The 72,089-nt window shown below is 37.0% G+C and overlaps 3 protein-coding genes across 9 annotated transcripts; all 3 read left to right on the top strand.

The window, feature by feature from the left end:
- Positions 1-32,646: 32,646 nt before the first annotated feature.
- Positions 32,647-48,925, top strand: LOC107810035 (putative serine/threonine protein phosphatase 2A regulatory subunit B''delta). 6 transcript variants are annotated; one of them, XM_075246484.1, is made up of 12 exons: positions 32,647-33,167; positions 39,334-39,576; positions 39,668-39,835; positions 42,344-42,449; positions 42,654-42,744; positions 43,777-43,918; positions 44,583-44,730; positions 44,860-44,969; positions 46,420-46,576; positions 47,242-47,367; positions 47,461-47,623; positions 48,335-48,925. In XM_075246484.1, the coding sequence occupies exons 3-11, from the start codon at positions 39,816-39,818 to the stop codon at positions 47,599-47,601; spliced, it is 1,041 nt and encodes a 346-aa protein (XP_075102585.1). In that variant the 5' UTR covers positions 32,647-33,167; positions 39,334-39,576; positions 39,668-39,815; the 3' UTR covers positions 47,602-47,623; positions 48,335-48,925. The 6 variants fall into 6 exon arrangements, with proteins under 6 accessions (XP_075102585.1, XP_075102586.1, XP_075102587.1 ...); XM_075246485.1 differs by having other exon boundaries at positions 32,651-33,167; positions 48,339-48,925; XM_075246486.1 differs by having other exon boundaries at positions 32,654-33,167; positions 39,668-39,844.
- An 824-nt stretch (positions 48,926-49,749) lies between these two features.
- On the top strand, positions 49,750-57,696 carry LOC107810033 (diphthine--ammonia ligase). Its single transcript, XM_016634756.2, is given in 13 exon segments — positions 49,750-49,974; positions 50,155-50,226; positions 52,494-52,573; positions 52,888-53,113; positions 53,214-53,246; positions 54,296-54,378; positions 54,454-54,526; positions 54,962-55,307; positions 55,462-55,793; positions 55,982-56,319; positions 56,790-56,877; positions 56,879-57,145; positions 57,324-57,696. Coding segments are annotated over 13 exon segments (2,232 nt in total). The 5' UTR covers positions 49,750-49,896; the 3' UTR covers positions 57,540-57,696.
- A 1,525-nt stretch (positions 57,697-59,221) lies between these two features.
- On the top strand, positions 59,222-62,140 carry LOC107810036 (transcription initiation factor TFIID subunit 9). Of its 2 annotated transcripts, none has more exons than XM_016634762.2 (3): positions 59,222-59,349; positions 59,992-60,269; positions 61,684-62,140. In XM_016634762.2, exons 2-3 carry the CDS (start codon positions 60,009-60,011, stop codon positions 61,972-61,974), a joined length of 552 nt encoding a protein of 183 aa, XP_016490248.1. In that variant the 5' UTR covers positions 59,222-59,349; positions 59,992-60,008; the 3' UTR covers positions 61,975-62,140. The 2 variants fall into 2 exon arrangements, with proteins under 2 accessions (XP_016490248.1, XP_016490246.1); XM_016634760.2 differs by having other exon boundaries at positions 59,955-60,269.
- The last annotated feature ends 9,949 nt before the right edge of the window (positions 62,141-72,089 follow it).

Genomic DNA, 72,089 nt, shown 5'->3' with positions numbered 1-72,089 from the left:
TAGAATACCTAGAACTGTGTGCCTCTTCAAGAATTAATTTATGAAGCCCATCCACATTAGGCACACAAATACGGCCCTGCATTCGCAGAACTCCATCTTCCCCCACAGCAACCTGTCTGGCATCACCTTGCCGCACCATGTCCTTAAGGACAAGTAACTGAGGATCATCATACAGCCTCTCTCTGATGCCCTCATATAAAGAAGACCGAGCGACTGTACAAGCTAGAACCCGACTGGGTTCTGAAACATCTAACCTCACGAACTGATTAGCCAAAGTCTGAACATCTGCAGCTAATGGCCTCTCACCAACCGGAATATACGCAAGAATGCCCATACTCACAGCCTTTCTACTCAAAGCATCGACCACCACATTGGCCTTTCCGGGGTGATACAAAATGGTGATATCATAGTCTTTCACCAACTCCATCCATCTTCTTTGCCTCAAATTAAGATCCTTTTGTTTGAACAGGTACTGGAGGCTACAATGATCAGTAAATACCTCACACGAGACACCGTAGAGGTAATGCCTCCAAATCTTCAGTGCATGAACAATGGCTGCCAATTCTAGGTCATGAACAGGATAATTATTCTCGTGAACTTTTAACTGACGCGACGCATATGCAATTACCTTGCCATCTTGCATTAATACTACACCAAGCCCAATATGAGATCCGTCACAATATACCATAAACGATCCTGAACCTGTGGGTAATACCAATACTGGCGCCGTAGTCAAAGCGATCTTGAGCTTCTGAAAGCTCAACTCACACTCGTCTGACTATCTGACTGGAATACCCTTCTGGGTTAGTCTGGTCAATGTGCTTGCTGTAGATGAAAACCCTTCCACGAACCGACGATAATAACTCGCAAAACCCAGGAAACTCCGGATCTCTGTAACCGAAGTAGGTCTAGGCCAATTCTGAATAGCCTCAATCTTCTTAGGATCCACCTTTATGCCTTCTGCCGATACAACATGTCCCAAAAAGGCAACTAAGTCTAACCAAAACTCGCATTTTAAAAATTTGGCATATAACTGATTATTCTTCAAGGTGTGAAGCACACTTCGAAGATGCTGCTCATGCTCCTCTCGACTGCTGGAGTAAATCAAGATATCATCAATGAATACAACCACAAAAGAATCCAAATAAGGCTTGAACACCCGATTCATCAAATCCATAAATGTTGCTGGAGCATTTGTCAACCCAAATGACATCACTAGGAACTTGTAATGCCCATACCGAGTCCGAAAAGCTGTCTTAGGGACATCAGACGCCCTAATCTTCAACTGATGGTAACCAGATCTCAAATCAATCTTCGAAAATACCTTGGCACCCTGAAGCTGATCAAATAAGTCATCAATTCTTGGCAACAGATATTTGTTTTTGATAGTGGCCTTGTTCAACTGCCGATAATCTATACACATCCGGATCTAGCCATCTTTCTTCTTTACAAATAATACTGGTGCACCCCAGGGCGAGACACTGGGTCTAATGAATCCCTGATCAAGCAAGGCTTGTAACTGCTCTTTCAATTCTTTCAACTCTAGCGGGGCCATACGGTATGGTGGAATAGAAATGGGCTGAGTGCCCGGAGCCAAATCAAAACAGAAGTCAATATCTCTGTCGGGTGGCATCCTCGGTAGATCTACAGGAAATACTTTCGAAAATTCACGAACAACTAGTACTGAGTCCATAGAAGGGACATCCGCACTGGGATCGCGAATATAAGCCAAATAGGCTAGACACCCTTTCTCTACCATACGTCGAGCTTTCATATAAGAAATAACCCTGCTGGCAGAATGGCCGGGAGTTCCTTTCCACTCTAATCGAGGTAACCCCGGCATAGCTAGGGTCACTGTCTTGGCATGACAGTTCAATATAGCATGATAAGGAGACAGCCAATCCATATCCAAGATGACATCGAAATCTACCATATCAAGAAGTTGAAGATCCACACTAGTTTCAAGATTACCAATAGTAACCACACACGAATGGTAGACATGATCTACTACAACAGAGTTTCTCACCGGTGTCGATACACACACAGAAGCACTCAGAGAATCACAAGGCACAACCAAACATGAAGCAAAATAGGAGGACACATAGGAATAAGTAGATCCTGGATCAAATAGAACTGAAGCATCTCTATGGCAAACTGGAATAATACCTGTGATCACAGCATCAGATGACTCGGCCTCAGGCCTAGCTGGAAAAGCATAAAATCGGGGCTGGGCCCCACCACTCTGAACTGCATCTCTGGGACGGCCTCTAACTGGCTGGCCTCTACCTCTAACGGTCTGACCTCCACCTCTAATGGCCTGACCTCCACCTCTAATGGCCTGACCTCCACCTCTAACTGCTTGACCCCTACCTCTAGCTGGCTAAGCAAGCGATGAAGCAACCGGTGCTAGTATAATGGCACGAGAATCTTGTCGAGATTTGTTACTCGCCAATCTAGGGCAATACCTCCTGATGTGACCAATGTTCCCACACTCATAACACCCATCTCGATGCAGTGGCTGCTGAAGCTGAAGCTGACCCAGATGGGCCGGATAACCACTGTAGTAACTCTAGAGTGGTAGTGCACTGATAGGAGCTGAATGTGCACTGAATACTGGCTGCCCAGAGTAAGGTATAATAGGACCGTGACTCCCTGAAGCACTGGGAGATACATGGAGGATGACCCCTACCAAAATTACCCCTGCCTCCAGACGAGGCACCACTGTAACCACCAAACTGACGAGGCCCCTTATCGGACCTCTGCCCCCTTTCCTGTACAAGAACCATTTCGATCCTCCTTGCGACATTAGCAGCCTCCTGAAAAAAATCTCACTTCCGGTGTCCTTGGCCATCTGAAGTCTGATAGGGTGAGTGAGTCCCTCAATGAACCTTCTCACTCTCTCTCCCTCCGTAGTAGTAAAAGGAGAGCATGGCGGGCCAAATCCACAAAACGGAACTCATACTGAGTAACAGTCATACTGCCCTGCTGTAGACGCTCGAATTGCTTGCAGAATTCCTCTCTCAGTGTGATAGGGAGGAACTTCTCCAGAAATAGCTGAGAGAACTGCTCCCAGGTAAGTGTAGGCGATCCGACTGGTCGGGTCAATGTGTAATCTCTCCACCACCTCTTGGCGGAACCCGTCATCTGGAATACAGCAAAATCAACTCCATTGGTCTCAACTATACCCATGTTTCGCAGCACCTCATGGAAGCATTCAAGATAATCTTCTGGGTCCTTAGAAGGTGTATCACTGGTCGAAGCCGATGTTTGTGATTGCTATTTGGTGTCTCGTTCTCCTTCTGAGCCCGATCCCTTTATTGACGAAGGCGAGGATATTGGTTTCGCTTCAATGACGGTGAATATTTCTTTTGCTCCGGGGCAGGAGTAGTGGGAGTTTGTGCTCCTCCCCCAGCCTGTGAGATGGCTGGTGCCACTGGAAATGTACCATTCTGGGCCACACCCTCCATAAGACTCACCAATCGGACTAGAGCATCCTGAAGCACTGGAGTGGCTATGAATCCTTCCGGGACCTGAACTGGTCCAACTGGTACATTCTGAACTGGGACCTCCTCCTGAAGGTCTATCTGAGGTTCTTCAACAGGTGCAGCTGCTCGAGCTCTGGATTGAGCTCTACCTCGACCTCAACCTCTACCCCTGGCCATAGTTGCCACCGGGGGTTCTGGTCCCTGTCCATCGGTAGAGGTATTACGCGTTCTCACCATCTGCGAGAGAATAAGAGTAGAATGGTTCAATCATCGATGATAGAATAAAATCGCACGACAAAATAATAAAGAAGTGATATTGTTCCTAAACTTCATAGCCTCTGAGAGATAAGTACACATGTCTCCGTACCGATCCTTCAGACTCTACTAAGTTTGCTCGTGACTCGTGAGACCTATGTAACCTAGTGCTCTGATACCAACTGTCACGACCCGAAATTCCCACCTTCGGACCGTAATGGCGCCTAACATTTCACTTGCTAGGCAAGCCAACGTTAGAATAATATTATCCATTTTTAAAACAATTTTAAATTTATTAATAACAAGAAAACAAATGCAGAAGCAAAGTTTGAAATATAGTGAAATAATCCATCAAACAACGGTGTCTAAATACTATCCCAGAATTGGTGGCACAAGTGCACGAGCTTCTAGAATAAATACAAATAAAGGTCTGAATAAAATAAAGCTGTCTAGAAATAAACACACAGCCAAAGTAAAATAGACGGGGACTTCAGAACTGCGGATGCTATGCAGTTATACCTCAAGTCTCCTCTGAATAACTGAAATCCGAGCAAAACTATGGTACGCCGGTGGGACCAACTCCAAAATCTGCACAAGAAGTGTAGAGTGTAGTATCAGTACAACCGACCCCATGTACTGGTAAGTGCTGAACCTAACCTCGACGAAGTAGTAACGAGGCTAAGGCGGGTCACTTACATTACATGTACGCAATAGTAGATACAACAACAATAATAGAAATAAATAAAGTAACTCATTTATAATAATTGAAGCCAATTCAGCAGTCATAACCAATTATCATTTCCATCAATTCAGTTGCAGCGTGCAACCCGCTCTCACAATATATTCATTTTAACAATTCTGTTGCGGCGTGCAACCCGATCCTCCAATATTGACTTTTAATAAGTCTATTGCGGCGTGCAACCCGATCCTCCGCTATTGACTTTTAATAAGTCTATTGCGGCGTGCAACCCGATCCTCCAATATTGACTTTTAATAAGTTTGTTGCGGCGTGCAACCCGATCCTCCAATATTGAATTTTAATAAGTCTGTTGCGGCGTGCAACCCGATCCTCCAATATATTCATTATAATCAATCATGTTGCGGCGTGCAACCCGCTCCTCCAACATTTTCATTTACCAATTCTTATAGAAGAAATTTTCCCAATAAATATAACAATTAATATAAAATTACAAGACAACAAGCATATAATAATTATGGTTTAATTATGAAGCAAACAATGATAAATAGCAAATTATTATGGAAATCAGGGAGCAAATAGGCAGTTTAATATTTAATATGCTAAATGTCAAATAACAATTAAGGCACATAATTCAAATAGCACGTAACAATTAATGCAGGAATTCAAGAATTTATATTTGCAAAGAATAAGTGAGAAACAATTATTATAATAATTAATTTATGATTAAAAATAATTTATGATTTTTCAAGTAAGCAGGCAAACAATTAATTTGACGACGTATAGACACTCGTCACCTCGCCTATACGTCGTTTACATGCAATTCACATAACAAACAATTTAAGGGTTCTATTCCCTCAAGTCAAGGTTAACCCCGACACTTACCTCGCTTTGCAAATTCCAATCAATTATTCAACCACAGCTTTTCCTTTTAAATTTGCCTCTGAAAGCTTCAAATCTCTTCACAAACTATTCAATATATTCAATACTAATCATAAGAATTAATTCCATATGAATTTTTAAATTTTTCGGATAAAAATCCGAAATTTATTAAAATATTCGACAGTGGGACCCACGTCTCAAATCCTGGAAAAACTCGTGAAATCCGAACACCTGTTCCGATACGAGTTCAACCATACCAAATTTGTCCAATTTCGATATCAAATGGACCTTCAAATCTTAATTTTTTATTTTTGGAAAGTTTTACAAAAATTCTAATTTCTTCCATCTAAATCCGAAATAAATGATGAATATAGACATGGATTTGTGAAATACAATCACTATATGAGCTAATTTTCGTAAAACTCAAAAATGAGTAAAAAATGGCTAAGACCCGATTTTATGTATTCTGCCCAGCATTTTCGCATTTGCGGGCTATATCTTTGCACCTGCGGTCTCGCATTTGCGAGACAATGCTCGCATTTGCGAAGTAGGATTGCCAGGCGAGGTTCCGCACCTGCGGACAAAATGTCGCACCTGCGACGTCAGCTTCTGCGCAAAAGGGCCGCAGCTGCGAAGACCGCATCTACGATGGAAGTCTCGCTTCTGCGAGCTCGCAGCTACAGTCAAAATTCCGCAGGTGCGATTACACCAGAACTCAAAATTTCAGATTTTGCTCAAGTCCAATTCTTGTTCTGATTTCAATCTGTTTCACTCTCGGGGTACTCGGGACCCCGCTCGAATATACCAACAAGTCCCGTAACATAATACGGACTGACTCAGGGTCTAAAATCATGTCAAACAACACTGAAATTACAATTCACACCCCGATTCGAACTTTGAGTTTTAAAATTCTAGTTTTCAAATCTCGTGCCAAAACATATTAAATGAATCCGGAATGACTTCAAATTTGGCACACAAGTCATAAATTACATAACGGAGTAGTTCAAATTTCCAGAATCGGATTTCGCCTCCGATATCAAAAAGTTAACCCCGTGGTCAAACTTGGAATATTTAGCCTTTAAATTGCTAGTTCCGTTAAATAGTCATAACTTGAGCTAGGGACCTCTAAATTAAATTCTGGGCATATGCCCAAGTCCCAAATCACAACACGGAGCTACCAGAACTGTCAAAACACTGATCAAGGACCGTTTGCTAAAAATGTTGACTAAAGTTAACTCACTTGAATTTTAAAGCTCTATTTCACATTTTAATTTATTTTTCACATGAAAACTTTACGGAATTCTTTTTGGACTATGCACGCAAGTCGAGGAATGATAAATGGTGCTTTTCGAGGTCTTAGAATACAGAATTACTTATTAAATTTAAAGATGACATTTTGGGTCATCACAGTTCGGGTCCGGAAGGAATTCGGAGTGAAACGAGACACTTAGTCTCACAATTGAAAATTTAAGTTAGAAAAGTTGACCGGATATGGACTTATGTGTAAACGACCTTGTATCTGAATTTTTATGATTACAATAGATCCGTATGATAATTTTGGACTTAGGAGCGTGTCCGAAAAATTATTTGGAGGTCCGTAGAGGAATAAGGCTCGAAATGCCGAAAGTTGAATGTTTGGGAAGTTTGATTGGGGGTTGACTTTTTGATATCGGGGTCGAAATCCCATTCTGAAAATTTTAATAAGTCTGTTATGTCATTTATGACTTATGTGCAAAATTTGAGGTCAATCGGAATTGATTTGATAGATTTCGGCATCGAATGTAGAAGTTGGAAATTCTTAAGTTCCTTAAGCTTGAATTGGGGTATGATTCATGGTTTTAGTGTTGTTGGATGTGATTTGAAGACTTGACTAAGTTCGTATGATGCTTTAGGACTTGTTGGTATATTTGGTTGAGGTCCCGGGGGCCTCGAGTGAGTTTCGGATGGTTAACGGATCAAAAAGTGGACTAAAATAGCTGTTGCAATTTCCTTATACTACAAATTCCTTTGCCCAGAATCGAGCCCAAAATCGATCCCAGAATCGAGCCCAAAATCTCCCAGAATCGAGCCCAAAATCTCCCATGATCGAGCCCAGTATCGAAGCCACGATCGAAGGCAGGGTCAAGGGCTATGATCGAGGCCCAGGATCGAGGACCACGATCGAAGGCCAAGATCGAGGCAGTACCTAGGGCTGTTTGGGTAGAATTATAAAGCACGGAACTTCGTCCCATTCGCCATTTTTGACAAATTAGAGCTTGAGGAGAGGCGATTTTTGATAGATTTTCAAGGAAAACTTGAGGTAAGTCCCTTGTGATCATTTCTACTCCATAATATTGAAGTATCATCTAATAATCCGACTAGATTATAAGATTTTGAGGTGTAAATCGGAGATTTAAACTTAGAAATTTAGAAATAAGATTTGTAGATTTGAAAGTCGAGTTGAGGTCGGATTTTGGTAAAACTGGTATGGGTAAACTCGTGGTTGAATGGGCTTTCGGATATTATAAATTTTGTCGGGTTCCGAGACGTGGTCCCCACGGGCAATTTTTGAGCTAATTTTCGGATATTTATGGAAAACTTGTATTTTCTTATGGAATTAATTCCAATTAATTTTATTGACTGAATCGAATTATTTATGGCTAGATTCAAGGCGTTTGGAGGCCAATTCACGAGGAAAGGACATTGCAGAATAAGAATTCCACGGCTTAATGTAAGTAACATTTTTAAATCTGGTCCTGAGGGTATGAAACCCCGAAATTTTATGTCATGTGATTATTTGGAGGTGACGCACATGCTAGGTGACGGGTGTGTGGGCGTGCACCGAGGGGATTGTGACTTGGTCCGTCCAGTGAAACTATAGAGTTGAATAACTTGTTGTTAGTTATATGCTCTCTATGTGTTGAAGAAATTTAACTATAAATCATATTAGAAATTATATTTAGGCTATGTGATGGTACTGTTGGAACCCACAGAGGTCGAGTGCTTGTTGAATTATTCACTAATTGTTGTCTTGTACTTGGTCATGATTTTTCTTGCATATCATACCTTAGTCTTTCTTGATATTTGTTGATACACTATGTTATCTTTGTTTGGGCTGATATTTGTGATTTCCGGGAGCCTGAGAGACTAGAGAGGTTGAGGACCGAGTAAGGCCGATGGCCTGTCGGTGAGGTAAGGATATTATGGCACGTGAGTTGTCCGTGCAAGATATTATAGCACGTGAGTTGTCCGTGCAACACGTGAGTTATCTGTGCGGATTATGGCGTTTGGGTTGTAGGAGCCCCTCCGGAGTCTGTACACCCCCAGTGAGCGTGGGTACCCATTGAGTGTGAGTGTTGAGGGCTGAGAGCCGAGTGGTTAAGTTGTTGTGATGAGTAGAGTGATCGTTGCCCTGAGAGGCTATACTTTCTTTTCATTTGTTATTGCACTTAGTTGCTATTTGTCATTATTGTGAAATTCTTTGAAAGATTTTATATCCGGATTACATGAACTTAAAGTGTATAAATTGATTTGACTTAAACTGTTGGATTTGAAAGCATGTCTATTATCTGTTGGAATTACTGGAAATGAACTATAACTGTGTAGCTCGTCACTATCTTCAATTCCTTATTTATTATATTTATTTGCTAAGTTGGATGTACTCATACTACACCCTGCACTTCGTGTGCAGATCCAGGTGCTTCTGGACATAGCAGGTGTTGATTTTCTCGCACAGTTGATTTTTCGGAGATTAAGAGGTAGCTGCCGTATTTTGCAGACCTTGTCTCTCCTTCCCTATCTCCTTGTTTACTGTATTTGGTCTTAGACTATTATAGACCATTTTCTTTTAACTTATATCCATATTAGATGTGCATGCACTCAGTGACACCAGGTTTTGGGGAGTGTTCGTATCAGTATTTGTGGGATTTTGTATCGTATTTAAATATTATATTTTTAAACTTAAGAGAAATTATATTTTATTGAGATTATCGGCTTGCCTAGTATTGATATATGCGACATCATGACAGGTTGGGATTTTGGGTCGTGACAATTTCGAAAGTCACCGTGACTTTGGGTACTGCAGGCGTATCGAGGTTGAGGAGGTAGTGTGAGCTATGCGTAAGATGGGCAGGGACAGAGCGACCGGGCCAGATGAGATTCCGGTGGAATTTTGGAAGTGTGTGGGGAGAGCATGTTTGGAGTGGCTGACTAGGTTATTTAATATTATTTTTAAGGCGAAAAGGATGTCGGATGAGTGGAGGTGGAGTACGGTGGTTCCATTGTATAAGAACAAAGGTGATATCCAGAGTTATAATAATTATAGGGGTATCAAATTACTGAGTCATACCATGAAAGTGTGGGAGCGGGTGGTAGAAGCGAGGATGAGGATGAAAGTGTCTGTATCCGATAACCAGTTCGGGTTCATGCCGGGTCGTTCGACTACAGAAGTTATACACCTTGTTAGGAGATTGGTGGAACTGTACAGAGAGAAGAAGAAGGATCTGCACATGGTGCTTATTGACCTAGAGAAAGCGTATGACAAGGTACCTAGAGAAGTTCTTTGGAGATGTCTGGAGGCAAAAGGTGTGTCGATTCCCTACATTATGGCGATTAAGGATATTTATGATGGGTCTAAGACTCGAGTTAGAATACTAGGAGGCGACTCTGAGCATTTTTCGGTTGTAATGGGGTTACACCAAGGTTCTGCGCTCAGTCCGTTCTTATTCGCCATGGTGATGGATGCGTTGATACACCATATTCAAGGGGAGGTGCCATGGTGCATGCTATTCGCTGATGACATAGTTCTGATTGATGAGTCGCGAGCCGGTGTTAACGAGAGGGTGGAGGTTTGGAGATAGTCTCTTGAGTCTAAGAGTTTCAAGCTGAGCAGGACGAAGCCGGAATACCTGGAGTGTAAGTTCAGCGCTAAGCCGGTGTAAGTGGGCGTGGATGCGAGGCTTGAATCATAGGTCATCCCGAGTAGAGGCAGCTTCAAGTACCTTGGTTCGGTTATCCGGGGGGAGGGAGATCGATTAGGATGTCACACACCGTATTGGGGTAGGATGGATGAAGTGGAAGTTAGCATCTGGAGTCCTGCATGACAAGAGAGTGCCACTGATACTCAAAGGTAAGTTCTATAAAGCAGTGGTTAGACCGGCCATGATGTATGGGGCTACATGTTGGCCCGTTAAGAATTTACATATCCAGAAGATGAAAGTAGCAGAAATGAGGATGTTGAGGTGTATGTGCGGGCACACTAGGATAGATAATATTAGGAATGATGATATTCGGGAGAAGGTGCATGTGGCTCTCATTGATGACAAAATGCGGAAAGCGAAGTTTAGATGGTTCGGATATGTTTAGAGGAGAAGCCCAGATGCTCCGGTACGGAGGTGTGAGCAACTGGTTGTAGAGGGCACGAGAAGAGGTAGATGGCGGCCTAAGAAATATTGGGGAAAGTTGATCAGGCAGGATATGGCGAGGCTCCAGATTTCCGAGGACATGACACTTGATAGGAAAATGTGGAGGTCGAGTATTAGGGTTGTAGGTTAGGAGGTAGTTGAGTCTTGCCTTACTTCTACCATTGTAGGACTAGCCAGGTAGGGTTTTTGTCTAAGATAGCTAGTGTCAATGTTGTGTCTTACTATTTCACTTTTCAGTGCATAACCTATTTACTTGCTATCGCTTTTGCTTTGCATCTTTCTTCTGGATTTCATGGTGTTCTTATTTTTCCTATGATTGATGTGGTGATACTAATATTGACTCCTTTTGTCCTTTTGTATTTTTGTTTTCTCGAGCCGAGGGTCTTTCGGAAACAACCTCTCTAGTCCTTCGAGGTAGGGGTATGGTCTGCGTATATACTACCCTCCCGAGACCCCATTAGTGGTATTTTACTGGGTTGTTATTGTTGTTGTTGTTGTTATATTGTTAGATTTTTATTTATAAAGTAGAACTCTTTATGAGTTGTGAAAATGTTATCTCCTTAACTTGAAATTTTCAAAAATGTGGGGATCGGGTGTCCAGAGTTATATAGCCTAATCCTAAGAAGGGAAAAGGTAGGAAAAATTATTTATCAAAATTTGATGAAGCCTTAAAAAATTGAGAATTTTTGTGACGGAAATTTACGTTGTGTTTATGAAAAGTTATTTTATTTTGGGTCTTTTTGTTATTTGGATGAAAAAATTATTGAATTATAACTGTTTCCTATTTGAGATATTTCTATAGAAGTTAAAGTTGCTTCTATGTTTGAACATTTTACTTTGGTATTTGAATATGGAAGATACCAAAAGAAAATAAATTCTTATATGCGTTGAAAGATGTTTCAAAAAGCACTTGTAATTTCATTTCAATTGAGATGATTTTATGCCTTACTCGAGAAATACTATGATTTAATATTCTATATGTGAATTTTTCATTGTATTAGAAGGATACAGTGATGATATTGAATCTTTGATTCAGATGAGAGAAAAATATTGACTAGTGATTGAGTGATCACCTTTTGATGGGGTGTTATGGTATTTGAATTGCCTGAAAATGAGGTTGATTAAGCAACCTCTTGATGAATATTCCACTAGGAATTACGCCGACAACATTTATGTCGATGAATTGTGATTGCCAAGGCGTAATAGCTATTATAAGAAAATAAATCTTTTAATAGGAATAGTAGACACATTCTCTTGAGACATAATGTGATAAAGCAATTGCTTAGAGATGAGAACTTTTTATACATATTATGTGTAGTCAAAAGAGGATTTGGACGATCCTTTGACTTTTAAGTGAAACATCGAGGGGTTGGGACTTTTGCATATTTGAGATGTATCAACAATGATGGCAACCCAACCTATGTGATTGGAGATCCTATGAAGTAGGTTCATATGGATAATAACAATTCATTAGTTGATCGAATATACACAATTAAATTATGTCTCTTCATGTGGTGTGTATGTATATAGTGCAAGACTGCAAGGAATGTGAGGCTGAGTTATTAAACTCTTAATCCAATAATGCATAGCCTTTTGTAGGTGGTGTATTGTGCTGCAGAATACACTTGATGGATGGACCTATATGAGTGTGAAGTGGGGCTGCTGCTATGAAATTTATGACAAACCATGCGCGCGCATGGCCTATTAGCGCAAAACCGCGATAACAGCAGAAATTGTGGGGGCTGTAATATGATGAATAAGATCCCTAGCTTACAACAAAAATTATTGGTTCATCGATGTTATCAACTTCGCCAATTATTCTGTAAGTTAAATCTTATTTTATCTATATCTAGTTCATAGTTTATAAGACACTAGATGAATTTTATTATACCTGAAACCCAGTAAATTATATTGCAATTTACTTTGAATATCCCTTTTGAGATATGTGAGGGATTGTTGAAAAATTAGTGATATCTCAAAAGGTAATGTCCAACTTGGTTTGGAAAATCTTTTCTCTTTGAAATATTATTTATATCTACTTATTATTTTACATTGGGAAATTACATAAGTTGCCACCTGACCTATGGCCTAAATCCCCCTTACACACTTTCTGTGGACGATAATAATATTACACACGCAACTTTCTAAAGTGTATCTAATACACACCTTATTTGACCAGGTCTAAGCATGTATAATACAAAACGGTAGAAGCGCATGGAAAGTAGAAGTAAATAATTTCTGACTTAAATCAACGGCCAGAAACAAATCCCAACGGCCATTTTTAAACAAATAAAAGGGCCCTCAACCCATTTCTTCTCAAATTGGACCCATTTCCCCCTTCTTCTTCCTCCTTGAAAGCTCGAAAGTTGCAAAAAATTTCTTCTTCTTGACATCTTCTTATACGTTTTTCTGTTGCCAATATTACCATCTTCTTCTACTTCTTTCTTCTCTTTTTCAACATTATAATTTCTAGGGTTCAATTTTAGGGTTAGAGAAAATGCATAATTTGAGAAAATTTTGTTACTGTGGTGAAGAAGTTGTGGTGATACAGTCATGGAGTGTTGATAATCCTGGTCGTCGATTTTACGGATGTCCATTTTATGAGATAAATATTAATTGTACTTTTATAATAGATTTTATATTCCTTATTAATTTTTTCTCTTCGATTTTGAGAGGGACAGTCGCTCGGCATGTAATCACTGTGTGGTTTGATCCCCCAACTCCAGAGCATTTGAAAATTATGATTTTGGGGCTGCTTAAAAGAAGAGGGTGTTCAATGCATTATTGAAGGAGAATAGGAATCAAAGAAATTGGAGGAGATTGTGTGTGCTAATTTTAGTTGTAATTGTATTGAAATTGATTGTGTTTGGTAGTTCTAAAAATTGTTATATAATGTAAGAAAATGAATGAAGCTTTTTGTTGGATTTTGTATCCCTTTGTTAGAAATGAATGAAATTTTTTGCAACTGTTAATGTTGTTCGGTTTGTGGTTGTTGCTATGTTAGTTGAAAATGCAGATAATGCACTGCTTATACAGTTAAATAGTGGCTGAAATTGCTGCTTAAAATATAGCTCAAATGATTAAATACTGAAGTGGTAATACTAAAGAGATAAATCTGTCCATAAATTTTCAGGGGAAAATGCAGATAATACACTACTTACACAGTTAAATAGTGGCTGAAATTGCTGCCTAAAAAATAGCACAAATGCTGAAATACTAAGTGGTAACACTAAAGAGATGAATCTACCCAAAAAATTTCAATTCAAAACACATAGCATCATAGAGTAAAGGTGTTAATTATAGTCACCTAAAAGCAACCTGCCTTAACAAAAATATAGATTGACATCTTAACAGCATACCAAAATAATAGCAGTCTGCCTTAACAAAATAACAACATTCAATACACCACTTAACAGCAGTTCCAAAATAACCTAACAGCAGTTCAAAAATAACTTAACAGTCACAATAACAACATTCAACACATAACTACATATAGTTGTTCTTGGATGGCTGGGATGATGAGCTTGCTTGACTTAGATTAGAATGAGATGCAGCAGTTCTGGAATGGGATGCAACAGTTCTTTCAAGTTGTCTTCTAGTAATGACTACTCTACCATTCCATTTTACTCCACTTGTTGGCTTATAGGCACATTCATGAATATCTGTTGAGGAACTCTTTTCACCACCATGAGAAACCACTCTTGGTTTACCTCCACCAGACTGCCAAAACAACAAAGTGTTTAGTAAAGTAGTTAAATCAAACAAGACATAAACTTAAGTTTGAAGAACTTACAGAAAAACTTGTGAACCCACTGCTTGATTGAAACAGTCCAAACCCAGAACTTCTAGTTCCTCTTCCACTACTTTTACCAGTTCCTCTTCCTCTTTCAGGGGCAGAAGTAGTTGTAAGTTGAAGGTGTATTACTTCCTCTATCTCTACCAGTTCCTCTTCCTCTGCCAGCAGTAGCAGGGGCAGAAATAGTTAAAGCTGAAGTGTATTTCTTCCTCTACCTCTACCAGTTCCTCTTCTCCTTCCTCCACTTCTTCCTCTATAAGAAGCATTTGCAGGAGTAGAATCTGCAGGCCTTGGTTTCTTGGGGCAACTCATTTTGTTGTGTCCATAGCCACCACAGTTTGAACATGTCATCTCCATACCCCTTCTTGAAAGCTTTCCAGACTTAGGATGCTCAGTTTCTTCTCTTCTTTTCTTCTTTGGTCTGCCAGGCATCTTTTTAATTGGCGGGGGTTCAATTGGTGGATTGGTAGATGTTGGCCACATCTGCATGTTTGGCACAGTCTGGATAAATGTTGAATATGCCTTCAGATAAGTGGATTTGTGGTACCAGTGGGATATGTAGTTAATTGGCTCAATGTTCTTGAAGTGCATAGAAGCAATTGCATGAGCACAAGGGATACCCTTCAGCATCCATGACCTGCAGGTACAAGTCTGGACTTGCATATTCACACAGTGCTTCAATACCAATCTTAATAAGTTATCCTCAACCTCATAGCCATATTCACCATTTCATTTGATTGTACACCTCATAGACTGGGCCATGTTATCCTGGTACACTTTCATAGTAATTGGGTGATATATCACATATCCATGTATCTGCAAACTCCCTCAACTTTCCTATTCTCTCCATTATCTTCACTCTGATTTCCTCCAACATTGTGATGACTGTCTTGTGTCTAGCAACAAGTATCCAAGCATTAAAGGTCTCACGTATATTACTGTCAATTATTTCATATTTCCTGTCACAGTTGAAGTATGCTTTGCACCAGGTTTCCTTGTTATACCTCAAGAGGCTCTCACATATCCCATTCCTAAGCATATTCATGTTGTCCAGGTGGAAATTCAATTCTGCCACACATGATGCTCTAGCACACCTCCAGAAGTTGTTTCTCCTCTCTAATCCTCTCCAATCTTTGGACCAGTTTGCTAATATATGTCTGGCACACCACCTATGTTCACTTTCAGGCAACACTTCTGATACAACTTTAAGCAATCCATCTAACATAAGAAGAATATATTAGTGGCCAACAAAAATAGAAATAAAAAAAATTAAATATTGACAGCAATGAAATCGCCTTTTGCATATCAGACATGATAGTGAGATCCCTTCCGTCTTGAAGCTCTAAGTCACGAGTCACACATTTCAGAGGCCATATCCAAGTGAAACTATTCTCACACTCTACAATGGCCCAAGCAATAGGGAACATCTGATTGTTGCCACCCTTTGATACTACTACAAGCAGTTGACCCTTACAAATGTCTTTCAAAAAGCATCCATCAAGGCCAATTATCCTTCTACAACCTTCAGACCATCCCTTTTTATAGCATAGAAGCACACATAAAATGAATTGAAGACAAGATTGCCTTCACCTTGATCATCTACCTCCACAACACAAGTTATACCTGGATTTGTCTGTAACATAATATCTCTATAATCATAGAGTCTCTTGAACTCGCATGCACATCACCTATTATCTCCTTCAGAATTTTTGCTCTAGCTCTATGTACAGTAGACCTACCAACATACATGTCCAGTTCATCCTTAATGAGTTTCTTTAGCTCCCAAACTTTCATATTTGGTTGAGACATAATCTTATCCCTGTAATGCTTTGCAAGGTATCTAGAGTTGCAAAACTTGTTTTTATTTGTTCTGTAACACTTGTGAACAGGTCAATACTTTTTTACCTTAAAATTATTGGATATGCCATCTTTGCTTGCAGCCAACAGCCATGGACATTTTGGGTGCATGCATTTTACCCTCACCCTACCAGGTTCATTAATATACTTTTCAAGTTGAACTCCTTTCTGAATTGCATACTTAGTAACAACCAACCTAAAATCATCAACACTCTAAAAAATCAGCCCCAACTCCCAGGTTATTTTCTTGACAGTTTGATCAAATATCAGGGCTTTTTTCCTCCTCTTGGCAGCCATTGTCTCATTATGTTCTTCATCAAATTCATCTTCAGCATCTGAAGGAAAGCTTTCAGCATCAGAAGACCCAAAATAAGGCTCATTTGTCCCTACTAAGCCTATGTACCTATTTTGCTTGCTACCAGTTCACAATTCATCAAAACCAATATCAACTCCTGTTTCACCTAGGTTATTATCACCCTTATCTTTTGGCCTTTCACTCTTTTTCCTCCTATATATCCTCAGTTCATCCCTACACTCTACAAATTCTTCATGAACATCAGATCCATAATCATTATCATCAGGAACATGTAAGTCTACTCCATCACTCTCATCACTATCATGATTATCAAAGTCTGAATCATTCTCATTGTCATCCTCACCCTCATCGTAATCATCTGATTCACTATCTACGTCACTCTCTTGTTCTCTTGAAGGTGAAGGAGCAGGAGCAAGTACATGAGCAGGAGCAAGAGCAGGGGGCAGGTTCACTATCTTCTTCTTCTAAGATTACTGTGTTCTTAAAAGCTCCACTATTACTCCCACCAACCCCTTTACTAGCCTCATTTATGTCAACAACATTTAAAGGGACAACATGAGTTACATAAATATCTAAGGCATCCCCATCTTCCAGTTCATTACAAATGTCTAATATATCCTTGTCTATGAGAATATTTACCAATTTATCTGTCCTATCCATTGGACAAATATACAGCTTAGCTACATTTTCAAATTACATTAACTTAGTGTAGTTCATCAGTTCAATAAAAGACAACAAATCCACATCTACATCTAAAGTCAATATTTGACTACCCCTACATAACGAGCAAAGTTACCAGGAACTAAGACCCCGTCATGGTACCACTTGAGTATAATCAATTTAAAAGATATTTTTCTGCAAACAAACAAGGGGACAAATAAATCGACTGCCACATGCTACAACCAGTGAAAATAAAAAAAATATAGAAATATAAAAGTAGAGACAAAGACAAGAGCATATCACATTGTTCAAAGCAATGGTATTACAATAATCACTTAAACCCTAACTTTACACACGATTTACAAACACAAAGTAAGAGCCCGTTTGGATTAGCTGATTGTAAATAGCTGATAAGCTTGAAGTACTGGAAAAAAAAATTTTAAGTGCTGAAACTGATTTTTAAAATAAGCATTTACGTGTTTGGATAGAAGTGTTGAAACTGATAATAAGTAGTTAATGTGTTTGATAAAAAAATGATGATAAGCTATTCTTTTGTTAAAATATCTAAAATACCCTTGAATTTTTTTCAAAAGATTACAAATTAAAAAAAAAATTATAAAGAAAATAATTAACAAGAAATATGGAATGAAGAGAAAGTCAAAAAAATTTATTTTGGAAAAAGTATTTTGTGAATTAGAAAATATTATTAAGAATAAATTAGTAAAAGTGTTGGTCAAACTAAAAAGTGCTTATAAACTGAAAAGCCATAAGTTGGGGTGAGCAACTTATGACTTATGGCTGATTTTAGCTTATAAGCACTTGGCTTATAAGCACTTTGGATGTTTACCAAACGCGTAAATAAGCCAAAAGGTGCTTATAAGCCAATTTGACCGACTTATAAGCTTAGCCAAACACCCTCTAAATCTTTTTATAAAAAATTCTCTGTAAAGGCAACAACACGACAACTTCACAGAAATATCGACAATGACAAAAGATTCCTCTTTTAAAAAGTCCGAAAACCCTAAAGCAAATAGAAGCAATTTCCAAAAAAAACATAGGTTCAACCCACCTACTGCTAAAACAAATGGGTAATGCAAAGAGAAGAAAATTACTAACCTAAAATCGCATAAATCCACCTCCCATACAAGATGAAAGCCTCGCTTGAGATAGTCTCAGGAATCGCCTTCACCAGAGCTCCTTCGAGATGTATCGAGAAATGAGAGTTAATTTGGGGTAAATTAGTTTTAACCTTTTTTTTAGCGAAGGGTAGTTGATTAATAAATATAAGGGGTTAAAAATAAGTGGGTCATGTTTATAAACTAGATTCAAACACGTGAAATACACGGATGAACTTTTAATGGGACCTGGTCAAAAGAGGTGTGTACTAGATACACTGTAGAAAGATTGCGTGTGTAATAATATTATCGTCCACAGAAAGTGTGTAAGGGGGATTTGGGGCACAGGTCAGGTGGCAACTTATGTATTTTGCCTTTTACATTTAATAAAGTCAAACTAGCCGCTACTAGTCGTTATCTAGCCGTTTAAGCAACACCTATATAAACATGGTCTTTGAAGAGTTAATATGGAAGTACCGGTAACAAGGCCCCGGCTATACCTCAAAACACAGTATATGAGAAACAAAATATACATGACCTCGAAATGAAGTAGGGCTCACCAAGTCAGCTGAAGAAAGTGTACCGCTATCACAGATCAATGCCGCCTGATGTGGATCCACCTACATTCATTAAAGATGCAGCGCCCCCGGCAAAAGGGAGGCCCCCGGCAAAAGGGACATTAGTACTATCGAATAATACTAGTATGTAAAGCTAAAAGTCCTCTTTCAAAATAGAATGACCATATAAGAAAAGACAAGACATAGAAACAGCAAGTCACAATCAACAATATCCAAATGTCCAGTTAAAACATAATAATTTTCAAAATACGAACTTCATATACAATTTTTGTTGGGAGATCATTAGCACCGATATACCACCGTCTTTGTTAGCACGAAGTCCGATCACGCCCGATCGGCTAGGCCATCTCCCCACGAACAATGTGGTTTGACGAGTGATGCAAAAGAAAGTTGCTACCAAGAGTAGTACCACCATGTGCGCAACATGGCGTCCGGTCTCCACCCTATCAGCTAGGCTGCCTTCCTACATATGTCGTGTGGGTTGACTTTTTCCAATCCACAATTATTACTAGTTTCATCCCAATTAAGGGGAATAATATCACAAATTTCATCCCAAATAAGGGGAATAATCATAATCTACCCCTACACCGGCACGTGTAGTTTCAGGTGTGGGCCTTATGACCTACCCTTCCTCAGTTTTGCTAATGATGCTCCCAAAAGGTGCTTATAAGCCAATTTGACCAACTTATAAGCTTAGCCAAACACCCTCTAAATCTTTTTATAAAAAATTCTCTGTAAAGGCAACAACACGACAACTTCACAGAAATATCGACAATGACAAAAGATTCCTCTTTTAAAAAGTCCGAAAACCCTAAAGCAAATAGAAGCAATTTTCAAAAAAACATAGGTTCAACCCACCTACTGCTAAAACAAACGGGTAATGCAAAGAGAAGAAAATTACTAACCTAAAATCGCATAAATCCACCTTCCATACAAGATGAAAGCCTCGCTTGAGATAGTCTCAGGAATCGCCTTCACCAGAGCTCCTTCGAGATGTATCGAGAAATGAGAGTTAATTTGGGTAAATTAGTTTTAACCTTTTTTTTAGCGAAGGGTAGTTGATTAATAAATATAAGGGGTTAAAAATAAGTGGGTCATGTTTATAAACTAGATTCAAACACGTGAAATACACGGATGAACTTTTAACGGGACCTGGTCAAAAGAGGTGTGTACTAGATACACTTTAGAAATATTGCGTGTGTAATAATATTATCGTCCACAGAAAGTGTGTAAGGGGGATTTGGGGCACAGGTCAGGTGGCAACTTATGTATTTTGCCTTTTACATTTAATAAAGTCAAACTAGCCGCCACTAGTCGTTATCTAGCCGTTTGAGCAACACCTATATAAACATGGTCTTTGAAGAGTTAAAGATACACTTTCTAATATAACTTTCTGAATCATCTTCTTCCTTCTATATGCTGGATTTCTTTCTTGAATTTTCTGCTAGTTATGTTCCCAATTTTATAACTGGAAGAGCTTGTTGAATCCTGGGGGATACGTCTAATTTTATTCATTATTGTGTGGGCGAAATATCTTTAAATACAGTATCCTTGACACGCCTCAAGTTAACTCCTATTCTCCATAAAAAATTTTCCAACAATAACAACTATATAGTTCCTAGCTTAGAGGTGGCAAATGCAGTTGACAACATGAATAAGACATAGGCCCTCCAAATTGCAGTACATGAACCACACTAAAACGATCAATTTTCAAGGCAACTCGTTGCCACCCCTTGTCCCAAGCATTTGAGGACCAGTAAGAATTTTACACACCTACCATAAGAAGCACGAAAGACAACACCGATAGTCCCAACTAAAGTTCTCATTCGAAGCGTATACGAGAAGCTATTCATTCTTTAGGAAAACAATCAAACAAAATTGAAACTGTTATAAATAGTATTTTATTTATGGTGAATGTCTATATTTTGGAGAGATTTTAGGGTTGTTACTTGGTGGCTAAGTCACTCTTCCCCTATAAATAGAGGAGTTCTATTTCATTGTAAATTATCCCAAATCAATAAGAATTCTCTCTCCCTACTTTTCTCTACAATACTCTTCTTCTTCTTTTATTGTTTTATAATACGTTATCAGCACGAGACTCTAACCAATTGAGTAGAAGCTTTGGGATTGAGCATAATGATTATCAATTGTTCCATGAACTTTCTTCATGATTAAATTCTAGATTAAAGGTAAGTATTTTACTTTATTTTTCTCTTTTGAATTTTTGAAATTCTATAATTTGATTTTAAATACAAGCAAATACAATAAATTTTGATTATAACTCTAATAAAGTTTGTAAGAAATTATAACTACCAAAAGTGATAAAATTTCTATGTCTTGCCATGATCAAATTCATGTATGATTGTGAGCACAAGAAGTGGAAACCCGTCCCATTGAATTTGCTTCATTCTCATTCCCTTAAGAGAATGTGATAGCAGTATATGATATGATACGTCTGAAAGAAGATAAAATTATTACCATGAATGTATCAATGGATGTGGACGTGGCAATAGACGAAATTATAATCGTCATCATTGTGGTAATGAGAACAATAAGTACTCTCAAAATAATCCTTCACTATGTGAAAGTAATATTTGTCATCGATTTGACATGAGATTTTGTAAAGCACGTATAGATGATTATGGTCCATTCATGATGTAAATGTGATAACATGTGATTTATGAATACATATTCATTTTTGGAAGAATATGAGCGTGCTAGTGGTATATACCACACTCATCTCTAGAAGAAGGTTTGAGATGAAATAAGAAAATAATAATATTATTATAACATGAATGGTCATTGGTCACATACCTATTATACGCCAAAATATTTTGGCAATGTAATTATTAAAGGACAACAGTAATGCAAAAAATATATCTTGCATATAATTTGATCATGACCATAATGGTATAACTTTCTCTTTAAAAGATATTCACCATATAGATGTTGATAAATATATGGTTGTACAAAATTAATTGAGAGCTCTGAAAGAGCCAATTATTACTATTTTTTAGGAATACAATTGGTTATCAATAAGGCATTGTGTTGTAGTAAGTCTCAAAGAAACTTATTGAGTTTCTAAGGTATTCACCAAAGCTGTTGGTTATATTGAGACTATAAATAATGAGAAGATTTAATATCTTTATATTACTACAATTGTAACAAGGTAATATGTATATAAAAATTACCGTTTTATTGCCTGATTTGTACTACATAAATAAAAATATGGTGAAATTACATGACACAGTAAACTGGATATTTATTGATATAAAATACCCATGTCATAGTAAACTGGGAGTTTAATTAATAATTGCACATGTCATAATATAAACCTGAAGTTTACAGTAATTTTATCAAGCATGGCCTATTGAGCAATCTTGATTTAAGCATGATGTGAAAAATAAATGAGAATTCACATGAGTAAGTGTTGAAGAAGGTTCTTCATGAATTCTCATGTGTTGCTTATTCTCGCAATTATTATACCAACTAAAATTGAGATTGAATCCCTTGAATTCTAGAATTTATCAAAGGTGAATATGAGCCCATTCACCTGCTATGTATACCACATAAGATGCCTCTATGAGATGATTACATGTGCGATTATTATTAACCCGCAACCTGGTGTTTGTAAGGTAACTTGCTCAGTAATTTAATTTAGAGCATAATTTCCAGATTTTCTATTCAAGACAATTTATCTTGATAAGTTAGTTTACATCACAGCTGGTTTAGCAAAACGATTTATTGAGTGCCTCCACTTAATAGTTAAACTATTGCTTATAAGAACAAAGTTATCTACATTAGTTTGATATACGTTATACACGAAAGTATATTACATTCTCTCCTCACAAGTGATTCAGGGTCGGGAACCAAATAATTTCATCTTATTATTATTGATGTGATAGCATCCTAGGAAGCTCAACTCTATTCAAGGACAAGGATGAAGCTTTGGAATCTCAAAGATGGCCTTTAACAAGATGTCAAGCTAAAGAATTGCAAAACAAGGTCATTAGACTTTAAGTGCAAATAAAGAAGTTGTTAATTGGGAGAAAGAGCTCAAGGATAAAAGATGTGAATTTGCTAGGTGATAGCATCAAGGACACATAGAGTTTTGGAAGCTCCAAGAAAGCCATTTACGAGATCTCAAGCTAAAGAGTTGCAGAGTAAGGTTGGTGGACTTCAATGACAAATAAAGAAGCTTTTAATTGTAGAAGAAGAGCTCAAGCCCAAAGGAGATGAATTGTCCAAATTTTACAATTATTTGGTGGTCCATATTAAAGTCCAAGAGGAGGAAGATTGGGTCACTAAATCAGCCTTTGAAGTCCACCAAAAGTGGCTCAAAATGAGCTTAAAAGAGGTCCAAAAGTGTGTATTTCAAAAGGAGCCCAATAAGAGTCCAAACCAATGGCCCAAACTAGTAGTTTTAAGGTCCAAATCTGCCCCAAAGGGATTTGGCCGCCCCCACCTAATTTTAATGACTTTTCTTACTCCTTAGCAACCTCCCTACCTAATTGTAATGACGTTTTGATGCCTTAGCAGCCACCCTACCAAATTTTAAAGACTTTTTATGCCTTACTACTCCTATAAATAAGGAGTTCTTCTCATTCATTGAGATACTTCATTATTGATTAAGTATATCATACTTTGAGAGTTCTTTTGAACCTTTGTTACTCGTGCTTTGAGATTTATCTTTCAACCTTTACTAGTTCATAGTTCAAGGTAGTAAGATTACTTCTCTATTATGATATCTTTGATTCTTTTGTGGTATTCTTAGAAGGCGACTAATACTAGTTATTAATTGTTGTCTCAAGTTACTCGTAAAGCGGTCAAGATCCGAATCTATTAATTTGATTTGCTTTTAAGTAAAATTGTTTGATTTCTTCAAAAAAATCAAGACATTGTTGCTTTGATCTTGTCAAGGCTATAGAACTTGCGTTCTTGAAAGTTCTTGGAATTCTTTCCTTGAATTTTTCCCATATCCTTTATTTTCTGCCATTTAGTTATAGTTGTTCAATTCCTTATTGTTATTGCTTCCGCATTTACTTTTTAAATTCTTACTCTAGTTTAGATTTCTGACCTAGTCATTATCAAGTGGTATCAGAGTGGTTCTATCAAGATTTCGTTCTTGATAATTCTTGGGATTTCTTGAATACTAAGAGCGGAAAAAAAAAGTCCAAACCAATGGCCCAAACTAGTAGTTTTAAGGTCCAAATCTGCCCTAAAGGGATTTGGCCGCCCCCACCTAATTTTAATGACTTTTCTTACTCCTTAGCAACCTCCCTACCTAATTGTGATGACGTTTTGATGCCTTAGCAGCCACCCTACCAAATTTTAAAGACTTTTTATGCCTTACTACTCCTATAAATAAGGAGTTCTTCTCATTCATTGAGACACTTCATTATTGATTAAGTATATCATACTTTGAGAGTTCTTTTGAACCTTTGTTACTCGTGCTTTGAGATTTATCTTTCAACCTTTACTAGTTCATAGTTCAAGGTAGTAAGATTACTTCTCTATTATGATATATTTGATTCTTTTGTGGTATTCTTAGAAGGCGACTAATACTAGTTATTAATTGTTGTCTCAAGTTACTCGTAAAGCGGTCAAGATCCGAATCTATTAATTTGATTTGCTTTTAAGTAAAATTGTTTGATTTCTTCAAAAAAATCAAGACATTGTTGCTTTGATCTTGTCAAGGCTATAGAACTTGCGTTCTTGAAAGTTCTTGGAATTCTTTCCTTGAATTTTTCCCATATCATTTATTTTCTGCCATTTAGTTATAGTTGTTCAATTCCTTATTGTTATTGCTTCCGCATTTACTTTTTAAATTCTTACTCTAGTTTAGATTTCTGACCTAGTCATTATCAAGTGGTATCAGAGTGGTTCTATCAAGATTTCGTTCTTGATAATTCTTGGGATTTCTTGAATACTAAGAGCGGAAAAAAAAATCAGTTTAAAAAAAAAGAATTGCTTGCTCTCCAGGAATCTTCTTTTGTATCTAATTTGTTTCCAAAAATTAACAAAGGAAACAAGAAGAGGAGATCCTAGATTTCAAAGATACGAATTTTTTTTAATTTTTCTTACTCTTTCTATAAATATATAATCCTTTCCTTTTTGTTCGTGTCTTGTTTCAACCGAGCCTAGTAGTTCTAGGATTTGGTTCTTCTTTCATTAGTTCCCAAAATCAATCTGAATTTTACTACTAAGAACTTCATACGAGTTGGGTTTAACTATAAATCTACAAAGTATTTTGTTCAAAGGTTATTTCGAGAGGAAAAAAAGGCAAAGAGATGTGAGAGCATTATAGAAAAAAAGCCAAATTTAAGAGATACATGTTTCCTTTAATCTATGTCAAGATGTCTCAAACAGGTAGTTACAGTGGAAGAAAGAGAGCTAAGACTCAACAACTTGAAAACTCGAACTTACAGTATACCGAATGGAAGGAAGACAATGGTAAATTTATTTTTCAAACAAGAGCTAAAGTGATGTCTTCAATTTATCTTAGAATTGATAAAGCATTTGGCTATAACTTAATTAGCACTTATATGGTTGAGAAATTGAACTTGCCTTGTGTTGAACATATTGAACCCTACATGTTGAAAGGAGTAAAGGTAGATAAAAGAGTGTCATTGTAATTCTCTATTGGAAGGTATTAGGATGTGATTTGGTGTGATATCATTCCTATGAATAGTTTTCATATCTTGTTGGGAAGACCATGGTATGTCTATAGGAGTGTTTCACATAGTATGAAAAAAAAATAGATATTCTTTTGAGGCTAATGGGAAGAAACTCATTCTTGGGCCTTTGACTCCCTCACAAATTTGTGAAGATGAAAAGATTATTAAAGAGAATATAAAAAAATATAAGAGAGAAAAGAATGAGAGGAGTAAGGGAGTGCATGTTGACATTCCAAGAGAGGAAAAAGGAGAGGTTGTCTTGAGTGAAAAGAGTGGGATGTCAAGTGAGGTAAAAAGTGATCTTGAGAAAAAAGAAAAGAGAGAAGGCAATGAGATAACAAAAGTCTATGGGGGTAGAGAGAGAAAATCAAGAGGGTTTGAGTGAAGAAAAGGAAAAAAACTTTAGTGAGAGAAAAGAGGCTAAGGGTGAGGAGAAAGTTAGTCTTGTGATAAAAGCCAAAGAGAGTGTAAGCAAGAAAAAGTTTTCTTTACTTCCTAACCCATTAACTCTTTCTTGTATTAGTTCTTGTGATTTTGTGCAGCCACATGTTAAAAGACCTTTTGAAATGGGAGGTAAGGCACACGAGATGGTGTCAAAGGATACAATTGGATTCCAACATGAATTTGGCGAAATAAATTCTTGTTGGATGGTGGAAGATAAAAGCTTGGTTAAATTCTTTGTTATTGATCCTTTTGACTATTTTGATCCTTATTTACAACTTTATGACATAGAGTTGCCTAAAAGCATTGCTAAGTTGGAGCCATTGAATAAAAGAATACAAGGTGATGATATTCCATTAGTAATTAAGTCCAAGTATGGTATGTATAATTGATTTATTTGCATTCTTGGCCTTTCTAGAACACCTAAGATATTTTTGGAGGTAATGAATTATACTCTTATTTCTTATGTTGGTGACTTTATAATTTTTGTGGATGGTGATATTTTGATGCACATCAAGTCATTAACTGTAATATCTAAGTTAAAGTGCAAGAGTAATTTGCTTCCTTTTGAAATTGTGTATGACATAGATGATTATGTATACCAACTTGGTAGAAAGAGGCATGAAATTTATGAGAAGAGGCTTGCGAATGAGTTAAATATTTCTTCTTCTCTTATTCAAGTGGCTAATGAGTTTTCATGTGATAAATTGCTAGAATGTGATTTTTGTTGTATGATGGGGAGTCATTCTTCAAGTCATGTTCATTGTGAGCTTGTAAAAGTGTTTGTTATTAGTAAAGAGGATATGTATGATTGTTATAACACTTGTGATCAAATACTCTTTCATGTAGAGGAATCCATGAGATTTGTAATTATAGATAGTTGGCTATGTCATGAAAGTATCTTCTTTGATACATGTGGTAGAGATACTTATATTAAATGGATGTGTGGTCAATCTTTTATAATTTCTTTGTCATGTATACCTATGGACTACCTTACCAACAAGATCGAAATGCAAGTTCAATTGCATGGCGCATCTAAGAGAGGTTTTTATTGTATTGATCTAGGTAAGCATAAAGTTTATAGGGATGATGATGTCCATATGCTTTATAAGGGAGTATTTACACCTATTAGTATTAATTGGGTTAAATGGACACATAGTTACTATTTTATTTTATTCCTACTATTTTTTCAGATTAGTGAATGCCATTTACTAGTGCGTGTTTTCTTTTTCTTGCAAGGTCGAAATTCGAGGACAAATTTTCTTCAAGAAGAGGGGAATGATAGCATCCTAGGAAGCTCAACTCTATTTAAGGACAAGGATGGAGCTTTGGAATCTCAAAGATGGCCTTTAACAATATGTCAAGCTAAAGAGTTGCAAAACAAGGCCATTAGACTTCAAGTGCAAATAAAGAAGTTGTTAATTGGGAGGAAGAGCTCAAGGATAAAAGATGTGAATTGGCTAGGTGATAGCATCAAGGACACATAGAGTTTTGGAAGCTCCAAGAAAGACATTTACGAGATCTCAAGCTAAAGAGTTGCAGACTAAGGTTGCTGGACTTCAATGACAAATAAAGAAGCTTTTAATTGTAGAAGAAGAGCTCAAGCCCAAAGGAGATGAATTGTCCAAATTTTATAATTATTTGGTGGTCCATATTAAAGTCCAAGAGGAGGAAGATTGGGTCACTAAATCAGCCCTTGAAGTCCACCAAATGGGCTCAAAATGAGCTTAAAAGAGGTCCAAAAGGGAGTGTTTCAAAAGGAGCCCAATTGGAGTCCAAACCAATGACCCAAACTAGTAGTTTTAAGGTCCAAATCTGCCCCAAAGGGATTTGGCCGCCCCCACCTAATTTTAATGACTTTTCTTACTCCTTAGCAACCTCCCTACCTAATTGTAATGACTTTTTGATGCTTTAACAGCCACCCTACCTAATTTTAAAGACTTTTTATGCCTTAGTACTCCTATAAATAAGGAGTTATTCTCATTCATTGAGACACTTCATTATTGATTAAGTATATCATACTTTGAGAGTTCTTTTGAACCTTTGTTACTCGTGCTTTAAGATTTATCTTTCAACCTTTACTAGTTCATAGTTCAAGGTAGTAAGATTACTTCTCTATTGTGATATCTTTAATTCCTTTGTGGTATTCTTAGAAGGCGATTAATACTAGTTATTAATTATTGTCTCAAATTACTCGTAAAGCGGTCAAGATCCGAATCTATTGTTTTGATTTGCTTTTAAGTAAAGGCATTTGATTTCTTCAATAAATCAAGACGTTGTTGCTTTGATCTTGTCAAGGCTATAGAATTTGCGTTCTTGGAATTTCTTGGAATTCTTTCCTTGAATTTTTCCCATATCCTTTATTTTCTGCCCTTTAGTTCTAGTTGTTCAATTCCTTATTGTTATTGCTTCCGCATTTTCTTTTCAAATTCTCACTCTAGTTTGCATTCCCGACCTAGTCGTTATCATTGATGTGCGGTGTATATTTTGATTAATACCATAATGCACAAAGATGAGTTCCCAAAGTTGAGGAAGCAAGTTAGTTTTTCTAACATGAGGGGGAGACAGGATAAATAGTTGAGAAAAAATTACGTGGAATGAATTATCATTTCTACATATAGATACTCGAATAAGATAATATGAACTTGAAGTTCATAAAAGATAATTTGCAAATCATGTCAGACACATTTGCTGATCCAAAGAAAGTAATTATATTCTCACTGAAAATGCTCCTATTAAGTCCTAGAAGGACAAAGTCTATGGTACGCTTAAAGCATATAGACAAATCAGTCTCAAATAAACTTCTTGATAAAGAAAACGAGCAAATGATCATAATAAAGGAGGCAAGTGATCTAGAAGATCACATGACATAACACTTCATAAAATCTCATGAGAGATTCAAGTACCTGAATATATGAATGAAGAGGTCTCTATGTTATGTCTTTATGAAAAATAAAGAGGTTGGAACCGATATAAAATGTTTGTCGACGACATCTATAATAACGCTAAATATATATAAGGATCTTAAGTCTGGAGAAACAATTCAAGTAGAATTTGGTTTCATATGAAAGACATGTAGTTTTGGATATATAGTTCAAACACTCGAAAGTATAAAGTCAATAGGTGTGTGCAATCACTTTCATGTATTTTATATGTCTAGCATGGCATGAAAACTTGATATGCATCTGAAGTCTATTTATATGGCTTATTTGACTATACTTATATGATAATCCCTGAAGGATTTCAATTGCTTGAAGCATATACAATTCTTGATCTTGAAGTACCACATCCTCAGTGCAATTTATGCACAAATGTACCTTGCTATAACTATAAGCATGATAATGTGATAGCGAGAATTTTTTACCTCTATGGAGATATTGAAAAGGCCATTCCACGACAGTTTATGAAGACATTACATCTCTATCAAGAATGATGATTTCAAGGTGCAACATATTCATTCAAGTTAATATGACTGGTTTGTTTATCAAATCTCTACCAACGATATTTTGAAGATGGTGCACAACATTGGAATGCGAAGGCCCAAGGATGTGAATTGATACTCTCATCGGGGGGAGTTAATACGCGTTGTACTCTTTATTCCTTACAAGGTTTTGTTCCACTGGGTTTTCCTTGTAAGATTTTTAACGAGGCAACCAAAAGGCGTATTGTTAGATATGTGTACTCTTTTTCCTTCACTGTAATTTTTTTCCACTGGGTTTTATTTTAGTTAAGGTTTTAACGAGGCACATTATCTATTGAATAGACATTCAAGGGGGAGTGTTATAAATAGTATTTTATTTATGGTGAATGTCTATATTTTAGAGAGATTTTAGGGTTGTTACTTGATGGGTAAGTCACATTTTTCCTATAAATAGAGGGGTTCTATTTCATTGTAAATCATTCCAAAACAATAAGAATTCCCTCTCCCTACTTTTCTCTGCAATACTCTTCTTCTTCTTTTATTGTTTTATAACAGATACTACGTTTTAATAATATTTGTATGCTACTTAGAGTTTTTGCTTTTTTATGGTACTAGTAAATAGGAAAACTTCTAATAGTTTTTGTTTTTATTTTGTATAATATTTGACCGAGATGAATTTAAATGGAGGAACATGACCAACGGAGGCTGAGTTTGTTTAGACTTGACGTTTAATTGTTATTTTTGGGAGAGAAAGAAAAAGAATGTGCACCCAATGATGTAACTTGGTGGTCAATAAAGTGAGAGAAGAATCATAAATCTCGTGTTTAAATTCCAACAACGAAACAAATACTAAGTGATTTCTTCCTAGTTGTTTGTGTCTTAGTGGGTATAGTTACCCGACACATATGTTGATGAGAAGTAGCAGGTATCCAGTGGAATAATTGAGGTATGCACACTAGTGGAAAGTAACAGGTACCCGGTAGAATAGTCGAGGTGTGCAGGCCACTATCGTCATAAAAAAAGAAAGAGAAAATCTGGTTGACATAATTATGTGATATCTTTCCTAGCCAGGGGCGTATGTAGTGTATTAATGATGGGTTCAATTGAACCCATTACTTTTGACGCGAAGTAAAAATTTATTACAATTGCAAAAGTATTAGATATGAAATCCATAACTTTAAAAAATATAATGGATTCAATGCTAAAAAACTTAAAAGATGAACCCATAGAGTTTAAATTCTAGATTCGCCTCTGGTACTACCGTGAGGTAAGAAGTATCCGATGAAATAGTCGAGATGCTCACAAGCTGGCCCGGCCACTAGGGGTGTTCATGGTTCGGTTTGGATCGGTTTTTTCCTAAAATGAAACCAAACCAAGTAATTCAGTTTTTCAAATATTAAAACAAAATCAAACCAATTAAATCGGTTTTTTATCGATTTGGTTTTGGTCGGTTTTTTAAAATTTTTAGCTATTTATCAGTTATTTCTTAAATATGAGACATACACTATCAAATACATATTCCAGCGACTACATTTTCAACGTAACACTATCAAACCAAATACTCTTTAGAAAATCTATCATTTATCAAGATATATTGATGATAATTGAATCAAATATTGATGAATAATTTAAGGTCTCAATTAAAATTAAAATGAATTATTTTTAACATGAAATATATTCTTGTACTTAGCAAAAGAAAACTACCAATAAAACTAGAATGTGAAGGCAAAAAACTAGATTATTATAATAGCAAAGCACTAGAGTAAAAGTGCAAACGATTAATATGATAAGAAAATCCGAAACACATTTTGAACATATATATATATATATATATATATATATATATATATGCAATAATAAATTTAAAATAGCTACTTCTGTAGTCGGTTTGATTCGATTTTTTTCGGTTAGTTTTTGATAAAAACCCAAACCAAAATCAAACCAAATTTGATCGATTTTTAAAATTCAAAACCAAAATCAAACCGAACCAAACCAAAAAAGTATCAATTTTTTCGGTGGGTTTGGTTTGGTTATCGATTTGGTTCGATTTTTCGAATTTTTATGAACAACCCTACCAGCAACCATCATCATAAATAAAAAGAGAATGACAGAGTTACTCGATACTTGTGCTGATGTGAGATAACACGTATTCAAAATAGTTGAGGTGCGTGCACCGACAAGATATAACAAATATTCAATGGAATATCAAAGTGTGCATAGAGGATAATTGAGGTACGAATAAGCTGCTTGGACACCAACTTCATATCTATCTATATCTATACTATATTAAAAGCACGAAGGCCCTTAGCGAAATATCGTTCGCCTTTTTTACCCTTTAAGAGTATTTTTATATTGGACATAGTAGTAATTTTAGTTATTTTCCTAATACGTAGGAATAGTCATTATTTTTCTAATATTTAGGGACAATCATTTAATTAATAACCTAATGTTAGGACTTTGATATGGAAAATCATATAATTATCTTTTTGTTGTAAAACTTTTTGTGTAAGAGTCCTTGACGAGCTTTTTTTTTGTTAAAAAGTTTTAGGTTTAGTATTGTTTATTTTTTTCTTTTTTAGAGCTCATTTTCTTCGTATAATTTATGTAATTTGATTATATCATGAGATACAATAATTTATTCTTTTTCTACTTTATTGGAAATAATTCATATAATATTTATTATTAATTAAAAAATAAATAAATTGTATTTTATTCTTGAAAAAAAATATTATTTTCTATCAATTTTTCAAAAAGAAATTAATTCTTAAGTTTTGAAGGATTATATGTGACTGCTGAATTTGAAAAGAAGCATGATAACATATGAATTTAAAATAATTGAATAAAAAATTAAAATAAATTTTTAGTTGAATATATTGATTAATGATTGAGAACTTGTATGAAAATTTATTATTTTAGGAAAAATTAATTTTTATTTTATCACTCAATTATAATATTTTAATATATTATTCATATAATATTTTAAAATTGAGATAGTGTACACGAACAAATCATAACACTAGTATATAAGAAAAGAAGATAAAAGAAGTTTCATCACTTGCTATTCACGTGATCGATAGACAATTGGATTTTGGAGTCGCCTTTCTTTGGTGCTTTCCTTTTTGTGGAGTGAGATTTCGGGGAGAAAAAAGGTCCATATTATTATAATATCCCCATTACGTTACACTCTTCATCTTCTCGTTTTTCCTTAGCTTCGAGGGTTTCCGTTTCCTCTGTAAATTCTCCCCCCTCCGATCTCTCTCCGATTCAATATAGGGTTTCGCGAACTTTCTGTTCCCTCCGATTCGTAAATCTACAAAAAGATCCGTTGCATTTTTAACCCTAGCTTCAAATTGCGTGTGATGCGAAGACCAATTGTGCTTCTGAAGATCTTAAAGGATTTTGATTTGATTTGATTTAATTGATTTGGTTTTCGCGATGGATGTGGATTTCAATGGTGACGTAGCGAGTTTGGATGCTGACCTATTGCAGCTACCTGAGGTGTCACCTTTGGCTATTAAAGCTAACCCTTATGTTGCCGAGAAGCTATTCGATCAATGGTTTTCGCTCCCTGACACTGCCGCTTTGGTAATTTCCTCCTTGCTCAAATTTCGCTACAATTTAATGTTTTGTGCTGTAGTAGGATTTACCTTTAGAAATTCTAATTTGGATTAGCTCGGGCAGGTAGATTCATTGCCAATGTGATGGCACGCGTACAGTGTTGGAGTGTTTACTGTTTCATAAGTTAGGGCTCGTTTTAGTTTAGGCATTTTAATTTTTTTTAAAGCTTGGTGTAACACTCTGCACTACTAATAAAGTACTTGGTTTCAAATATAAACTCTGCATAAGTATTAGTGGATTACCGTCAAAACTTGCACGGGATTTTCTTGAATAAGGCACTTATACTAGAATTTATATGCTATTTTATGTAGGTGAAATATGGTAAGAATAGCTGTATTTTCAATGCTTGTATAAGAACGCATTAAATGTCGCAAATGCCGTTATAACTAACTATTGAGTTTGCTATTGCAATCCTACATAATGATATCTGTATTATTATCCTATCAGAGATGGTAATAACTAAAGGTGATTTCTTCCCATTTGGGTAAGCCTCGGTGGTTAGAGTTACTCGGTGCTTATCCGGTATAATAGTCGAGGGGTGCGCAAGCTAGCCAGACACAAGGGTGGATGTAGTGTATATGTTATTGGTTCAGATGAACTCGGTAGTTTTAGCTTAGACCCTATATATGTGTTAAAAATTTCACTAATTAGTTACGATAATAGATTATGACCTCAGTAAAATAAATGGGTTGTGGTAGAATCCCGAATTCAAACCCATAAAGTTCAAATCCTGGATTCACCTATGTTTGGACACCACCTTTACAAAAAATATTTTTATTATTATTCACGACATGATAATCTTTGCCTTCTAATGTGTGTTGCTCGAATCCTTGAAAACAGCAGGCACACTTGTGACAGATCCTTCAAAAATGGGCATTTTGGAGGATCAAGCGACATAGCTTATAATTGCTACAAACCAAACAATCATTAGTTTATTATATTGGGCAGTCTTTTGGCACATCTTTTATCTTTCTTGAACCCATTTTTACGCAAAATAGGTCTCCTGTAATGTGAAAATTGCATTAAGGTGACTGAAGTCTGTTGCTTTCTTGGGATGGTTTCAGCTTTCATAGTTAAATTTTATACCGAATTTTGTGGGTAACATCTTTTAATTACTAGTTTAAATGACTAGTCTAACCTTTGGGTACTGAAAAAGAATGTCACTTCTTTTAGAATGTTATCTACAATTGTCTAGCTCTGCCTAGAAAAATCGTGCTAGCAATGTATGAATTATATTCGCAAACAGACACAAAGTAGTGGCCTCAAAGCTGGGGCTCCGCTAAATTTGGCATTAGTCTTACTCCAAGAAAGGGATTGGACAGTTTGTCTTAGTATCGAGATAATTGAAAAGTGATCACAAGTGGAATCTTCAGCCATTATAAATTTTTACTCTGGTTGATGATGCTGTAGTGACCAGAATGTTTCTTCTGTCAAAAAAAACCCATAATCCTCTATCCAAATTCTCTAAATTATGCAAAAAAGAGTAGTCTTCCAATAAGGTCAGAGTTGCTTCCTTATTATTTGCCATCTTCAGCTAGTAACAGCTTTCTTCAAAGTCCTTGAATTGCTCATGTTTCTTCAAAGATATTAAGGATGAAACTCCATAACTGCGAAGGTGGAGAGTGGAGGGTAAGGCAGGAACAAATGGCTTATGGGCTTGGCAGACTTCTTGGACACTACTGCAAGTAATTACCATATTTCCTGCAGGTTATGGATAGTCATCCAACCAAACATACCACTTTAGTGGAGCTTTGTCCTTGGGAAAAAATAAATCCCCCTATGAGAAACTTTTAGTGGAGCTTTACTTTTCCACTACATTTTTCTATCACTACTACTCCTCTACATTTTCCGAGGCCATGATCCATTTGTTTTAGCCTTGAGAGTGTTTGCTTTAACCACAAACGCTCAAGGACTAAGAAACTAATCATAGTCCATGGGTAACTTGTTAACACTTTGGAACTTGCATTTTTGATGATGTAAATCTGGTATTTCAGTAGCTTACGATTAGCCATAGAATTTATTGGCTAATTTAGTGCTGAAACAATGGGAATAGGTAAAGCTTATCAGATGGGAAAAAAGTTAGAGAAAGTTTTGAGCTTCTAAAGGAAAAAGCAGGCAGTAAAGTTAGAAGTCTTAAAGGGACAAGAATTGTGCTATTAATGTAACTTGTTCACAACAAGAAATTTCAGAAAATCAAGAAGAAGAATACTGTATTTAAAAAGAAGAATTTTCTGTTATTTCCATCTTGAGATATCCAGGAATATTTGCCTAAGCACAACCTTACCTGACGACCATATATGTGAGCCTATAAGCTTTGCAAAAAGACTTTTAAGGCTCTACCTAATTTGGTAGATGTTTGTGGTTGAGCTCATGCTCACTTTATACATACTTCTAAGTTCTAACACTAACTCGTGTATGAATGATATATTTTAACATATAAAAAAAGAAAAAAGGATAAAAAGGCCATGTCTGTCATGCATCGAGTCCATAGCCTTTGTGTTATATGTGCCTCATTGGCCACAATTGCTCACCAATTGGGTTGAACAAACTGCCAAAAATACTTATGTGCAGAATAAAACCATCATAATTTTACTACTCACACTAATTCTCAACAAACAGCAACTCTCCTTTATTCAAACTTCGGAATGGTTATACTCTGCCAGCATGGATAGAAGTAGGATAGAATATTCCCACCTGAAGAAAGAAATTGTAGTATTTAAATAGGATTGTGATTTCGAAATGCAGATAACTCAAATATCTAGGTCAGTCTTCTAGGAAAATTACATTATTGATTAAGATGCAACACAAATGAAACTGGATAACTGAAATGAAGGTGTCTTTATCAAAAAATTTCCTTATAAAAAAAATTGAAATGAAGGTGTGCTAAGGAACATTGTGCGTAGGAATAAACATACCACAAAGAAAGGCAAGTTCTATAGAATGATTGTGAGACCAGTAAACTTATAATGGTGTGTGTGTTGGGTGTTAAGGTCTAATATATCCCCAAGATGAGTGTTGTACAACTGCAAATGTTGAAATGGTTTTGCCGCTATACAAGATTAGAGATGATGATAAAGTATGCAAATTACTTGCACATAGAGGATAAATAAAGATTGAGAAAGTCGGATGAGAGGGTTTCATCGTATTTTGCTGCTTAGACTTCCAAATGCATCATGCCAAATGGTGCAATATTATATGATGGTTGAGGGTGCTAAAAGTTGGCAAGATAAGACGCCAAATACTATAGTCTGTGTTGTAGAGATGCTGATTTTATATAAATATGTGGTCATAAGATTGCACAAGATTAGAAGTTATCATAGCCAATAAATGTTGCAAATAGTGCGCATAGAGGATGAAGCTGGCAAAGATTGTTTAATTGTCTGAGGTGTTTTGGTCATGCTGTACATATGCCTCCAAATGCATCAGTTGGCATATAGAGGAGAAAACCAATGAAGATCGTCTGGGATTGTTTGGTTATGTACTTATGTCCTTGTTCAAGAACCATCTCCGGCAGGTGAGGGTTAGGGTAATAGGACATCCAGAAAGGATCCCATCCTCGGTTGCTATTGAAACGGCAGATCTGGAATTTAATATTCCTATCTGTCTGGAGATTACCACCAAAGGTACATGCATTATCTTTGTCGGCAAGGTGGCAGATGGGGCTGGTCCAAGCAGCTGTGTAAAATTGACAGTCAATGAGCCAATGATGAAATGTGACATCGTGATAGCAAAGGTTGTGGGACGTGTTTGGCCCAGCTCTTATGCAGATTTCTCTTCCTTAAGTGATACTCTCTCTCTATCATGGCACACATAGAGCTCTTAAAGCATGCAAATAATGCACAAACCTGCCGTAATTGAGACATCAAAGGTGACCAAGTTGGTTTTGTTCGAAGCATGCAAAGCTTTTGGGGTTAGTATTGCGGGATTTGAACATGAAATCCTCGACATCATATTGAGAATAGAGCAAGAGAGGCAACTATGGCTACAACAGCAAAATTCAGTCAGCAGTCATAAAGAGAAACAAGAAGAAAAGGGGAAAGGAGCTGATATGTAAGGTGAATTACGATGATGAGGAAAAGAGAGATAGGGGCAGGTCCTACAAAGCCTTTTCAGGATGAAAATAAAAATTCTAAGCTGGAATATACAGGGGTCTAAACAACACCAAGAAGAGCACACTGAAATATTTGGTTCGCAAGTGGAGAGCAGACATCCTTTGTCCATAGGAGAGAAATTGAAAATGGTCAGGAAAATTGGTATGACTAGTTGGGGAACCGCTATGCTGACTGGGTTGAGCTCAAAGCATGCGGCAGCAGATGGGGTTATTATTATTCCTTCGGATAAATGACAGTGGAACTGTTTTGGTATTCAGCCATGCATGCTGGAAAGCCTACAAGATTTTTTTTTTTTTTGAGGATAAGGACCCACAAGATGACTTTAGGGTGGTGCTTTGCAGGGGATTATGGTCCTCACACCAATCCGGAAAGGAATGAACTTTGGCATGAGCTTGCAGCAATCATGGGTTTATGGAATGATCATTGGAGGAGATTTTAATATGTGCAGGGTCAAAAGAGAAAGGTATAGCTGTATTAGAAGATTAAAAGCAATGAAAAGTTTTCCTGAACTTATTCAGGATCTTGGCAACTATAGGAAGCATTCTACACTTGGTTTGGAGGGCGGGGGCGGGGGCGGGGGTTCCATTCAAGTTTCAAGAATTAATAGATGTTTAATCCCACCAGAATGGAATGACAGCTTCAAAGCAGTAAAACAGTTAGCAGCTCCAAACTGGGAAGTCAGATCCTTCTAATTTCAAATTCAAAAAGATGTGGTTTTGCAAAGTTACTTGGTGAGGGGGGGTCCAGACTTCATACTTATACGAAAGCCGGGGAGTCTCAGAAAGGACATTACTGATAGCAACAGAAAGCTGTATTTGGCAAGGTTGATGCAAAAATAAGAAAAGCACAGGATGAGCTGTTAGTATTAGAGCAGACGTTGTCTTACACAAGCTGAAAAAGATAAAAGACTGAATTGAAATTGAAGTTGCAACAACTTGCATTAGCTGAAGAACTGCCATGGAAATTAGTATTGAAAACAGAGCTGCCTACAAAAGTAGATCGTTTCATCTGGAAAACACTCAATGAGGCTTGTTTGACTCACACCCTTGGGGTACAGCACTTCCCGGGACCCCGCGTCAATACGGCATACTTTGTGCATTGGGCTGCCCTTTTTCTGAAGCTTGTTTGACTCAGGACCTTTGCAAAAGGAATATGCAGCCAATAAACAGATGCTACAGTATCTCTATGGTTGGTCGTTCTCTTGTTCAATGAAATACTTGCTTACCTGTTCAAAACAAAAAAAAACAGATGCTACATGTGTCACCAAAGTTCAGAAACCATCAGTCACCTCTTCCTTTGCTTTATAGTAGCTGCAGATCTATGGTACATGTTCTGCCAATTGTTGGACTCAGGTGGGTCATGCCGCAAAATATTAAAGATCCATATGAATGCTGGAGTTTATGGAAAGTTGGTAAAACCATCAAGAAAATCTTCAAAATGATCCCTGCAAGCATTTTTTGGTGTGTATGGACTGAAAGAAATGACAGATGTTTTGATGGAATCTCAACTCCAAACTACTCCTTAAAGGCTAGATGTCTTTGCTTAGTTGGAGCAACCTGGCCTCTGTAAATAACACTTTTTTTTTTTTTTTTGGGGTAATGGTAAAAACTTTAGATTTAAAAAAAGGTGCACTATACAAGCTGTGGAGTCACCAAAAGTTACATAGAGACAAGGAAAACAAAAAATTCTAGATGTATGCCATCTTACAAATAGTCTAGGACATCAAAAGTGGCTTCTGCATCTTCTAAGTGTCCCTGGTTACACCAAATAACGCTGATATTTTAGCTCCCTGATATTAGCGTAGTCTCACAGAGTGGAGTTAACACATCTTCTTTTGTACTTATTGCATCTTTTTGATTCCATTAATGAAACTTCTTACTTCATCCAAAAAAAAATAATCTTTTATGTATACCCTGTACCATTACAATCCTAAACCATGTTCTGTGCATCTTATTCCTTTTCTTGTTTCATTACTTTTAATCTCTGTAGATTGGTAATGATTTTTTTCCTTCTACATGCAGGTGAAATCTTTGCTTAAGAATGCCAAAAGTGGTGGTCCATTAAATGTGTCTGGTACATCTTCTGGCTCAAATGCCGCTGCAACTAATTCTTTGCCGTCCATGTTTCCTGCTGGAAGTACACCTCCACTTTCTCCAAGAAGTTCATCTGGTTCACCTCGAATCTCAAAGCACAGGGCTGGACCCTCTTCATTGGGGTCTCCTCTGAAATTAGTGAATGAGCCAGCGAAAGAACTGATACCACAGGTATGGAATACCTAATTCTGAGTGGTGCTTTTATTTGCAGACTGTTGAGATAGTAGTCATGATGTTTTCTCCAAAATGCTTATGATGGCAGTTTTACTTTCAAAATGGCCGTCCACCTCCAAATGAATTGAAGGAACGGTGCTTGTTTAGGATAAACCAATTTTTTTATGGTCACACAGATGGACTACAAATGAACGGTAAGTTTGTCTTTACGAATTGCTTTCTCTGAAGACTTTGAGATGATTATTGATTTGTTAATGTCCTTTCGGCTTGAGACTGAAAAACTTCTTGTTCTAGATTATTTTTTTGAGAGTGGACTTCTTGTTCTAGATTAAATCCACTCTAAACATTTTTTTTTTTGGGGGGACGGGGACGGTTGATCTGTGGTGGGATTTTATTCATGAAAAGCACCAACTAAGTGCTAGTTCAGTACTAAAATGCTAGAAATGACCAGTGTCCTTTTAACGGTGCAGCAAGCTTACAAGTCCATCATAGTATCTATATCATTTAAATTTTCAGATTACACAAAAAAGCTAATGATGGTAAATATTTGAGCTTCAAACGCTATAGTGCTTCATTTCTTTCTTCAGAGCAGCTGTGCATCCTTTCGTTCCATACTATCCACAAGATGCACTTTCGTATTCCAAAAGTCTCTAACTTGTCTTTGTAGTATCCTTCCTTTCCAGCTTCTGAGATTATTGTTCAATGAGTTAGGCACCCACTGAACTCCAAAAAGATTTAGAAATGTGTTTCAAATCTGCCTGACTTCAGTGCTTTGCAGAAAGTTTAGATCCTCACCCTCCTTCGCATACATGTAACATCTGCTGCAGTCAATCCGCGGTATGTTGACTGCATTGTGATCCAGCCAAAGCGTGCCACCTTTAGAGGTGCATTGCTCTTCCTAGCCCATTTTCTGTTTCCACTGTCAGGTTTGACATTATGTTGTGGCATGATGCACTGTAAAACTGCACCTACTCTACTTTCTTATCAGTGATTCTGGTTCAACATTAGCTCCTCCAATTTTCCAAGAAGTTGAGCCAATCTGTCTGCCTTCCGGTCCTGGCAGTTTTTTTGTTGCAGATATTTTCTGTTTTATATTGAGCTGGGGTGGCTTTAGCTGGTGAAAGTCAGGAGATTCACAAAGAATATTGTATACTTTAGATTGTAAGTGTCATGTTAGTCGAGAGAACAATAATGTTCTGTATTACCTGCAAAAAAAGTTAAGAATATTCTGTAGATTTTATGAACAATTATGCCATAGAGCCCTGAGAATTAGGGAACCTTATTCATGTAGATCAAAACTCCAATTAGGAGCCCTCTTATGTCGTTAACAAAGTCATTTCAAAAAGAGTTTTCGTTCTCTTTTCTCTTTTCATCAGCAAAATGATAACTCTTTTTCACATCCTTTTTACACCTTTTCTTGCCCAAAATTTCTGTTTACTATTTTCCTGTAAATGTTGCTTTAACTTTTCAGGTCCTTATCATATATTCTTCTTTTATCAACATTTTGATTTCATTGGAACCTTCGCCGTCGAGTGGTGTCTCATTCAAGTTAGCTCCCTGGATGAATATTATTGTTTGGTGTGAAGACTACTATGTGGGGGCACTACATAAAAAATTTAAAATAACTGCTGCATTTTTTGGAATTTTTGGAACTACGTACAGCTTAAGCCGTTAAGCGCAGATTGTTTAATGCATAATTTGCATGTGTTTGGGCTATATTGCTGGATGAAGTCCAAGTTAGGCTTAAGACTGAGTTAGATCATATATACATGTTTAAGGACCAGCTGTTTTGAACAGTGTTTAGCACACAAAGTCAGTCCTTTTGGACAGACTTTTGGTGAACCAAAATTTGTCCAAAAAGTGACTTTATTTGCCTATTTAAGGGGCTGTTCTTTCCTCACTTCAAACACACTCTATCACACATTTGTTGGACATCAGCTTATACATTCAAAAAATTTCCTGAGGTCTGTGTGCCCCTTGTGATGAAAAGTTGATAACCTTTGGAACCTGAAAGACGCTGTTTTATTTGATAGATTAATCACTTTTGTATTGTTAAATATGTCCACTTCATATTTCTCTCTTGTTTACTCTATAGTTCTTGATGATTACTTTTGGAAGTCTGAATTGCATCTGTCATGAATGAGCGATTTGTCTTCAAATTCTATAAAGATGTGCACTTCTTTTCCGAGATATTTTCCCTTATTTAGATGTTTGAATTGTATTTGAACTGAAAGGCATACGCTGTTCTCAGGGAGAATTCAGGCTAGCTTTTAGACTAGTATATGTGAAGTTGGAATCTATACTCAGTGGAGGGTCTGTCAGGAGAGATGAGGAGATAGGAGGATCTTTACCATTCTTTCTTCTTTCAATATTCCCAGTTAGACAGCTTATCTTTTCCGCTTCTGTGACTAATCGGAACCAATATCACTGCTTTACGCTCGAACAGTTGAATGACCACAGTCCAGCAACTTCGGTGCATAGATATAGATTTATTGCTTGTACCTGGTCCAGCTTCGCAACCCTTTGGGATATCTTCTCTTTTTTCGGTCTCTGTAATTTTTTTCCTATATGCGTGTCACCTTCATGGCGTGTTATGTTAATTAGTGAATATTTAAGAGGAAAAAAGAAAAGAAGCCATGAAATGAAACCGAAATGTAGGAGAGTATTGCGCAATGTGCCTGAGGTTTTTGTTAATTGATGTGAAATATTTCTGAAGTGCTTGAGGAGTGTGTATTCAAATGCTATTTGCTTCACATGGCTGCAGGGATGCTTTTGTTGATTATTGGATCAACGGCAACATGTTAACAAAAGATATAGCAACTCAAATGTACACAATCTTGAAGCAGCCAGACCTTAGATACCTCGCGCAGGTGCTTTCTCTAGTTCCTGTTGATGTTTAAGTTGCTATCTGATTTATTCACAGTGTAGCTCCAGTCTCATACCTCAAAAGATCAAATGACTTTGTTCTGATTTTATGACTGTCTGAACACGATCTTTCTTTTAAAGCGCGCTATGGTTTTGTGGATTACTAGATTATCTTCTTCCTCCTATGAAATTAATCAAGTTGATTGCAGGATGACTTCAAACCCATTCTTCGGGAACTCTTGGCAACACATCCAGGGTTGGAGTTTTTACAGAGCACACCTGAATTTCAAGAGCGTTATGGTACCTTCTTGGTCACATGCTGCATTGTTTTTATATGATTTACTTCACTCATAATTTGCACGTGGACTTTTTGGCCTTCAAATTTATAATGTCTCCTAACTGTGTATTACTACTCTCAGAAGCTTTCAATAACGGTAGTTATGGTCGGTGCTTAATTAGTCCTTGAGGGTCACTTTGGGATCGAGAACTGGATCAGTTGAACTTGATTTGACTGTTTGTGTATCATGCTTCCCTGGATGAGAAGGTGATGAAAGATATAAGGTTCCTTTTTCTCTTTGAAATTCATAATGGTGGTGTCTGGTCCATCTTGCATGTATCTCGGCCATTCCACCGGGTACTGCTACCACTCACCAACATAGGTACCGAAAGGCTTAGGTAAATGGAAAGAAATTACCTTGTGTTTTTGCCTCAACTGCGAGGTACCCTGGTCTCTTATCCTTGACATATTGGAGAACGAGGGGTGGGGTTCTACTACCTTTCTTTAGCACTGATAAAACTGCTTTTGGCAGATTCATTTATATTTCTCTTGTTTTCCAAATGTTTCTATCTATGTGTACTCTTGTTTCTGATGCCTCTATCTTTTTATGTCATTTGTTGCTTACATCATAAACGAGTTTTGAGATGGGTAGCACTTACAACACAGTTGCTTGAGCTGGAAAAATTGTTTGTTGTTGAAGACGTATTTAGAAGTTCTTTATGAGAATTCCTTTTCAATATAAGTATTCTATAATATCCTCCGTTAATGTTTCCATTAAAGTCCTTGAGATTTCCTATACTTGCTCCCACTAAAATAATCCTCTTTCAATTTTGCTGCCTCTCCCCTTCTTGTTCGCTACTTCTCTCCCCCCTCCCCCCCCCCTCTGGATATTTGCCTTCACTTTTCTCTCTGGAGCGTCTTACTGTACGAGTAGGACTGGAATAGATAGTCTATTTTCATTGCAGGAATGGTCCTCTGTTCACTTGATTGTAGTGAAAGAGGTTCATATTACTGCAGTGTCTTAACAGTTAATTTTTTTTTTTTGCATTTGCCAGCTGAAACTGTAGTCTACAGAATATTTTACTATGTGAATCGATCGGGTAATGGTCGTCTTACCCTCAGGGAGCTGAGGCGTTCTGACCTTATTGCTGCAATGCAGCATGCAGATGAAGAAGATGATATCAACAAGGTCCTGAGGTATATATGCTTGCTGCAGTATTGGCTTAATATTTGTTTGTGGGAAGTTTAAGAGATTCAGTTTACATCATTTCATATTATCCATTCAATATAGTTTCACCTTGTAATTATCCTAATGTCTTTGCCACTTAGTTTAATTACAAGCATGTTTATGAGACACAGTGGTTGTAGGAAATCATACTTCATAGGATGTGTCAAAAAAAGATATACCAAAAATGCATTATCTGTCACTAATATAGCAAATTCTATTAGCCCCCAAGGTTTTGGTCTAGTGGTGAGAGCCGCAACACGTGATGTATGGGTTAGGCGCATGTCACGGGTTCAAGCCGTGTCGGAGATAAAAGTCTGGTATTTAATGGGTAGACGGGTGGACTCATTATCCAACGAGCTTTGAACCATGCTCCATTGGCACTCGGGATATCTTGGTTATAAAAGAAAAATAGCAAAGTGCTATTTTGAAAAATGGGCACTAGAAAACTACATCAACTATGTTTTTGTAGATTTCTTTTAAGTTATTGGATTTTTGCAGCAACTGAGGCTGATATTGTATGCATTCATTTATCTTCTGGAATTTGACACACTAAAAGTACACACTGATATTGGATTCATTCAAGTTTGACATTCTTCTCAATGTAAGTTCTTGAGCACTCTATTTTTGCTACAGGTACTTCTCATACGAACACTTTTATGTGATATATTGCAAGTTCTGGGAGCTTGACACCGATCATGATTTTCTCATTGATAAAGAGAACCTCATTCGATACGGCAACCATGCCCTTACATACAGGATTGTTGATAGAATATTTTCTCAGGTCTGAGTGTTCCATGTGCTCTTTGGCTTTTGCAGTTTTATCTTGCCTGTTATGAGTTTTTAATTGGTGTATTATTAAGAATGCTTGCTTATCACTTCTTAAGGAGTTTATGATTTAATTTGCTATCAGGTTCCAAGGAAGTTCACCAGTAAAGTTGAAGGGAAGATGGGTTACGAAGATTTTGTTTACTTTATATTGTCAGAGGAGGATAAATCATCAGAGCCTAGTCTTGAATACTGGTAAGTTTCAGAAGTGACATTTATCTTTCTTGCAGTCCTTGCATATTTGTGTACTTTTAGTGTGACTCAAGAGTTTGGTTTCTGCTGAGTGGAGATTATGTTACTGAAGAAGATTCTTTATGAAAAAGTGATTTGTTTCCCTTCTGAATTGTGCTCACTAATTCATTGTGAGTGAAAGAGAAGACAAGATATGCTGGTGGAAAGTTACTTAAAAAGAAAATTTTCCCTAGTATATACAATTGGCCATTATTTGGTATTGGGAAACACATGAAGGGGTTAGGTGATGGACTAAGATATCCTGAAGGTTCATAAGATTTTCCTTGCAAATTGCATGCGTGTGGTCTATTATTTGTTTATTTAGATTCTGAGATGCAGGGAATGATCCTTATAGTGCGCAAGACTGAACTATAATTGAAGCACATTTATGGAGCCGATTGTGTTATAACTTGCATATGACAATCCAATCAATTTTTGTTTTAGAAAATACTAGTGGGGATCTGAAGTTTTGCTAATATTGAGACATGGAACAATGTTTTATGAATTTTTTTGCTATTTATGGAATTTATAATGTATAAAAAGTAGTAATTTCTCTATAATAGAATTTTCTTTCCGGTTCATTAATGTATATAATATCACTAAATTATGTACTTTTTTATATTTTTCCCTTCTAAAAAAATAAGTACTCCCTCCATCCCAATTTATGTGGCATACTTCCTTTTTTAGTTTGTCCCATAAAGAATGACACCTTTATATATACCCATAAAAATAAAAAAAAATTTACCCATCAAAAAAAGAATGACACCTTTACATATTTGAAAACAATTTAGCTTTAAACTTTCTATTTTACCCTTCATAAGATGATTTATATCCACACAATTGTCCATGGCTTGTTCAAGACCACAAGTTTCAAAACTTTTCCTTTCTCTCCTAAACTCGTGTCCAGTCAAATCCGCCACATAATTTGGGACGGAGGGAGTGTTTTATTTCTTTGATATTATATACATTAATGAACCGGGGAGTAGCAGTGCAGCACTGAGAACTTTGAAGCATAACATTTGATTATCAAGTAGGACATTCTATTTGTGGGTTACACTGAAGGCATTGGTGCACGCTCTCTTGTTTGTTCATTGTTGGTTTACAATATGAATTGGTTGAATGCACTGTAGTCAAATCGCTGGTTCTGTGCTTGATAAATTTTAGGCATTTCCTTGTACAAGTATTCCGACCATCAGGCAAAGGCTGTTTAGTGGAGAGTTGCAGTAGCATTGGTATTTTTTTGTTGTTGCTTTTTTTCGTTTCAACCAAGATTTGTGTTAGGCTGAGTAAAGTTGTTACAGATCGATCAGTTAACTCCGGTGAATTAGTTTTTGTGAAGCGTATTGTTTTGTGACATGGACACGTACACAGTTGACACTGCATTGTTTTCTTTCTCATTTTCTTTCTGGATCAGGTTCAAATGCATAGATATGGATGGAAATGGGGTTATAACTAGGAATGAAATGCAATTCTTTTATGAGGAGCAGTTACATAGAATGGAATGCATGGCCCAAGAGCCAGTGCTTTTTGAGGATATTTTGTGTCAGATAGTTGACATGATTAGTCCAGAGGTAATTTAGAACTTGTCGTATTTCCTATTCTTTGTTATCTTGTGTCCTCTTAAGGTTTTAGTTATTGTACCATAATCATCTGTTCTTGAAGATCACTTATAATGATCGACCATTTTTCATGCCCAAGTTAAATATGTTGAGTAAGATTTCTCTTTAGTTTTCTCTTTTGGATGTGGTGGTTAGTTAGAGGTTCTTTTAATTTTGTTGAGATATATGTTGTGATTATGATTTGTATTAAGGCTTTGTCTTGTTGATACCCTCACTTTAGTTCTGGGTGTTTAGTATATGCTTTCTAGTTTGCTTAGAGAATTTGTATGTTTACAAATGTAGAGAATCAAACTTTCTAGTATTAGGGCACCCCGAATTGGTTTTAAAAGACAAATTATTGACTGTTGGAATCGAATGAGGTCCATATAGAGCAGAAAGAATTTTGAGGATTCATGTAGCCAACTCCAACTAGTTGAAACTGAGGCATAGTTGTTATTGTTGCATCCAGATGTATGTTGTATTTTTTTTTTAAAAATAATGAGATGTATGTTGTTCTTACTTGAACTTATTATGTTGTTTGACTAGGTGCATTTCCGTGATAGAGACTTGTAGTTTGTATCATCTGTTTTTGTAACCTGAGTACGATAATGTGTGTAATTAAAGTTTCTTTCTTGCAGAATGAAAGCTATTTTACATTACGTGATTTGAAGGGAAGCAAACTCTCTGGTAGTGTTTTTAACATACTCTTTAACCTCAATAAGTTCATGGCATTTGAAACCCGCGATCCCTTCCTAATTCGTCAGGTAATTGAAAGGATAATGTATGGTTGATAATGCAGTTCTGTGTCGCTTGGTCGTTGTTACCAGTGCTTGACATGAGTTTTTTCTTGTTGCCAGGAGCGTGAGAACCCGAATCTGACTGAATGGGATCGCTTCGCACACAGGGAATATATTAGGCTGTCAATGGAGGAAGATGCAGAAGATGCCTCCAATGGAAGTGCAGATGTCTGGGATGAATCACTCGAGGCTCCCTTCTGAGTTCTAGTCTTGAGATAGAATGGTATGGATAATGCAGTTACATAGATCATTTAAGCCTGCATCTACATAAGTCAATAATTCTGCCAACCATGATTTCTTCGCATGCCATGTCGCTGGTGTTTGCGCTGTAAAACATTATGTCCACTCTTGACGCATAATATCTGGAAGAAAGTCTAATTGTTGACTAGAATCAACTTCTCACTGACAATTACCTGGAGAGAAACTTTCTTAACAGATATACAGCCATTGCTATATATGCACATTAGTTGGGTTGCATATAATGTTAAAGCAAAGCTGTCATCCAATGATGTGCCGTACCTTGGAACTTAACGTATATGCTTTTGCTAAATTACTTGAATATATAGGAGAAAAATACATACCCCTTACCGAGCATCAATATCAGATGTAGTAATTCATGAAAAAGAATTGATTATCACACCAAGTTATTGCAAATCCACTTTTAAAAGATTTTAGGTGGCAAAGTCATGTAAAATATGCACAATTTCTTGATTTCATGTCAAGACAGAGCCTATCTTTTTCATGTCATATATGTGGCTGTAGATATTTTACGTCTTTGGCCCCCTCCTGCTTGTAGTGTATTACCACCTTTTCTTATTTGATGTGTTGAGTTGTAGTTGGCAAATGGACAAGGTAGACATTATGTGGATATATTGCTTCTCCATTTTTCAAGCCACCTGACCTCATGTTCTTAAAAGCTGCGTTCTTTCGACAGCCAGGTGTGCCTATAGAAATCTTATTTCAAGCTGGCTATTGAGTCACAAAGAGCTAATTTGCACGGGAGCAGTCAAGTGGGACGAGCTTATCCGTGTGTTTCATCAAAGATGTTTTTAAGAGATTAGCCAGGGAGGAATGTTTTGTTTGATCTGCACAGAGCATGCTCTCATGAATTATAAGGACATGCTAGTGTGGAATCTTCTGACTCGAAATATCAAGGGCTTTGCAAGTGCGCTATTGGTGATAGATGATTAATCCAAAACTAGATGCTGGTAGTTCAGACCTTCTCGCACTTGTTCTCTCTTTAGCTGTAAGAAGTCAATATTCTTATTTATTTGTTCTGGTGCCGATTTTTGGTGGTTGCAAATACAGAAGTTTTTCAAGAGGTTTAGTATGGCGAGTCCCACAGTCCATGTGATCCGCTTTTTTGCTCCTTTTATTATTCTTTTGTGGATTAGACTCCTTTAGTGGCATGTGAATCATGGTAGTTCTGTATTGACTGTGTAATGATATGGCTTCTCTACTCCCGTCTGCCTTTCTAGTTTCTAGTCCGATGTTGATGTCGAATATGATAACTTTTGTTGGCTAATCTTACTAGCGTCTTAACGAGGTTGAAGTAAAATTTTCAAGTATATAGTAATTCCATGTAGTTGGGTAGGGGTGCCAAACGGGAAGATTTGAGTTAAATCCGGATGGTTTACAGCGCTCAACTCAACTCAAGTTGGCTTATTCAATGCGTTCAACTCAACTCAAGTTGGCTCATTGGGTTAAAATGGGTGCTTCCATTTGAGCAATTCAGAGCGTTCAACTCAAAATCATTTTCATTTGTTTGTTTATTCTTTTATAATTTGTTTAATTGCAAATCAAACTAACCAAAGCTTTCTCTTTAGCTTATCATGACAACATCTAACCAAGCAAATTTTGAGAAATGCTTTTTTCCATTGTTATGTAACAATGGATTTGTCTGTATAATGTTTATGAAATGTAATCAAATGTATAATTTGAGAAAACCTTGGTGGAAAATTTTCAGCAGATTTACAATATTTAAATGAAGAGAAAATTCCCTGCATATAAGATAGAGGAGAGATTATGCCATTGGTTTAGCCTCTAGTAAGTTTTTTAAGCTTGCTAATTAAGCTTCACGCTAACTTTCCTAAATCCTAATCACATGTCAAGAGGTGAAATGCGAAATCTTGCTCCATAACAGTCAGACTACTTAATTGAGATTTAGTTAACTTGAACTAATTTAATTGAAGTTTAGTTAACTTTTATGTGGAAAAAGGAAAAGCAATGGTAAGTTGGTAACTTTATTTTCCTTGGGTAAATTCCTCAAAATTCATTACACTGTCTTAAATCCTTGCAAAAATTGTAAGAGCCCAACAAAACGTACGAATCACAGAACCCAAAAAAATCCACGCATAAAAGACCACAGAACTGAAGTCAAACAAAGACAAACAACAGCGTAAAATCACCGTTATTTCAAAAACCCTACTTCGCCGGCGCCATCATTTCTCGGCGACAGGTCGGAAACAGTGCCAGTTCTCGTCGCCGGTTAACAATATGAAAGTCGTGGCTTTAGTCAGTGGCGGCAAAGACAGTTGCTTTGCCATGATGAAATGTATTCAATATGGTCACGAGGTACTCAATTATAATCTCTTTACCTTTGTGTTTGTTAAATTTACATGCTTTTCACATTATTATTCTATTATTATTATTATTATTATTATTATTATTATTATTATTATTATTATTATTATTATTATTATTATTATTATTATTATTATTATTATTATTATTATTATTGTGGTAATCTTTCAGATTGTTGCGTTGGCTAATTTGATTCCCGCGGATGATGCAACCGATGAGCTTGATAGCTACATGTATCAAACTGTGAGCTTCTGTTTCTTCTTCTCTTTGTTACATAGTGATAATGCGGTTAGCTTTGTAATTCTCAGTCAATCAACACGTTCTATTACTCCCTCCTTCCCAATTTATGTGATCTTATTTGACTGAGCACAATTTATACTCCCTCCATTTCAAAATATATGAACTTGTTTTCTTTTTAGTCCGTGCAAAAAAGAATGACATCTTTTCATATTTGGAAACAATTTACTTTTATGCAATGATATATAGCCACCCAAAATATATGTGCCTTATCGTACGCCACAAGTTCAAAAGTCATTCTCTTTTTTCTTAAATTTCGTGTACAATCAAATAGGTTCACATAAATTGAAACGGAGTGAGTATGTGTTTGTTTGACTGAGCACATAGTTTAAGAAAGAAAGACGGACTTTTGAAACTTGTGGCTCTCATTAAGGGTAAAATGTAAAGTGTATAGTTAAACTGTTTCTAAATACAAAAATGTGTCATTCTTTTTGGTATAAGTTAGAAAGTAATACTCCCACCGTTCCAATTTATGTGGCGTTGTTTGACTCGTTACAAAGTTTAAGATAGAAAGAAAGACTTTTGAAACAACAACAACAACAACATACCCAGTATAATCCCACAAGTGGGGTCTGGGGAGGATAACGTGTACGCAGACCTTACCCCTACCTGGAGAGGTAGAGAGGCTGTTTCCGATAGACCCTCGGCTCAAGATAAGGTGTTAAAAAAAGGGGAAAAAGAAGAAAGAAGAAGAAAGAGGGGGAGAAAGAAAGGCGAGGGAGACAAAAGACAATAAGGAAAAAGAGACGAAAAAGTAGCATCAGATAGTAACAATTAGAGCAGTAAAAGGGAGAAATAGTAGCATCAAATAGTAAGAATCAGGGAGCAACAATTTCCAGTAGCAATTTTCAAAAACAATGGGCGTGGTTGCTAAGTACCAGAAATAATAACAAACTGAAAGGAAGGAACTTTCAACCAACAATGTGAGGCTATAAATCAATCTCATTAACGGTAAAATGAGAAGTTTAAAGTTAAATTATTTCTAAATATGGAAAAGTATCATTATTTATGGACAAACTAAAAAAGAAAAGAATATTACATAAATTGGGATGGAGGGAGTACTTGAAGTCCACCATATGAATTCTCTCTATGCATAATATAGAGAGGATTTCTCATAGCTTGATTGTTTTTATTGAAGAGGTGTTGAAGCAGAGAAATTCATTTTAGATATATGTGAAAATGGCACTGACGCTCAAGGGAAACAACCTTAACGTGCAAATTCAATCTGATTATAGCTTTATAAACCATGTATTTTGATCTTTTGGGTAGTTATAGGCTGCTAATTTCTTAAAGTGGTTGAATTTTGTTTTCCTTTTCTTTCTTTCTTTTTTACTTGTGATTGGAGGAGATCTCGTTTGTTGCTTGGAGATTCTAATTAAAAAAGCAGTAACTTTCTCTACTTAATTTTTATCCCAAGAAAATATCTCGACACGAATAGAATAGCTGTGAGAGCAGCGATGCTTTGAATGTTGGGACTGTAAAGCCTACACTTACACGAGAGGAAATGCCATAGAAGTTCAGATATTAAGACGGATACGCGGTTATACAAGATTCAAGAAGTAAATAATCACATCTCATAGAGAGTACAAGGGGTACGACGTAGGGGATAATATGATGATTAAAGATGCAGCGGTTAGTAGGTGCAACAATATGATGATTAAAGATGCTAAAAGGAATGATATAGACCTAAAATCACATGGAGGTAAGTTTTTTCAAAGGACCAAATATCTCTGAGAGTCGGTGCAGACTTAGCTATAAGCATAATGCAGTAAAATTAGTTGATGTTACACTTACATTATGTTCTGTGTTTGTTAGTATTCCTTTTATTCTAGTTAGACGGTTATGTACATATAAAGATAAATATGAGACCTAGTGAATCCATAATTTGCATAAAAGACAGATTATTTAGTATTGGAACGACGGAGACCTGAATACATCTAAATGGATACAGAGGATTCATATGGCCAAAGCCGAAGTAATTTCAGATTGAGGTATAGTTCATTGATTGTTTAGATTGCAGGAGAAGTTAATTAATAATGAGTATGGTTGATCCACTTCTTAATATCTCCTATTGTATTTGAGGATATCTCCTCTTTTTTTAATTAATGAGTAGAATTGTGATTATAAGTTTTGCTAAATAAGAATGAAATTGGATATTCTTCTCCTCTCCTTGATACCATTTCATTTAGAATGTTTGCTAACTTTATCTGCAGGTTGGGCACCAGATAGTTGTTAGCTATGCAAAATGCATGGGACTTCCATTATTCCGGAGGCGAATTCAAGGATCCACAAGGCAAGCCCTTTTGCAGGAAATCTTTTGTGCAACCAACTGCCTAATTTTGAAAATTTTAGTACTTGGGTTGAGAACTGGACAGTTGAAGTTTATTTCTTGTCAGAAGGATGGAGATGTGAAATTGTCTTAGTTTTGGTTTGCTTTATTCTATTTAAAAAGGCAGCAAATAATTGTTTCTCTAATACTGCTGCCTGAATAATCTCTGTAAGCTGTTAAAAATGTAATTGTTAACTTGAATAAGACATAGATGTTGGAAGAAGCTAACATACCTGCAGCTTAATATCTGTTTGTAACTTTTCTAGTTTGATTCACAGACATCATGACCTAAGCTACAGGATGACTCCTGGTGATGAAGTAGAAGATATGTTTATATTGTTGAATGAGGTAAAAAGACAGATACCTTCTGTTGCTGCAGTATCTTCTGGTGCAATTGCATCTGACTACCAGAGATTACGAGTGGAAAGTGTATGTTCAAGGTTAGGGCTTGTTTCGTTGGCATACCTATGGAAGCAAGACCAATCATTTCTTCTACAGGAAATGGTAAATTTGTGATAGAACAAGAAATATGGAAATCAATCATTGCAGTTCCAAGTTTGATCTGAAGTTCTCTTCTTTTCCTTTTGTCCCCCCACCCCCGCAGATAAGAAGTGGAATTATTGCAATAATTGTGAAGGTTGGGATCTCTAAGCTCTTCCTATTTGAGGTTTCTCATGTAATCATTATACTTGTGGGGGTTTGTGATTGCGTCTTTTGGGATGGAGTCCTCTCTGTCACTCTGCCCTTTTCTTGAGGAACAGAGTAATCTGTGGATGACTTGAGATTTGAGGGAAGCAACTAAATTTTGGATTGACAATGCCTTCAAAATGTTAGTTATATAGGATGAGAAAATGTGGAGACTTGTTCTTGTTAACCAAACTGATTAAGCTTAAAAGTTTATTGTAGGAGAAAGAGTAGAAGTAAACTCCTACTTTTCCATAAAATTAATATCTATGAATAAAGAAACCAAAGATGTTTGGGACTTTCTATAGTAGAAGCTGAGTAAGATGCTGATACACCAGTTGTTAGCTGAAGCTGTCTTTTGACTCGCATATAAAAGTTTATCTTGTTCTTTCGACAGTTTTCTTGACAAGGTACACGACCAAGTCAGTGCATGTACATGAGAACGCACATACATTTATCTTGTGTTATGAACAAAATTATCATCTCTAAAACCTGAAATTCACCTTTGCCCCCCTTCTTACAAACAGATGTGCAATAAATCCATTTTCTTTGCTCCAGAACCTAAGCTAGAAACGGAGATACTAATTCTTTGAATTTCGTTTATTTCCTAGAAGTGAGAGTTGAGAATTTTATGTTTCTATATATTCCAACTAAGAAATACGATATTTGACATTGGCTGAGCATAGAAATATAATTTAAGAAAAGCATTCATCTTTCAGATGTGTCAGATCTCTGCACAATCGATTGGTTTACATGCTCATAACTCCATATTAGATTTAAAAAGAAAACTAATGATCTTTTCAGTGACAGAGATGACAGAGCCAAAAAGTTGTTTTCAGCTTTAGGGCATTGTGTGTGGCACAAGTGACTCCTTGCAATTGTTTAAGTGTTCTCTTATTATAAATGCACCTCAGGATAGACGTTTCTCTCAACTTTTTGTAAATTGGATGAGAAGTGATGCTTTTTCTCTTTGTTTAGTTGCTGTACTTTTGAATCTTTTAGGTTGCTGCTATTGGATTGGACCCCTCAAAACACTTGGGAAAAGAGCTAGTATATCTGGAGTCCCATCTCCACAAGCTAAAAGAGTATGATACAGTTAGCAAATATTTGGGCATTATTTTACTTCAGTTTTCCCGCATTTTTATGTCTGTTTTTGGCAGGTTATATGGAATAAATGTCTGTGGTGAAGGTGGAGAATATGAATCATTAACCCTTGATTGCCCTCTGTTTAAAGCAAGTATTTCATCTCTCTCTCTCTCTCTCTCTTTCTCCCCCCCCAGGCAGGAAGCATATGGTTGCACTATATGGTCTCAAAAAGAAATCTAGCGTTATTAATATAGTATTACCAGTGCTTTGGGGAACATTCTACTCCATCTGTTCCATGATTTTTGTTTAGGTTTCATTTCATAAATCAAATTGAATATTGATAATGTGATTGTACATATTTATGCATTTAGTTATGTATCTTTTGTGGGGGTCTATTATTCATTTTTATTTTTGGTGGGCGGAATTGCGTTTGCAAAGTCCAAGAAACGGCTTTGATCATAGCTCAATTTGACCTTCAAAAGTCAAATGAAGTAAAAATGATGTGACAGATTATGATTTAGTGTTTAAAAGTTACGTCCCTTTTCTTGCTTTCTCACATGTCTTATTTTTTAACTCTCGCAGAATGCGCGGATTATGCTGGATGAATTTCAAATTGTCTTGCATTCGTCAGATGCCATAGCCCCTGTTGGCATCGTCCATCCCCTAGCATTCCATCTCGAAAAGAAGATGGAGTCAAAATCTTCAAATGCCATTGATGAAGTCAGCAATGTCTTCCAGGGGAACGTGGATAAAGTATTTGAAGTGCAAGGAGATGCCCACCAAGAAGGTGAAGCAGTTGACGAATTTGTTGCTATAAGCTCTAAGCAACCAGATGTCAGTAAGGAGGAGCTCAAATTTTCAAAAACAATGAAGGATGATATCTTTTCTATTTCTTGCTGGCTTCAAGATTCGTGTAAAAATTCAGCAGGTAAAAACATACGAGTTACTATAGAAGGTTAATGTTGTAGGTGGAATCGTATCTGGTATTGTGCTATATGTTGAATTCTCTCTCTGATCTAGTTCCTCTCATATCTCCTCTGTATCTTTGTAGTTTTCAATGCTTTTAGCCTTGTGATTGCCAGATTTATGGGAAGATCTGGAGGTTGTTCTAATGAGAATTGAAGCTCTGCTCGTGGAAAATGGTTCCTCCTGGGAAAATGTACTGTACATCCATCTTTATATTGCCAACATGGATGAGTTTGCAGTGGCAAATGAAACCTATGTCAGATATATCACTCAGGAGAAGTGTCGTTTTGGTGTACCATCACGGTCTACCATTGAGCTCCCTCTGTTGCTAGTTGGTTTAGGGAGGGCATATATTGAAGTTTTAGTGGCAAATGATCTTACTAAAAAGGTCTTGCATGTACAAAGCATTTCTTGCTGGGCCCCTAGCTGTATCGGTCCGTACAGTCAGGTACTGATTTTTTAAATACTGTACCATTCATATCATTCCTGCAATAACGCGGTTATCATTTTTAGTGTCTTGATTCTTACTTGGGTCTAAAGCATATAACTAAAAAGATAGTTCTAGTTTCAATTGCTATCAGGAGAATCATCTTGAAAATATGCTTCTGATTGATTTACCACATCACTATGTTGCAGGCAACTTTGCACAATGACATATTACACATGGCAGGACAGCTGGGGCTTGACCCAGCAACAATGGTGCTTTGTGAAGGAGGTCCGGTTGATGAACTTGAACAGGCACTGGAAAACAGCGAAGCAGTGGCTAGCAGCTTTAATTGTTCAATATCTACATCAGCCATAGTGTTTGTCATATATTGTTCAGCATCCATGGACACGTCAGAAAGAGTTGTTGTTCAGAACAAGACAAAAGCACTTCTTAATCAAATGAAGTCGGTCCATGCTGAGGGCGCAAAGAAGTCCATAGTCCTAGATCCAATTTTCCTCTATATTCTTGTTCCTGATCTGCCAAAAAGGTAGTTTGTGTTGGGGGTGCTCCATAGACCATAGTATAAAATGACACTCTAATGTTAGCGCTTCCAAGAACCGTGATGCGGATAGTTAGCTGTAATGTAGTCGAGTATCTGCCATAGTTGTTTTATTTCCCTCTGTAATGTAGTCGAGATTAGACAAGAGTGGGTTGCTCTAGTGGTAAGCACCCTCCACTTCCAACCAAGAGGTTGTGAGTTCGAGTCACCCCAAGAGCAAGGTGGGGAGTTCTTGGAGGGAGGGAGCCGAGGGTCTATCGGAAACAGCCTCTCTACCCCAGGGTAGGGGTAAGGTCTGCGTACACACTACCCTCCCCAGACCCCACTAGTGGGATTATACTGGGTTGTTGTTGTTGCCAGATGCAGCCTCCTGAAAGAAGCATAGACGGAGACAGATAACTTCTCTTTTACACTGCTCTCTCGTCAAACATTTTATTGAGTACAGTTCCTCTATGTAGAGCGCTGGTTGAAGTGAAGCCCATGCTTTACACTGGGGAGTATATGTCGGCTCCAAGTGACCATGCCATGCAGTATCAATCCACAGGAACAAGGTTATTGGGGCTTTGAGTATGAAACATGGCATGACGTTTGCCTTCAGAAATGTGTTGCTTATGGGAAAGTGTGCACAGCAATTCTTTCAGTTACTGAAGAGCTTGCATGGAAGATCTGCTCCAACGCCAATGTTGCAGGTCTTGCCGATCTTAAGTCTAATGGTCCTGTTGAAGAGGAACAAGTCATATTGATCGCTAGATTTTGCATTTACCGTCTGGATAAAATCCTGTTGGAGTATAATTTCACTTGGGACGATGTACTGGTTAGTTTCTTTTCCCTGACCTATCTGTTTTATTTCACAAATTTTCACAACATGAAGATCTTTCTTTTACAGTTTGCTCTTTTCTAGACCCCTTCCCTCCTCTACCTTTTCTTGTTCTGTTATTCCCTTAACCTGATAAAGTATTCTAGCCCTCTGACAAAGGTCTCTACTTTTGCAGAATTTCAGGCTCTACTTTGCAAGTAGTCTTAATATCCCTCATAGAACATTGTCTCGAATCTTCACTGATGTGTTTAATGAATTTGCTCAGATGAGTCAGAGAGTTAGCGTAAATGCCGAGCCTATCTTAAATATCGTTCCAGTCTTGGGTGCTGGGAGGTCTTTATCGACCTTGGATGATATATTCACGTGTGAATTCATCGCTAGGAAATGTTAGATCTCATTTAAATTAGGGAATTATATATTAAATGTTGAGAAAAAGAGAATTTTGAACTTGAACAAATTCTTATAATGTTATTGCCAACCCAATTGTTGCAAATTACACTTAGCTTTACAGGAAATGAATATATGAAGTGCATCTCATTTCTGCAGTACTTTGTAAAGTTGCTTCATTTCTCTGCAGCTTCACTTGTGTCGATGCTTTGTATGATTGCAGTACTCATAGTTGTCTCACACTGTACTGTCCAAGAGAAAAAGAGATGAACTCGTGAAAGAAACTAAGGGTCATTTGGTTGGGAAACAAGTTCCCATGATTAATTATCCCGGGATTAGTTATCTCACCTTCTCATGGGGATAAAAAAAAATACTACAATCCCGGGATAACTAATCCCGGAATTAATTACCCCTTATCCCTCGTACCAAATGATCCCTAAAGGTAGTGTTTCGTCTCAAATTGAAGAGATGGAACTTTCAGTTTTGGAAGAAACATTTCAAATTACTTTCCGTTTTAATGCTTAAGCTTGTGTAACTCTTTTGGTTTCATATCAAATTTTCAAGCCAAGTGGAATGTAGCTTCTGCTGCAAGTAGAAGTTAGCTGCAGTGGCTTCTTTTAAAGTGGTTTTTAGTGCGCTGCTTCAATCATTTACCATAATTGTTCTTTAAAACATAAAACATGTCATATTTGATGGATATTAGCAATGTATTTACTCCTAAATTCAGTGCACTGCTTTAGGCACTGAATTGTTAAAATGACTGTTGATGACTTCCTTTTAGCATTTTCTAAGTACTAAAATCCAATTGCTCTGGGAAACCTCTCCTATTACATATTTAAGGTAGTCAAAATGAAAAAACGAGACTCCGTTTTCTAAATAAATTCTTAATGACTTTTTTTTTTTTTTTTTTTGGCTCCATTAGCTAGAGCCTAGAGGCATGAGTCCTATTTGAATGGTAAAAATAAGAATTCATTCTTTAGCACATATTGATAGGCGAAGTACACCAATAGCCACTTTTAAGCTCGCTATTTAAAATATATTATTTAAAGATAAGCCAATTTGTCCAAATTTTAAGACGAAGTATCCTGAATTTTTGAGCTGCTAATTTGAAATCCAAGATTTAGTGTCCTAAATTTTTAAGCTGCTAATTTTTAAGTGTCCTGAATTTCTCAACTGCTAATGTGAAATTCAGGGCTAACTATCCTGAATTTTTGAACTGCTAATTTAAAATTCAGGACATAAGATTTGAATTTTTGGACATAATTTTTGAACTTTAAGATGCGATGTCCTGAAGTTTGAATCTAAAGGTTTAAACTTCAGGACGTCGTGTCCTGAAGTTTGAACGAATTGGCTAATTTTTAAATACATTATAAATTATGAATATATTTTAAATATCATGCTCAAAAGTAGCTACCTGGTGTCATTTCTACCATATTGTATAAGCATAAATAATTTAACTTTAAATTTATTTATTTTTACTGCGAATAGATATGATATATATATATATATATATATATATATATATATATATATATATATATATATATATAAATGTTATTGCATGTTTATGATCGAAATTTTTCAAAATTATCTCCTTTTTTCTGTAAATTTTAAATTCAATTAACGAGTTTGATAATTAAAATTTTAAAATCGGGTCAAATTAAAAAAAAAATGGGTCTCAAATTCCTCCAATTGTTAAACCCGTCAAAACTAGTAGGAGTAGTATTTTCCGAATCCCCAAATCGAAATCTCTTCCAGTTCGCTCAAGCCGTTGCCCTCTTCCGTCAATCCCAGCACCGTCGGCGACTTCTCCGGTGAGTTCCCTTTCCACCGGCGACACACACACACACTCTCTCTTTCTCTTTCAAATTTCTCTTTCATTAAAGAGTAACCTAGTCTCTTTTGCTGCAATCTCTTCTGTTCAGTCTAGTGTATATACGCAAATAAGAAAAAAACAAATGGTTGTAAAAGTTTTGCTTTCAAGTTTGAGTATTTTGTACACCTTGATTTGTGAGCATTTTGTCTAAACCTTCGTGGTCAGAGTTATCCGGTCGAGCATAAAAAGAAGAGTTGTAATTCTTTAGTAAACCTAATTTAGGGCTTACTTTAGCTGGTGTATATGAAATACTCTTACAACAATAATGCTTCAATCCCAAGCTGATCGGTTTGTTGTATAGAATTCTCTTACTTATAAAAAAAATAGTAGACTGGATTTTATAACAGGTGCTGGTTCTTTTCCAGGTATACTAATAACTAAAATAAGTGGTTTTGCTCTTCTTGTCATTTGCTTGATCAAGCTTTTTGGTATTTGATGATTAGTAGCACATTTTTGGGCCAGTTGTGAGCTAGATTCCTGAATCCACAGTAGGTTGTTTCTGCTATTCTTTGTTAGCACTAAAGAGGCATTACTGACGTGTAGGAAACGACTCTGAAGTTGAATTTTGGCTCTATGTAAGGTTGAACCTTCAAAGAAATGGCTGAAGGCGGAGAAGAGGACTTGCCAAGGGATGCAAAGATTGTGAAAACGTTGCTAAAATCAATGGGTGTTGATGATTTTGAGCCTCGAGTTGTTCATCAATTCTTAGAATTGTGGTATCGGTATGTTGTTGATGTACTCTCGGATGCTCAGGTCTACTCAGAGCATGCAGGGAAAGCTGCCATTGACTCTGATGATATCAAACTTGCCATTCAGTCGAAAGTTAATTTCAGCTTCTCACAACCCCCGCCGCGGGAGGTACTAAATCTTATCAGATCCTTTCTTGTTGTGCTGATAATTCATTATTCCGAGGTGTAAGATTCGTACCTTTCTTAGAGACCTCTTAGGTGTGTGGTGAAATTGATAATATTTAGCCTTCTCTTATCTAGGAAGGAAAAGTAAAAACAAGACACCGAAACGAAGGATTATATAGTAGCTAATATGATAGGCTTGCAGTAAATATGGTTCCTTTGTGACACTTGTAGATTTCACTGGAACCCAAAACAAAAAAGAGATTTCACTGGAGAGATGAAAAAATATCAACTATTACAACCTATATTTCTAGGTCATAATTTGGTGCAATGGTATGTGGTTAATTACCATGGCTTTCAGGAATTGATGAGGAGCGATTGGTGGCTGAATGTTGGGTTAGTTGTGTGGAAAATTTTCAGCTTTATGAAGAACAGAAGATGCTGTAAGTTCTGCAAAACTTTAAGGGGTGAATGGGTTCTGGCAATTTGAGGTCTGAAAAATTTTGCTCGTCTGGATCATTTTTGTGATGCTTAGCTGGCTAACCTTTTTATCCTTCATAGTATTATCAGGAGATTGATTAAAAGACAACAAGAAGAAAAGTAGAAAAATAACATTTAATCCCGCCTTGAGAATTTCCTAGGATAATCACAAAAAGAAGGCTGCATAGACCAGAATAAACAACGACGATTTGACCAAATCAAACTGAATACGTGTAGAGTACTCCAGTTAAATGAAGTTAGACCATTAGCTATCATAAATCAAAAGATATTCAAAAATCAAGTTACATATTTAGGTATTATTTTCTTCCGAAACTACCTTGTTCTTAGCTATTTACTTGAGTACTCTAGTACTTATTGGGTATGACTCCTTTCATACAGAGTTGAGAAAGATTTGGTTAAATACTTCTTATATAAAAACATTTCCAGCTATGAATTATGTTTTAATTTTTGTTATTCATTCTTATCGACTCTATTTCACAAGCGACTGGCAGTACTATGCCCGACTTCTCTAGCTATCTGACAGAACTAGCTTCATTTTCCACATGTGACACTTTCTGCCTCATAATACTTATAGATACCTCTTGTTGGATGAATTAAAAATTTTAATTTAATTATTAACCAACATGCACTTGGTATTGGATGTTTAATTTGCCCTGCATATATGTATTTTTTCCCTTCTTTTTTTTGTGGGGGGGTGGGGGAGGGATGATAAGGTAGACCAAACCCAGCCACCCCCCAAAAAAGCCCCATTTTCTAGGAGTCAATGGTGGCCCTTTCCGACTTTGCTTCATTGGTAACTCTAACTCCCAATGTTTTGGTTGGGACGGAAGTACTCTTTCTAGTTTCTACTTGAGCAACCTCACTCGTCCTCTGCTCAAATTCTTACTCTTCAGAAATTATGATAATCTCTCGCTTATCAGGTCCTACTGGAGCTGGCTAGGAACAGAAACAAGATCCCATTGCCGAAATCAATTGCTGGGCCTGGAGTATCACTCCCTCCTGAACAAGATACATTGATCAACCCAAACTATCAGCTAGCTATTGCAAAGAAGCAAATTAGCCAATCAGAAGAAACGGAGGAGGATGAAGAAAGTGCTGATCCCAACCCAGCCCCAACCCAAAATCCAAGTGTTTCTCATGAAAAGGCAGATGTGCCTCAAGGTACTCCTCAGCGAGTATCCTTTCCCCTTGGCGCTAAACGTCCAAGATGATGTATGTACTCTAGGACATTGTATAATGGTTGTTTAAACATTATGAAATTTTAAGATCTTTTTTAACAGTGTATTAGTTCAATGGCCCTCCTTGCAGCATTTATAGACACAATTAGAAGGGAGTTGAGACAAGCTATGAGACCAAGAATTATTTTGGCATTATCAATACGTTTCCATTATATTCATCTGATAAATGTCATTCTGTAGGATATGCTTTAATTACGTGTTTATTTGCTACTAAGACTGTAACAGGGAAACTATACTTAATATATTACTGACCTTGCCTAATCTAATGGAAACTGCATCGTTAGAGCCAAGATACTCAAAAACATTTTCCTTAAATTTCCTACAGAATTTGTATTACACCTTTACTGCTCACATAACATGGGCTAAATCTGCTTCAGATGTGCAGCAGAGAATTTTGAATTATTGTGCCAAATTGTGCGTGGATACTCTGATATCAGATGTTCTTACTTCTTAGGATATGGGAAAGTTTTCAGAAATATTAAAGTTAAATTTTGTGGATTAAATTTGACATATCTTGATTTCATACATGTCCCTACACTCTATCGAGTAGGACCTAGTGAAGGGCATACAAGCATAGGTGAAGTTAGGAATTTCGCTATAGTGTTTCATATATACAAGGACAGATCGGTACAAAGCATCGTATATTCACGCTGGATTTGGGAGAGGGCCAGATTGTTCCATATATATGTATGAAAAATAATATAACCTATATATAATAAAAAATTTCAAAGGGTGTTTAATATATATGTAAAAAATGTAACATTCAACTTATATACACTATAATTTTTCTCAAAGGGTGCCAATCGATCACCCTTTGCCAGCTACAGCTCCGCCTATAAAAATTGTGGAAGGGTTATTATTTCCCAACGGACAATGTACTTTTTTACTAGTTATAATATTGTGTATATTCCATGAGTTTATAAAAATTTTGAGATGATCTGTTTGTGAATATTCTAAGAGTTTATGGGATTTTCGAGATTCAACATTACTATTAGTTTTACCTTTCTTTCTTGTCATTCATTTTACCTTTCTTCTTCTTTGTCTTCAAACCCTAGTCTGAAATTGAGCTCCACCATAACTTAACTTAATACCTGAAAGTCTGAATTTTTAAAAAAACAAAGTTCAAATTTAAACCTTCTTGTTTGGAGTTGGGCTCCGCCAAAACCTAATTTTTAAGCTTCAAGTTTGAATTTGGAAACTTAGGCCCCTGATTTTCAGCTTCAGACGTTAACTTTAACACAACTGAATTATAAACTTTTGTAAACTTCAACTGGGCCATTGGGTGGGGGAGGGGGTTGTCTATTTTGATTCAGAGACCGATGTAGTATTTGAACTCTATGAGTTCAACCTTCAATCTTCTTAGCATTAAATCAATTGTATTTTTAAAGTTATGAGTTCATATCTACTAGTTTTTTGTACTTTTATTGATTTTTACACATAAATTTATGTTCCGCGTCGAAAGTAGCGATTCAGTTGAACCCGATACTCCTACGCTGCATCCGCCCGGGGGGGGGGGGGGGGCTAAAAACTGCTATTTGTGCAACTTTGCGTCCACTTCAACAAACTGGGCCAAGCCTCAAATCCAAAAGTAGAGATCCATCATCCGCATGCAAACCCTAAGGTACAATACAAGTCTTCTTACCACATTGACCAATCAATCAATTGGCTAAAGAGACGAGAAAATATAATTAATGCAGAGAAGATTGAAAAAAACAAAGGGATGGAATTAGCAAGCGTAAAATGTTGCGCAACCAAACAGGCCAAGCTTAAAGACCGTGCGTGCTTCCCCATAACTCTTCATCTTCTACCTAAATATACCATTAGAAATCTCGGACCCCTGTAATCTTCATCCCCCACTAAAATACCAGAACCCTCCTCCCCGCGCTAAGCAGGGCGGAGCAAATCATAATCGATTTGCGAGTTCGGCTCAACCAGTAACTTTGTTCTAAATCCTATATTTGTTTTTAAAAATGCAATGAATATGTACAAATTATTAATTTAGAACTCAGTAACATAAACGAGCTAGAATTAACCTTGAACCCACAAACTTTAAATCTTGACTCTGACTCTAGCGCTAAGAGCTAAATGCTTTAATGATGAAGGAACAACATAGAAGTCGACCTTATTTAGAGCTTTATCCAATCCAAGAGAAGCATCTACTTTTGGCTTGAACCAGAGCTCAAACGATAATCTCGACTTGGCTGGGTTTGGACAGTGGTTTCACGTGTTAAAGCAGTTGTTTAATGGTGAAGTTTCAGCTTATTTTTGTGGTATTTTTCAGCTGGTTTTGGGTGGTGTTTAGGGTGAGTTGTGACTGCTTTTTCATGGTGTGGTAGGCATTTAAATTTTATTGAATTTAAATCGATAAAATAATATGTATTATATTTTAAATTCAAGATATTTTAGTCCAAATAAATTTATTGGGCTAATATAATTGGATTAATTATGTAAGTACAATATATACGGACTTAGAGAGTGTTTGGCTAAGCTTATAAGCAGGTCAAACTAGTTTCTAAACACTTTTTGGCTTATCTACGCGTTTAGTAAAATTAAAAGTGCTTATAAACCAAGTGCTTATAATTCAAAAATAAGCCAAAAGCCATGAGGTAATCACCCCAACTTATGAATTTATAGCTTATAAGCACTTTAATTTTTGACTAATATTTTTACTATTTTATCCTTAAAATATTCCTTTTTAGAATAAAACTCCTACATCGATACTCACTTCCTCAAGTATTTTTTCAACCTAACCCCCCCCCCCTCCCTTCCCCCCCACATCCCCTTTTCAAGTCTGCAATTCTCATTGACTATTTAAGATAAGTAAATTCTTTATTCCTTTGCATATTTATATCTATGTGATTGCGTATTAATCTTTGAACTGTATGTAATAAATGAGGACATACCAAACTTTTGGTATATCACTTTCTAAGTGTTGTGGTGATGAAGACAATGTCTGTCTCTCCTCAAATCTTTTGTCCTATTTAGGTTTATTTTTTACTAAGAAACTTTTGTCAATTTATTAATTATTATAAAAATAAATTATATTTATCATAAAAATTATCTTATATAAGCACAATTGTATTTAAAATAAAATGACAAATAGAATATTTTGTATTTGAATCGATCTGGAATCTAAAATTTTGAAGAAATTAGGCCCTTATAAGTGTAAACAATTCTAAGGTTATTTAAGTCATTTTAACAGGAAAAAAAAGCTTATCAGCACTTTTTTATCAAATACTGCAGCAACTTATTATCAAGCACTTGTACCCAAACACGTAACTACTTATTTATTAAATCAGTTCCAGCACTTAAAAGTGCTTTTCAGCACCTAATGCTTATCAGCTACTTCAAATCAACTAATCCAAACGGGCTCTTAATAAATTAGTCCAAGTTTATTGGGCTACAACTGATGAGTCCACTTTCTTATGCCCAATATGTCATTTTCTTAAAGGCCCAGTTTGGTGTCACGTGCCAAATGACGTGGCACACCAAGTCAAATAGAAAAGCCAATAGGATCATGCCATGTGTCAAAATGACAAGTCATGCCAAGTCAAATTAAAAGGCCGATGAAATTATGCCACATGTACAAGTGACATGTTCTGGCCAATCAAATACGACCTTGTCACTCTTCAATTTGATTGGTCGGAAAGAGTTTGTTCTCATCATAATTCTTCCCTTTCACAACTATAAATAGGGGTATTCATAAAATATCAAAAGATATAGCAAGAAGACACAAGGGAGCTCATGGAACAAAGGCCACAAATTCTCTTCTAACTGCAAGTGTTCAAGCATTCGAGCACTTCAACATAAATTTCAAGTATTCAAGATCAAGAACGAAGTCAAATCAAATACAAGGTGTTCAAGATCAAGGCTACTTGTTCGTGATAAAATTCGTGGCAACAATCAAAGTGTTCTTAAACGGATAAATCAAATTCAAGATCAAACTCAAAGGCCCTTGAATTTATATTAGAAAAGTAAAAATCAGGGGATTTATAGAGATTGTAATACTCAAACTATTTGAAATCAAATACTACGATTGTTGCAATATTTTTCGGTCTCGATTATTTTCTTGACGCAAATTTATTGTCTACAAATTCAGGCACACCCGGTGGGACAATTTCTACCTCTCATCTCAACTTTTCAATCACCAAGGTTCAAGAACATCGAAATGGCTTCAAAGAAAATCAACTCCAGATCAACTTCCACCAAGGCTGCTAATTACAGGTTCTATGCTGATGTGGAAAGCATCCTCGATGTTACCTTTGGAAGCTTTGGACCAGTTATGAGGAGCAAAGCAAGCTCTTTAGGACAACAAGCACTCCAAGTGCCATCCGCATCAACCCCTATTTTCGGATCTTCATACTCAAAAGGAGCAAGATCTTCCACAAACGCACCCGAAGGAGGAAGCGATGTTGCTAAAAATTAAAAAAACTCTTGCTCTGCTTGACCTCTCCAGATCCAAGAACTATGTTATGAAGGAAGATGATGATGCTTCAAGTGATAGATCCTCCCCACTTACACCACATGATGCGAGCCAATCAAGGATCAATCTATGTGATAATCCATGCTACTCCCTATCATCTACAACAATCATGCAAGCCATGGTGACAAACGCTTCATTGGTGGAGGAGCATTTGGCAAACTTGACGGAATCAATCGCAAGCTTGACCAAATGCATGCAAAATCAAGATGCTAGAATTGACAAGCTAACAGACAGTGTGGGAATCTTGATAGTAGAAGAATCCACCCATGCACCTGGCAAGCTCCCAGAAGTTCAAGAGATTGATCCTCCCCCACAACAAGTTGCATCCATTAAGGAAATTCCAGTCTCTTCGGAAGGGATGATTCCAATCAATCAACTAAAGGAGTTCATTGGAGGGACTATAAAAAATAAATATGAAGTTGCTTCCAAGTCCTCCCTTATCTACGCAAAGTCGTACACTTCAAGGATCGATATGTTGAAGATGCCTGGTGGCTATCAACCTCCAAAATTTTAACAGTTTGATGGCAAAAGCAATCCAAAGCAATATGTGGCGCACTTCGTTAAGACGTGCAACAATGTTGGTACATATGGAGATTACCTCGTCAAGCAGTTTGTCCGCTCACTAAAAGGAAATACTTTTGATTGGTACACAGACCTCGAAGCTGGATCTATTGATAGTTGGGATCAACTAGAGCAAGAGTTCCTCGTTCGGTTTTATAGCACGAAACGTACTGTGAGTATGATAGAACTTACAAATACCCGTCAACGAAAGGGTGAACCAGTTATCGACTTTATCAATCGTTGGAGGAATGCAAGCCTCAACTGAAAAGACAGGCTTAGTGAAGCTTCTGGCACAGAAATGTGCATCCAAGGCATGCATTTGGGGCTGCGCTATATCTTGCAAGGTATCAAGCCTAGCACATTTGAAGAACTTGCGACTTGTGCCCATGACATGGAGTTGAGCTTGACCTCCCCTGGAAATGAAATGTTGCCCATCTATGAGTCTCGTAAAGGGAACGATAAGCAAGAAGTCAGGAAATGGAGCAAGTTTGTACCCAAGTCTGAAAACAAAGAAGATATGAATGTCAACACATCACTAGTGAAGTTCACAACGAATATGAGCAAGAAGCAGAGTATGAAATCCACATCTTTTCAAGATAAGCCAAGTGAAAAGTTGACTCTAAAAGAAATGCAAGAGAAGGAGTACCCATTTCTGGATTTCGATATGCTAGCAATTTTTGAAGAAATCCTCGAGTTAAAGCTCATTGAGCTTTCGGAGATGAAGCGGCCGAATGGAGCTGGGAAAACGAATGACCCAAATTACTGCAAATACCATAGACTTGTAAGCCACCCTCTGGAGAAGTGCTTTGTCTTCAAGGACAAAGTTATGAATTTGGCTCGTAAAAAGAGGATTGTGTTTGAAGATGAGAAAGCAAGTGCAAACCAAAGTCTCTTTCACCTTTGGCTCATTCAATCCAGATGAATTATGTAGTTTCAAAGAAAGTAAAGATGAAGAATTACTGGAGAACAACAAAGTTGAAGTTGATCAGCCTTATGATGATGAAGGTTGGACGTTGGTGACTCGTCGAAGGTGCCACAAAATAAGCCCACAAAAATAATCAAAAGAACAACCAACAAGCAAAATGACGGTAAAAATACCAAGGAAACAGATTCCAGTTAGGCGTTTGAAGAAAGCGAAAGTGGAGGTGCACTACCCTCAAAAGCCACGACATCCAGTGACCTTGGAGGATTTCTTTCCATGTTGGTTCCACATGAAGATTTCCCGTGATGGTATTGAGGCCTCTTGTTGCAATGCTGATAAAGGGGAAGAAAAGAGTGATGACCTACCGTTGGCACCATCTTCAGAAAAGCTCATCGAGTCTATTCCTCAAGAAGTTAATGCTTGCAAGGAAAAAATTATGTTCATAAATGACGATCTTCTACTAGGTGACACTCCTCATAACCGCCAGTTATACCTGGTTGGCTATATGCACGATGAAAGGGTAAATCGAATTTTGGTTGATGGAGGATCCTCAGTGAACATCTTGCCAATTCGCACTGTGAAAGAACTTGGTATTCCCATGACCGAACTCTCGGAAAGTTATGTGATGATTCAAGGAATCAACCAACGAGGGCAAAGAGCCATATGTGCGATCAGGTTGGGAATCACCATTGAAGATATGTAATCAAGTGCATGGCTGCATGTGATCGATGCAAAGACTTCATACAACGTCTTTCTTGAAAGACCTTGGATACATGAGAATAAAGTGGTTCCATCTACCAACCATCAATGTTTGAAATACTATGAGGGTGAAGTCGAGAAGAGGATAGTTGCTGATGACGAGCCATTCACCGAGGCTGAGTCACACTTTGCCGATGCAAAGTTCTACTTGAAGAACCGCATTGTGAAGGAGCTAAAAGCTGATGATGTCATGAATGAAAATAATGACGAGTCCACGACTAAGAGAGCTGAGGTGGTTACTGACAAAACGAAGGTTGTGGTTGAGGAGGTATACCATACCCTAACTCAAATAAATCTCATGGAGGGAACACTGTGTCTTATGGAGAGAAAGTAACTCCTGCGCTCCTCTATGTCCCTAAAAAAAAGCTGGATATAATCCCAATGAGCCATCAAAATTAGGGAATCTCCCATCAGAAGTTGATACGAGGCAACCACGTGAAGGTTTGGGATACAAGCAACCGTCACCAGTGCTCATCTCCATAAAAAAGGCGAGCAACAATTATATCACTGTGGAAGAGGAATCTGCCGCTTCTAACAAGCCTTCTGTCTTTGATCAACTTGGAAAATCAACTGTGAGGATTTTTGTATTTTAGAGATTGGTCCATTAAAGAAGGGGAACAAGTTACAGAGAAATTATCAAAGCATAAGAACACCCGCTTCGCCCAGAATCTAGAAGATCTCTAAGGATTTCCAAAGTTTGGTTCATTCTAGAATGTGGAGACAAACAAAACTTGTGGTTTTATGTAAAGAAATATTGAAGGTAAAGCCATATATTGTGGTCTACACTAGGGAACGTGACAAAGACAAAGAAAGTGTGGGTTCTTCGTATCATGTCGCAGCACAAAGCGAGCATGGTGTTTCATCTCTAATGGAGGATGACGAGAAATTTGAGGACGTTTCACCGTGTTATAACATATGATTCAATGATGGGGACCCTCAAGAAGATGAAGATTCAAAGGATGCTCCGCCTGAACTTGAAGAAAGGGTAAAGCCAACAGTGGACGCTTTGAAAGAAGTAAACCTTGGCACTGATGAAGAACCAAGGCCCACTTATCTAAGTGCTTTACTAGAAGCCGATGAAGAAAGAACTTATATGAAGTTACTCAAGGAGTTTAAGGATGTCTTTGCTTGGAGTTACAAATAGATGCCTGGCTTGGACCCTAAAGTAGCAATCCATCACCTTGCAGTCAAGAATGACGCTCGACGTGTTAAGCAAGCTGAAAGGTGCTTTAGGCCAGACTTAGTTCCCTTGATTGGAAGTGAAGTTAACAAACTCATTGAAGCTAGATTTATTAGTGAAATTAAATACCCAACATGGGTCTCAAGTATTGTCCTTGTAAAGAAGAAGAATGGCTAGATTCGTGTGTGTGTTGACTTCAGGGATCATAACAATCTATGTCCCAAAGATGAATTCTTGCTTCCTATTCCAGAGCTGATGATCGATGTTACTAATGGTTATGAGGCAATGTCTTTCATAGACGGTTCGTCGGGCTAAAACCAAATTCACATGGCACCAAAAGATGAAGAGCTTACTGCATTCCGCACCCCCAAAGGTATTTATTGCTACAAGGTAATGCCTTTTGGATTGAAGAACGCTGGTGCTACTTACCAAAGGGCTATGCAGAATATCTTTGATGACCTTCTCCACAAGAATGTCAAATGCTATATGGATGACTTGGTGGTAAAATCAATAAAGAGGGGCGACCACTTGAAAGACTTGAGAATGGTGTTTTAATTGCTCTGGAGGTACCAACATAGGATGAATCCATTGAAATGCGCCTTTGGAGTTACTTCTGGAAAGTTCCTTGGTTTCATTGTCCGACATCAAGGGATCGAAATTGATCAAGCCAAAGTGGATGCCATTTTGAAAATGCTCGAGCCTCGCAATATTCATGAATTGAAAAGTCTGCAAGGAAAGCTAGCATATCTTAGGAGATTCATCTCGAATTTATCTAGGAGATGCCAACCATTCAATCGCCTTATGAATAAAGGTGTCCCTTTCAAGTGGGGACCAAGCGTGTAGCAATGCCTTTGAGAGCATTAAATCCTACTTGATGAAGCCTTCAGTTTTAGCAGCCCCTATACGTGGAAACCATTAATACTATACATTGCGGCACAAGAAAGGTCTGTTGGAGCACAGTTGGCCCAAGAAAATAGTGAGGGGAAAGAAAACTCTCTTTACTACTTGAGCAGGATGATGACACCAAACGAGCCGAATTATTCACCAATCGAAAAATTGTGTTTGGCGCTAGTCTTCTCAATTCAAAAGTTGAAGTACTACTTTCAAGCTCATGTTGTTCGTCTTATTTCTAAAGCAAATCCCATCGAATTCGTGATGTCAAAACCTGCTCTTAGTGATCGACTAGCGAGATGGCACCTCCAATTTCAACAATTCAAGTTATGTACGCCCCTCAAAAGGCTGTAAAAGGACAAATATTTGCAGACTTCTTGGCAGATCATATGATACCTGATGACTGGGAACTAACTGATGAACTACCTGATGAAGACGCAATGGTCGTTGAAGTACAACCTCCATAGAAGATATACTTTGATGATGATGCACATCGTGGAGGAGCTGGTGTTGGCGTAGTATTTGTCACTTCTTAAGGGAAAGTTCTGCCCTACTCCTTCACTTTGACATAACTCTGTTTCAACAATGTTGCTGAGTATCAAGCATTAATACTTGGGCTTGAAATGGCTGTTGATATGAAGCAGTTGCAATTGCAAATCTTTGGTGACTCCCAGTTAGTGGTAAATTAGCTTTTAGGTAGTTACGAGGTCAAGAAACCTAAACTACGCCCTTATCATAATTATGCTAAAAATTGATGGGATGGGTAGATGATGTGACTATTCAGCCTGTACCTAGGAAAGAAAACAAGAAGGCTGATGCTTTAGCTTCCCTAGCTTCATCGTTAACCCTGCCTGATTAAGCGCAAGTTACTATCTGCCAAAAATAAGTAGTACCTCCGCCAAATGAGGGTGAAAGTGAAGAAAACGAACTCGAGCATCTTGTCGTTGTTTCTGAAGCTGAGAAGGAAGAATTGCGACAACCCATTATCGATAACTTGAGTTACGGGATACTTCCAAAAAATCCGAGGAGAAGAACTAAAATCTGTCGTCGTGCACTTCGCTTCTTTTACTACAAAGATACCCTATACATGAGATCATTCGAGGGAGTACTCTTGCGATGCTTAGGGGAAGATGAAGCACTCCAAGATTTGTAAGAAGCACATTCTGGGGTATGTGGATCACATCAATCTGGGCCAAAGCTCCACTTCTACATAAAAAGGATGGGATATTATTGGCCGGCAATGGTAAACGATTGCTAGGACTACGCTCGAAGATGCAAGGCTTGCCAATTCC

This window comes from Nicotiana tabacum, chromosome 23 (genome assembly GCF_000715075.1).
Source record: "Nicotiana tabacum cultivar K326 chromosome 23, ASM71507v2, whole genome shotgun sequence".
NCBI lineage: Eukaryota > Viridiplantae > Streptophyta > Magnoliopsida > Solanales > Solanaceae > Nicotiana > Nicotiana tabacum.
This window is presented reverse-complemented; position numbering and strand designations above follow the sequence as displayed.

What these genes read in the sequence shown, in the direction of transcription:
- LOC107810035 (XM_075246486.1), top strand. Translation starts at nt 39,816, where the DNA reads ATGATTATTGATTTGTTAATGTCCTTTCG. An exon ending in GATTTGTTAATGTCCTTTCG is followed by an intron (nt 39,845 to 42,343) that starts GCTTGAGACTGA and finishes ACATGGCTGCAG; the next exon opens with GGATGCTTTTGTTGATTATT. An exon ending in TTGATAGAATATTTTCTCAG is followed by an intron (nt 44,731 to 44,859) that starts GTCTGAGTGTTC and finishes ATTTGCTATCAG; the next exon opens with GTTCCAAGGAAGTTCACCAG.
- LOC107810036 (XM_016634762.2), top strand. Translation starts at nt 60,009, where the DNA reads ATGGCTGAAGGCGGAGAAGAGGACTTGCCAAGGGATGCAAAGATTGTG. An exon ending in CACAACCCCCGCCGCGGGAG is followed by an intron (nt 60,270 to 61,683) that starts GTACTAAATCTT and finishes CTCGCTTATCAG; the next exon opens with GTCCTACTGGAGCTGGCTAG.